The sequence below is a fragment of the Triticum urartu genome, chromosome 6 (assembly GCF_003073215.2).
Source record: "Triticum urartu cultivar G1812 chromosome 6, Tu2.1, whole genome shotgun sequence".
NCBI classification, from domain to species: domain Eukaryota; kingdom Viridiplantae; phylum Streptophyta; class Magnoliopsida; order Poales; family Poaceae; genus Triticum; species Triticum urartu.
In genome coordinates this window covers 128,146,137-128,218,225 of record NC_053027.1, presented here as the reverse complement: position 1 = coordinate 128,218,225, position 72,089 = coordinate 128,146,137, and the positions used below count along the sequence as shown (strand labels likewise).

Sequence of the window (72,089 nt, the reverse complement as noted above, 5' to 3'; positions counted from 1 at the left end):
GTTTAAAACTAATCTTGTAGGTAAATGCAGAGGTAGCGTGCCGACGGCGATCACATCGACCTTGGAACCATTCCCGATGCGCATCGTCACCTCGTCCTTCGCCAGTCTCCGCTTATTCCACATCTCCTTTGGTGTTGCCGACCTTCTTGTCCGCTAAGTACTTGGGGCAGTTCCGCTTCCAGTGACCACTTCCCTTGCAATAAAAACACCCAGTCTCGGGCTTGGGTCCATTATTTGGCTTCTTCCCGGCAGCTTGCTTACCGGGTGCGGCAACTCCCTTGCCGTCCTTCTTGAAGTTCTTTTTACCCTTGCCTTTGTTGAACTTAGTGGTTTTATTCACCATCAACACTTGATGTTCCTTTTGGATTTCCACCTCCGCTGATTTCAGCATTGAATATACCTCAGGAATGGTCTTTTCCATCCCCTGCATATTGAATTTCATCACAAAGCTCTTGTAGCTAGGTGGGAGCGACTGAAGGATTCTGTCAACGACCGCATCATCCGGGAGATTAACTCCCAGCTGAGACAAGCGGTTGTGCAACCCAGACATTTTGAGTATGTGCTCGCTGACGAAACTATTCTCCTCCATCTTACAACTGTAGAACTTGTCGGAGACTTCATATCTCTCGACCCGGGCATGAGCTTGGAAAACCATTTTCAGCTCTTGGAACATCTCATATGCTCCGTGTTGCTCAAAACGCTTCTGGAGCCTCGGTTCTAAGCTGTAAAGCATGCCGCACTGAACTAGGGAGTAATCATCAGCATAGGACTGCCAAGCATTCATAACATCTTAGTTTGCTGGGGGTGGTGCTTCACCTAGCGGTGCTTCAAGGACATATGCTTTCTTGGCAGCTATGAGGATGATCCTCAAGTTCCGGACCCAGTCCGTATAGTTGCTACCATCGTCTTTCAGCTTGGTTTTCTCTAGGAACGCGTTGAAGTTGAGGACAACATTAGCGTGGGCCATTTGATCTACAAGACATATTGTAAAGATTTTAGACTAGTTCATGATAATTAAGTTCATCTAATCAAATTATTTAATGAACTCCCACTCAGATAGACATCCCTCTAGTCATCTAAGTGATACATGATCCGATTCAACTAGGCCATGTCCGATCATCACGTGAGACGGACTAGTCATCATCGGTGAACATCTTCATGTTGATCGTATCTTTTATACGACTCATGTTCGACCTTTCGGTCTTCCGTGTTCCGAGGCCATGTCTGTACATGCTAGGCTCGTCAAGTCAACCTAAGTGTTTTGTGTGTGTAAATCTGGCTTACACCCGTTGTATGCGAACGTTAGAACCTATCACACCCGATCATCACGTGGTGCTTCGGAACAACGGACCTTAGCAACGGTGCACAGTTAGGGGGAACACTTTCTTGAAATTATTGTGAGGGATCATCTTATTTTTGCTACCGTCGTTCTAAGCAAATAAGATGTAAAACATGATAAACATCACATGCAATCAAATAGTGACATGATGTGGACAATATCATTTTGCTCCTTTTTGATCTCCATCTTCGGGGCGCCATGATCATCATCGTCACCGGCATGACACCATGATCTCCATCATCATGTCTTCATGAAGTTGTCTCGTCAACTATTACTTCTACTACTATGGCTAACGGTTAGCGATAAAGTGAAGTAATTACATGACGTATAAGTTGACACGCAGGTCATAAATAAATTAAGACAGCTCCTATGGCTCCTGCCGGTTGTCATACTCATCGACATGCAAGTCGTGATTCCTATTACAAGAACATGATCAATCTCATACATCACATATATCATTCATCACATCCTTTTGGCCATATCACATCACACGGCATATGCTGCAAAAACAAGTTAGACGTCCTCTAATTGTTGTTGCAAGTTTTACGTGGCTGCTATAGGTTTCTAGCAAGAACGTTTCATACCTATGCCAAAACCACAACGTGATATGCCAATTTCTATTTACCCTTCATAAGGACCCTTTTCATCGAATCCGATCCGACTAAAGTGGGAGAGACGGACACCCGCTAGCCACCTTATGCAACTAGTGCATGTCAGTAGGTGGAACCAGTCTCACGTAAGCGTACGTGTAAGGTCGGTCCGGGCCGCTTCATCCCACGATGCCGCCGAATCAAGATAAGACTAGTAACGACAAGTAAATTGACAAAATTGACGCCCACAACAACTTGTGTTCTACTCGTGCATAGAAACTACGCATAGACCTGGCTCATGATGCCACTGTTGGGGATCGTAGCAGAAATTTAAAATTTTCTACGCATCACCAAGATCAATCTATGGAGTCATCTAGCAACGAGGGGAATAGGAGTGCATCTACATACCCTTGTAGATCGCGAGCGGAAGCGTTCAAGAGAACGGGGATGATGGAGTCGTACTCGTCGTGATCCAAATCACCGATGATCCTAGCGCCGAACGGACGGCACCTCCGCGTTCAACACACGTACGGAGCGAGGCCCGCGCCTTGATCCAGCAAGGAGGAGGGAGAGGTTGAGGAAGAGGGCTCCAACAGCAGCACGATGGCGTGGTGGTGGTGGAGCAGCAGTACTCCGGCAGGGCTTCGCCAAGCTCTTGCGGAGGAGGAGAGGTGTTGGGGAGGGGAGGGGCTGCGCCTTGGATGTGGTGTGCAGCCCTCCCCTTGCCGCTCTATTTATAGGGGAAGGAGGAAGGGGGGCGGCCCCCTCTAGATGAGATCTAGAGGGGGCGGCGGCCAAGGGGAGGGAGCTTGCCCCCCAAGCAAGGGGGGCGCCCCCCCTTAGGGTTCCCCCCCCAACCCTTAGGTGCATGGGCCCAAGGGGGGATGCACCCAGCCCATGTAGGGCTGGTTCCCTTTCCTCTATGGCCCATTAGGCCCTCCGAGAGAGGTGGCCCCTCCCGGTGGACCCCCGGAACCCCTCCGGTGGCCCCGGTACAATACCGATATGCCCCCGAACCTTTCCGGTGACCGTATGACAACTTCCTACATAGAAATCTTCACCTCCGGACCATTCCAGAACTCCTCGTGACATCCGGGATCTCATCCAGGACTCCGAACAACATTCGGTAATCACATACAAGTCTTCCTAATAACCCTAGCATCATCGAACCTTAAGTGTGTAGACCCTACGGGTTCGGGAACCATGCAGAGATGACCAAGACAACTCTCCGGCCAATAACCAACAGCGGGATCTAGATACCCATGTTGGCTCCCACATGTTCCACGATGTTCTCATCGGATGAACCACGATGTCGAGGATTCAAGCAATCTCGTATACAATTCCCTTTGTCCATCGGTACGTTACTTGCCCGAGATTTGATCATCGGTATCCCAATACCTCGTTCAATCTCGTTACCAGCAAGTCACTTTACTCGTTCCGTAATGCATGACCAACTACTTAGTCACATTGAGCTCATTATGATGATGCATTACCGAGTGGGCCCAGAGATACCTCTCCGTCATACGGAGTGACAAATACCAGTCTCGATTCATGCCAACCCAACAGACACTTTTGGAGATACCTGTAGTGTACCTTTATAGCCACCCAGTTACGTTGTGACGTTTGGTACACCCAAAGCACTCCTACGGTATCCGGGAGTTGCACAATCTCATGGTCTAAGGAAATGATACTTGACACTTAGAGAAGCTCTAGCAGACGAACTACACGATCTTGTCCTATGCTTAGGATTGGGTCTTGTCCATCACATCATTCTCCTAATGATGTGATCCCGTTATCAATGACATTCAATGTCCATAGTCAGGAAACCATGACTATCCTTTGATCAACGAGCTAGTCAACTAGAGGCTCACTAGGGACATGTTGTGGTCTATGTATTCACACATGTATTACGATTTCCGGATAACACAATTATAGCATGAACAATAGGCAATTATCATGAACAAGGAAATATAATAATAACCATTTTATTATTGCCTCTAGGGCATATTTCCAACACTACTAACTACGGACCCAAAGGTCTACAAAAGACTACTCACGCATCATCGGAGAGGCACCAATGAGGATGATGAACCCCTTCATGATGGTGTCTAGATTGGATCTGGTGTTTCTGGAACTTGCGGCGGCTGGAATTGTTTTTTGTCGACTCCCCCAAGGTTTTTGGAATATTGGGGTATTTATAGAGTAAAGAGGCGGTGCGGGTGGCCACCGAGGTGGGCACAACCCACCTGGGCGCGCCTGGGGGCCCAGGCGCGCCCTGGTGGGTTGTGCCCCCCTCGGGGCACCCCTCAAGTGCTTCTCCAGCCCATTGGGTGTCTTCTGGTCCATAAAAAGTTTCGCTGCATTTGGACTCAGTTTGATATTGATTTTCTACGATGTAAAAAAAAGCAAAAAACAGCAACTGGCACTGGGCACTATGTCAATAGGTTAGTACCAAAAAATGATATAAAATATTTATAAAACATCCAAGAATGATAATATAACAACATGGAACAATCAAAAATTATAGATACGTTGGAGACGTATCATGGCCCCTTAGCAGGCTCAGCCGGATGAGGCCCCTCAGTAGAGTCCTCTTTCGCCTCAGCTATCTCCGGGGCGTCAGCGGACTCCGCATCCTCCTCCTCCGCCTCCTCCAGCGCGTTAGCGGACTCCGCCTCCTCCTCTGCCTCCTCCGGCGCATCAGCGGACTCCGCCGCCTCAGCAACAGCGGAAGAGAGCCGCCGCTCCGGCGGCTAGCAGTACAAAAGGCGGGAAGAAATTCAAAGCTGTTCCAAGCCTCAGGGTTCCTCCAAAGTTACCATATGAGAGGGCTGACAAGGAGCCTATGACATCGTGGAAGCCGAAGTGCAGGCCCATTTTGAATGGAAACGTCCACCTCCGAAGGAAACGGTAGATCCGGTGAAAGCGAAGCGCACTCTGGATGCCCTTAAGCGACCAAACCTGATCATCCTAGCTCGGCTTACATGAGAAGCAATCGTGGCCCCCGCTCAAGGTGCCTAGCGATATCGCTAATCATCCGGGGCTACTGTCCGGTACCAATCTTGGTGATTACGTGGGCGATGATGTACAGTTTGAAATGGTTGAGGTAGTAGAGATCTTTAGATACGAGCACGTGAACCCTCTCGGCAAACTTGATCATCCTCCTCTAACAACGATGATGCGAAGATTGCGTGACTGGTACTTGGAAAGCTGCAGGAAGAATGGGACTGATAGATTGATGGTGAGAATTAAAGAAGAGCACGACCTCATTGGAGTCGACCTGATGCCTGTTGAATTTGTGGAATTATTTTAGTTATTCAATCAAGAGGCACTCGACAAACAACTCATGACTTGCTACTATCTGTAACTATTACTTCTGCAATTAAGTCTCTAGCTTAGCTCGCTCATTGCATGTATATATAATTATCCTCACTATATTATGCAGATTGAAGATCGTCGAATGCAAAAAAAGCACAAATCTATGACATTGGGTTCATTAGCCCAAATACCGTAAATGAATGGTCGGTAGAAAATAGAGTTGAAGATACTGAGAAAAACTTGCTAAAATCATTTCTTCGACATCAAAACAAAGGGAAAATACTCTTTTCTTACAACTTCAAGTTAGTGTTACTGTCTTGTGCATATTCGGTTTCGCTTACTCATGTAATTGATGAGTTATGCGTGCGCAGGTTCCATTTTATTTTGCTATCCATTAATCTTGACGGGGGAGTAGTAATTGTCTTAGACTCGAGACGTAAAGATCGCTAGGATTATGCGGACATGACTGCAATGCTCTGGAAGTAAGTTCAAACATTATCGCACCATATCGGCAACTTCCGTTCATTTTCTGATATCAAGTAATCATTTCCTTTGCCTGGCAGGGTTTGGAAAAAATTCACTGAAATGGTTCCGGGTCTGCAGAAGGAGCTGCGATTTACACACCCAAAGTAAGTAGTACTAGCTAGTTTCGTGCATCTCTCATTGATTCTAGTTTCATCAATACCATTATCATGTTTGATTATCATTTTGATTGAACTCTATTCTCGTAAAATGCTTGTGGCAGACAGGCGGGAATAATTTATGTGGATACTACGTTTGCGAGTTCATTCACCACTCGGCCTTTGAGCAGGGCTTGTCTGACAAAACAATTTGAAGTACGTAAACAATAATATTCACAATTTTATTTTATTACCATCAATTGTGTTGGGTTTATTCATATATATGTATTGACCCCTTCTTTAAATTAGATCTGGCAGATGCGGGATGAACTCCTACCACATGATCGCATACGAGCAATTCAAGAGGAATTGGCGGGATTTTTTCTTGACCACGTCATAAATGAGAAGGGAGAATACCATAGGAAGTTCAATGGGAGTTTGGCGCTTGATGATGTCAGGGATGTTATATTGTATATATGTAGTAGTGTCGGATAGATATACAAAAACTTGTTGTTCGACCAAGCACGAAAAGAGGTCATTTCTCTCTATATATGTTCATGACGATCTTGTGTAATTAATGGTTTCCTTCATTTGCTTACTAGCTAGCGTCGAGTTCTCTGTATATGTATAGTAGCTAGCGTCGACCAAGCACGAAGAAAGAGAAGTCACTTTTCTCTATTAGCTAGCTAACACAATATGAAACCCCTAAATTAACCCTTCAAAACCCCTAACCCCCCCCCCTCTTAATAAAAAAACAAAAACCCCAGCGCCTGCGAGTTGCTGATGCGTGGCTGCCTTTTGGTCCCGGTTGGTATTACCAACCGGGACTAAAGGTCCTCCTGCCTGGGCGCCCCACAGTGGCCACGTGGAGCTCCTTTGGTCCCGGTTCGTAAGCCAACTAGGACTAAAGGTCCTCCTGCATGGGCGCCCCACAACGGCCACGTGGAGCTCCTTTGGTCCCGGTTCGTAAGCCAACCGGGACTAAAGGTCCTCATGCCTGGGCGTCCCACAGCGGCCACGTGGAGCTCCTTTGGTCCCGGTTCGTAAGCCAACCGGGACTAAAGGTTTTGGGTATTAGTCTCGTTTGTTTTGTCCCGGTTCCAGAACCGGGACTAGTACCTTGTTTTCTACTAGTGTGGGATTCAGTGGAAAACTTATATGCACATGTAGAATGATAAGCGGTAAAACAAGCTCAAGTGTTGTTGGTGATCACGTTTTTCGGATCTTAGGATATCGCTAAGTGTAACGATAGTCCTAAAACAACATTCAGAATATGACATTGGAAGAACGATCATATTGAATCGACCTAAACTTGTTTGTTATACTCTGAGATGATATCGTCATGAGTCAATTGTTATAACACAGAGTGTTAGCATGTGCTTTAGTTCCTTAGACCATGAGAGTATCGTAGTCACTTCTTACCGTATGATGAGCTTTGGGGTTGCTCAAACATCATATGTAACACGGTGATCATAAAGACAACTTACAGGTCATCAAAAAGTTTGACAAGGGACTCGATAGCTCGAGAGTGGAATTTGCTCCTCCGATATGGAGAGATATTCTTAGGGCCCTCTCGGTGTAACAGCATCCATCATCGTCTGACCAGACACAGGTGACTATGTCACGGGGATGCGAGAACATGTCAAAGAGAAAGAAGAACGAAACCGGTAACAAGGAGACGGTATAGTGAGCATGTGTATGACTCAAGAGGATATCGACACATCTCACCACGGGTTTTGTAAAGTATCATGAAGCAAAGGGAACATCACATGATAACCAAAGGTTTGCTCGAATGTCATTCGTGTGCATTTATAACACAACAATAGACATCTTATGTTAAGTGTCCACCTTCTTGTCTCACTGATGTGGGACTTGAAATTATGCAAACTCTGAATTTTCATAGTCTAGTTCATGCCTCATGTGTTGGACCTATGAGGGCTGAAATTCTACAATTTTGCTAACCATCAGGCGCCTGAATTTGTTGGTGGTGTCAGTTGAATTCGGACGAGGGCAAGGGGGGGGGGAGGACAAGCTAGGACCTCGCCAGATACAGGGACGACGCTGCGACAGACAACGGGTTTTGCAGTGCCCCAGGAAGAGGCAAGGAAGCAGGTTAATGGGTGCGGGGATTGTCGGCGTTGTTGCAGATCGACAGGGCTTAGAGAGATGGTTGTGGCGGCGACAAGCAATGGCTGTGGGGCAAGGTTGAGGGGGCTGGGGGGTGCGCAGGAGGATAAGGCGTGGCAGGCCGGCATTTGCGCACGAGGAAAAAGATAAACAGTGCTGGGCAATCCTGACCGTTGGATGGTGGTCCAATGGCCCCCAAAAAAATCGACGAACACATTTTTTTGTTAACTGCTGAATAGGTGCACCCGAAATTCTAACATAAGCAACTTAGGTGGTTTCGATCCTTACATGATTGAACATGACTTAACCTGGAATAATTCGTTGCTCATTCCTGTGAGCACGACGGAAGATCTTGGGTATTTTATAGTCTCATGTCTTACTGTTATAAGATGTCACCGTTGCGGACATAGGACTTCAGACAGTTATCGCTGTAGTATGATAAATTGATAATGGCACCGGCACTTCCGTTTCGAAAAAAGAAAGATAATGGCACCGGCACTGAACAACCAATGAAGCTCTTTTGACACTGAGAGACAATGGCGCTGATGTAAACCAACAACTTATGTTTAGGAGGGCATCACACATTTATACGGTTTGTGCTCCTGAAACAATATTTATGAGTCGTGGAGAACGATTGAGCATGTTGAGAGAGGTTAGGGTAGGCATTGCAGACGGCTAAAACATGCTCATAATATCAATAATATCAAAAGGACAGGGTAGACCGAACTTGACATAAGAGGAGTCCCCAAAGAAAGATCTAAAGGATTGAAATATCACCAAAGAACTAGCCATGGACAGGGGGCATGAAAGCTTGCTATCCATGTGCCAGAATCATGAGTTGGCCGCGAGATATTATGGGTTTCGCCTCTAGCCTACCCCAACTTGTTTGGGACTAAAGGCTTTGTTGTTGGTGGTGGTGCTGGACAACTATTGAGCAAATCACTGGGCTCAATCAAATTGGTAGAGAAGCAAAATTGTTCACTAGGTACGGTAGAGTTCATCATAAAATTAAATCCAATATACGAGTCTAAAAAATCTGTCAGAAATTAACTCTCACCATTAGATTGACCAATGGATAGTGGAAAGAATATATAGAGGTATCCAGACAAAAAAAATATGACTAATTCTATTACATGCATGCATGGTTGCATATAGAACAAGATGCATAGGTGAGTGTAAATGATGTCGCTCTCAAGTTCCTGATATCTGCTTTCAAGTAAGAAAAAAATCAATTTATTCATCCATAACAACAAAGCAACCAGAATCAATGAAGGCTCATAAAGGTGGTTATGACAAGTTCTTCTGTTTGTTTGTTTTTGGAGAGAGGGAAAAAAGTTCTGTATCAAGAATTCAGAAATAACTTGTATTATGTTCAAGCCATGAAGCAGTGACTTTGGTGATTATGGAAGATACCTCTGCTGCCAAGAAAAAAGCTACCCATGCGTAAGATAAATCGCACGCCACATTATCCTGATAAGCAAATTCTACCACAAGAGTTGCTCTTTAATGCTTAGAACTACACTGATAAGAACAGAACAGGCTTACAACAAACTGATTGGATCAAACTTGTTTCCTAGGTTTGGAGTTGGGCACATGTTTAAGAAACTCATTTTCATCTGGAGCTCTTGACATCACTATCCTATAATTGTCCTACAAGAGCATCACATGACATCACATCAAAGCTTATTCCCTTTGGATCAAACTTGTTTCCTAGGTTTGTAGTTAAGCAAATACTTGACATTGCCAATTGTGATGCATATGAGCATTGACGATTCATTCGTTATTACTCCCCATACTATCATACGCATCGCAATTCACAACTGGCACCAGGAGCAACTTGGATGAACTACACAAATACTGAGATGAAAATAGATAAAGAAGTTGACATTGCAAAGTTCTCCTTAAGGAGAAACTTGTTTTATGCATCGTCTCCCTGCCTCTCGCTTTACAACAGCAGAAAGATCCACACAAAGCCTACTACCAGCTACGACTACAGAGGGGGAGGCTTTTCGTCGAACGGCTGACGGAACCGAACCTTTACAGCCCTGTGCAACTTCTTGATGCTGTCCCGTGCCTGGAGCTCACGATCAGCTGACGGGGACGGCCACCGTGGCGCGGCAGACGGGGCACCCCGGCGACAAGAGGAGCCACCGGTCGACGCAGGCCGCGTGGAACGCGTGGCCGCAGGCGGGCAGCGCGCGCCACCGCTCCCCGGCGCGCGCGGCGTCGAGGCAGACGGGGCAGATCCGCGGCGAGGAAGGGTCGCCGCCGCCGTCGCACGGGCAGGGCACGAAGCTGGGCAGGAGGCGGATTTTGGCGGACGGGAGGCCGACGGCGGGGGGCGGCGGCGGGGCGGAGGAGTCGGGCCGGGCGCGGTGCCGGCGGCGGCCCTGCTGGCGGAAGGCGCGCGCGGCGACGAGGAGCGCGAGCATGAGGATGACCGCGGCGGCGGCGAAGAGGAGGAAGAGCACGAGCGCGGCGACCATCACGGCGCCCCGCACGCCCAAGGAGACGATGCGCGCCCCGGCGCCGGCGCACGCGGGCGCGCGTCGGCGCTTGGCGGCCTCCCGCAGGGGAGGCTCCGGCGCGGCGGAGGCCGAGGGCCTGCCGGCGGCGGGCGGAGCCATTCGCTGCGGCGGCCTTTGGCTCGGCTTGGCTCCCGGGGCGGGGTGGAATATCCGGTGGCGGTGGCGGTGGGGAGGATATTTTTGGGAACGGGAATTGGGGGAGGCACGGCACGGCACGGACCCGTTTTTAGCGCCACCGTTCGGCCGCGCTCTGGTGGCTTTTGTACGCGCACGCGCACGGTGCTTCTTCTGTTTCACTTTCACATGCCCAAACGGCAAAACTGGGCAAGCGAACATGTGAATAAACAGAATACGGCCCGCCGAGCGCAGCCGACTGATTCCACGCGCAGACCATGAGTCGAATAGAATGTTAGGTTATTTACTAGTATATATAATATAAACAGTTTTGGGTCAAGCTTAATCTAGATTATCTTTTTTTTTGTAAATCCTTAATCTAGATTATCATCATCGCAAAATTACTACTCCCGAGTAATAACATGATAAATCACATACGACGGACAAGAAACATTAGCATGTTTGCACACGGACTAAAAGCACATAACAACAGAGAGGGGGGGGGGGTGTTAGAACATACTTAGGAGTAGTACGAGTTTGACTAAAACTTTGGCGCAACAGTGTCATCGCTTGTACCGATGAAGATGAGGTAGTGGTCCTGTAGAGGAAGCAGACGAAATGTGATTAAGGATGTAGTTGAACTTGAGCTAACTGTCGCACCTAGACGCTCCCTCAAAATATTGTGGCCACACACAATGCAGATTCTCACAAGACATGATCTCCCGTACGGCCGTGCATATGGATGGAGTCGCCATGGAGGCAGCACAACAGAAAAAATTGGTCGGCATATGTGTTTGTATGCTACTGTGTGTATTCTGTGTAGCTTCATCTTCACCACCATGCCCAATGATGTGTAGGTGCTTAAGTTGTTGTAGCAAAGTTTTCTTCGCTTAACTATTTAGCAACTAAACTCTTTCATGCATTTTAGGGGTCACCAAAGTGCTCTCTCTCCTCCTTAATTGTTTTACCACGTCATTTTTTTGCTTATACACCATGATTAGCACATATACACCGTGGAGCACTAACTAGAAGGGACTAAAGAACCCAGTTCTAAATCTCCCCAATCAAGGCAGATAGTAAATAGTGGAATAAATTTTGTATTTTGCAGAAGTACAAAATTAATGCACATGTTTTAATGAAAAAACATGTTTACCAATGCATTAATTGCACTACATGCATGTGTAATCATTAATGACCAAGAACTTTTAAATGCATTTGTGATTTTTTTTCTTAAAGCAAGTACAATAAAATGATGTAAGCAAATTATAAGGTTTAAATATTATATTTTTGACAATCTGGAAGAGAAAAAGATGAGAAAGAAGATAAGAGCAAGTATAGTGAGCTATAAGGATTTAAATAATATATTTTTGTTGAGTTGAAGGAGAGAGAAAAGAGAAATGGACTGCAGACTAACAGCCAACTGGAGGAGGTACTCCTAAAACATTTATGAGAGTGTAAGGTTGGCCATAGTAGTCTATAAATCACTTCTTCCACATTCTGTTACTTTCCATTGTGCTATGTATCTGCTTCGTTGGGGACCGAAGCCCCGCTTTACCACCCCGTTCGCGTCTTCTTGCCTTTGACTACGTCGCTGTTCCACCTCGGATCCGATTGCGGCCCAAGTATCCTATGCTATGTGTCGACGCCATCCATGGCGGACACCACACTCGACAAGTGTTTGGTCAAATGCCATTGCCAAAAAAATTGGCTTTCTTGTTATTTAATTTGAAGCAAACATGATGGAGTTCATTGAATCATTTTCATCGGATGAGGAGGAATGTGAGGATGAAACGATGATAATGAGGTCAGTTCTTGCAAACACAGTGTGTACGAGGAGCTTGTTATCATCAACAAGTGTTCAATAAAGGGACATCGGGTGTTGAACCGGAATAGGGCACGGGGGCATCTGATGTTGGTAGACAACTACATTGCCCCTGATGCACCCTTCGAGTCCTATTTTCACGGTCATTTTTGGATGCGGTGACAAGTGTTTGAGCGCCTTTACCACAGTGTCTAGGTCTATGATGATTACTTCACCCTGAAGAAGGATGCCATTAAAACCATTAGGTTCTCTGGTTACCAAAAACACATCACTCCAATGAGGATGTTTGCCTATAGCACGACCGCAGATTCACAGGACTAGTACCTTCACATGTCTGAAAACACATGCCTTGAAGCCATTGTCAAATTTGCTACTACATAGGTGAAGGTGTTTGGACCGGAGTACTTGAGAGAACTAACTCCCGTGGACACTGATGCCATTAGAACCATTGGGTTCTTTGGTTACTAGAAATACATCACTCCTATAGCACGACCGCGGAATCACAAGACTAGTACCTCCGGATGTCTGAAAACACATGCCTTGAAGCCATTGTCAAATTTGCTACTGCAGAGGTGTAGGTGTTTGGACCGGAGTACTTGAGAGAACGAACTCCCGCAGACACAACAAAGCTCATGGAAAATGGAGAAGCAAGAGGGTTTATAGGTATTCTCAGATCCCCGGACTGCACGCAATGGAAATGGGAGAAGTTCCCATATGCTTGACAAGGGGTTTGGCACGGGATCATTGCAAACAAATAACATCATTCTTGAAGCAATTTCATCACATTACCTTTGGATTTGGCACTCTTTCTTTAGCATGTCCGAGCCTCACAAATCACAATGACATAAACATGCTGCAACACTCTGCATTGTTTGCAAGATTGTGTGCAGTCCAAGATCCTGAGTGCAGCTATATCATCAATGGTCATAAATACAACATGGGGTACTATCTTTGTGATGGTATTTGTCCTCCATGTGTGACTTTTGTCAAGACCGTCTCCAAACCAAGGGGAGTATTTAACCAAAAACTACCACATTTGCCGGAAACGTGACGGAAAACTACCACTCTACGTTTTTGTGCGAAAAACTACCAAATTTTTCCTAAGCCGTGGCAAAAAACTACCAAGTCGCGAAATCGCTCGCTTCGCCCGCGCTAACCCCTATTCTGACTGGTTGGGCCCGCCAACAGTTGCCACACGGGCTAACGGACGGCCGGCGCGCGCTGACGGCCATTAACGGCCCGTCCGCTGTCGGAACGGCGCCTGTCGGTCGGGTGCGGGTCAAGATCTGATCCTCTTCCCTCTCGCTGCACTCTCTCCGTCCTCTCCCTCTCTCTGAACTAGGTGGCGGCGGCGGCGGTGACGATGGCGGCGGTGGTTCCGGAGGGGAGCGTCGGCGATATGGGTGGTGGCGGCGGCGGCGACGCTGGCGGCGGTGGCACAAGTTTGGACGATGCGGGCTCAGTCGACAATTGGTTGGGGAGCACCAGCTTCTCGACGCAGGCCGGCTTGCAGCAGCAGGAGGCACAGCTCGCCTAGTCATCGCCAATGGGTTGCAGGTATGGAAATATCATCTGCTAGGTTAGCTGCTTCAATCTGGCAAATTAGCAAGATGTGTTTGTTAGAGCTTGTTGGACATGTGTAGTAAACTGTATTGCACTTGTAGCTCTGTCATTTTCAATTGAATTCATGAGCACCTATTTCTGCAGTTCTGCTGACAAGAAGTGGGAGATATGGTTTCATTTAGAAGGAAGAAACCCTGTGAAAAGGGGTATATATGAGTCAGATATATCTTTTGTTACTCTACAATCACTCATTGCTAGTGAAGGGTATGGGCAGAGTGATTACATGTACTATGTGAAGGAGGAGGAAATTGGATCTCAAAGAGTAAAGTATTTAGGTAATGAAGCTAGTGTTCATGAAATGTTGGAGTTTTTTAATCATGTCAATGTTGTGAACATAAGGGTTGTGAGAGATGTTGAACTTGCAATAAGTACACAGCCTATTCAGAATTACATGAGCACTCAAGAGAGTTGCTGTGTGCAAAAGGTTGTGGAGCAATCTGAGCTTCAGAATGAGATAGATGATAGAAAGGCTCAGCTTGAGAGGAGCAGGATTCAAAGAGAGGCAGATTTGAACCACTTTGAAGGAGACACTGAAGTGTCTGAATTTTGTTCTGATGATTCAGTTCATTCAGATGGGAGTGCTGAAGCGGTTCAAAAAATGGAAATAGAGTGTGCCTCTGAAGAGGAAACAACATTGCAAAGTACTGCTGTTGTGAAACATGTGAAGAACCCTGGGCCAACTAGCAGATGTCACGATGAGGTAGAGAAAAAACGTTTTGAAGATTGGTTTCCTGAAGCAGATGAGTTTTGTTTTGCTGGTGATGCAGGCATAAGTGATGAGGAAGAAGAAGATGAAGTTGAACTACCATACATCATGAAGAAGCCAGAGACAAAGAGTAGTAAGAAAAAGATGAAGGAAGGGTATATTTTGACCCTTCAATTCCCAATTCACATTTACTCTTGTGCAAGAGCTTGTGTTTTGATTCTGTTTACCAGTTCAGAGAAGCATTAAGAGATTTTCATATAAGGACTTTGAGGTCTTTTCACTACCACAGGAACACTCCAACAAGAATTATTGTTTGGTGTTCACAGAGAGAGCATGGATGTGAATTTTACATGTGTGCCTCCAGGATAGCTCATGAAAGAACATTTTGCATTAAGAAGTGTAACATGGAGCACACTTGTCCAGCATCAGCAGAGAACACAAAGGTTACTACTAAGTGGCTTTCCAAAGCAGTTGAGCCTTCTCTTAGAGCAGATCCTAGAGCACCTGTGGATTCACTTATTAAAAACAGCAAAGTCAAGTTTTCAGTTGATGTATCAAAGAGTGTGCCCTATAGGGCAAGGAGGAAGGCTATTAAGGTTGTACAAGGTGACCAGAAGGAGCAGTACTATAGACTGAGGGACTACCTACAAGCAGTTCTTGACACAAACCCTGGTAGCAGGTGTGTAGTTACAACATTTGAGGACCCAGAAAACCCTACCCCAACTCCTAGATTTAAGTACATGTTCTACTGCTTGCATGCATCAAAGCAAGGATTTCTTAATGGTTGCAGGCCCTTTATAGGTAAATATATAACTGCATTTTGTTCAAAATATCTTATTATAATTTTTGGTAGCTAATTTGGGTATGGATGCAGGGCTTGATGGTTGCTTCATCAAGCTAACCACTGGACAGCAAATTCTTGCGGCCACAGGAAGAGATGGCAACAACAACATCTACCCCATAGCCTTTGGTGTGGTTGATAAGGAAGATTCAGAAAGTTGGACATGGTTCTTAACCCGGCTAAGATGTTGCATTGGAAGTGGAAGCAAATTTGGAACCTACACCATTATTTCTGACAGGCAAAAGGTGTGCAACCTATCTTAGCCAGTAGTTCAGATAAATATAGTTATTACTGGCTTTATTTGTTTTTGTTCATGACCATGGTTATTAATTTACAATCAGGGTCTTCTTAAGGCTATAAATGAGGTGTTCCCTGATTCCCCTCAGAGATACTGCCTCAGGCACATTTATGCAAATTTTCAGTCAGCCGGTTTCAGAGGAGCAGAACTAAAAAAGCTAGTAGATAAGGCTAGCTACTCATTCACCAAAAATGGCCATGAATTAGCAATGGCAGAGCTTAAAGCAGAGTGTGAGGATGCCTGGAAGTGGCTTACAAAAATTCCAAAGGAGACTTGGTGTAGGTCTTCAATGGATTACAATTGCAAAACTGATCTTGTTGTGAACAACCTTAGTGAGGTTTTCAACAAAATGATCCTTGATGTTAGGGCCAAACCAATTAGAACTATGTTTGAAGGAATAAGGACTAAGCAGATGATCAAAAGGCAGAAGACAAGGGAAAAAAGAGAATAGCAGGTGGATGATCACACCCAACTATTCAGAGAAACTAGAGGAGAATAAGAAGTATACCAAATTTTGTGAGGCACATAAGGCTGGTCCTGACATTTGGCAAGTGTCTAGTAAGGAAAATCAGTACTGTGTCAACCTAGCTACTAACTCATGTGACTGTAGGAGGTGGGACATGACAGGTGTGACATGCAGTCATGCAATAGCAGCAATGAGCAAGATTCACATGCACCCAGAGGACTATGTGCATGCATTTTTCAAAAAACCACTATATATTGAAGCATACAAAGACATAGTGTACCCTGTCCCTGGTCCTGGATTCTGGCCTGACACCCATACTCAGGATATTGAGCCACCAGTGTTCAAAGAAAAAGCAGGGAAGAAACAAACAGTTAGGAGAAAGGGCCAGTTTGAGGTGCCTGCACCAAAAGACACAAGCAGGATGGGAACAATTACATGCAGCAATTGTGGTCTACAGGGCCATAGATTTACTTGCTATGGGAAAGCTCTAAACCCAAGTCTTCAGATGAGAAAGAACTTACACCAGGTCATTTAAAAATGTTGCATTCTTTGTTTAGTTAATAGTTGTTTAATTATTTTAGGTCTGCTCTATGTACTAACTATCTTAATTCTGTCATGCAGGAGAATAGAGAAATTTTTAGGGGTTCCTCTAGTGCTAGTCACCCACCTCCAGAACCACCACATCAACACCAAACTTCACAGATGCGAGCCTCATCTGCTCCACCTCCTAAAGCAGTGAGGAACAGAAAAACAGCAGCAGATAAGAGAGCTTCAGCATCAACTGTTTCTGCAGGAGCAGCCAGGTCTTCACCAGCACCTCCAACAGGATCAGCATCGACAAGAGCTCCAAGAGGATCAGCATCAACAAGAACATTCAATGCACCAAGAGCATCCACTGCAGAACCAGGGATATTAGCAGGCAAGAGGAAGAGGAAACCCCCTAGCAAGTTTGCACTATATTTTAGTGCTAGTGGAAACCATTGAAACTCTGTTACTAAGTTTGTGTTCTGCTACTTAGTTTGATTGTATGGTACTAAGTTTATGCTCTGCTACTAGACTGCTTAAATTCAGACATGTGAACTTGTGTGCAATGTTGAATGTATGGTTGCTACTTATTTGTGCCCAATACCAATGGGTTAAGTGCTAATGTTTTGTTTTTTTGTTTTAATTGTTTTAATTTGTTTAGGTGCATGTCTTAATTGTTTTAATTTGTTTTTTTGTTTTACTTTGCCGTTTCTACAGTTCAGAAGTGACTGCCAAATTCATTTTAGAAAAAAAATATGCACAAAAAAATGTCTGGCCTGGGGCTCAAACCCAGGACCAGTTGGTTGTAACCATGCGTTCAATACCAATGGGCTAGTGCTAGTGATTTGTTTGACTAGCATCGGCCAAACTTATTATATGTTGCCCACCACGTCGTCTATTCAGCGTGCGTTGCAGCCGCCATCGTGGTGAGCGTGCGTTGAGTAAACCCAGCCGTTTCAGATTCTACGACTTTATTACGTGTCCACCCACCACGCTTTCTGCTCACTCGCCCACTCGCCGCTCGCACCGCCCACTCTGCTTCCCCCTCTCTCCTGTCGAAATCACCGCCAACAACCACCACCACCGCCATCGCCATGGACTAGCAGCTGGCCATCGAAGCTCTCGCCGGCAACAACCAGAAGATGTGCGCGCAGTACAGGGAGATCGCGCGCTGGTTCCCCAGTCTGGCGATGATGAGGAACCACGCCCACGGCCTCGTGAAGGTGATGACAACTGCTGAAAAGCAGCGCGCCTTCCCTGCCGGCCGCACCATCCCGCCGTCGTCCCTTCTGCTGTGGGCGATGCGCGAGGTGCAGCGCTCCCCCGACCCCAGGCAGCACGCCCGATGGTGGATGTACCGCTCATCCACCATGCCGCCGCCCGCCGCGGACCACGTCACCGACGCCGTCCTCGCGCTCCCAGCCCCAATCAACAACGCCTACTGGGAGAGGCGCAATCCATGGGTCCTTGGGCCCTCTGACAACTCTGACGGCGAGTCTTCAGACGACGAGTTCTCTGACGACGAGTCCAGTGAATATGATGAGGAGGAGTCTGACGAATCTGACGACGAGGTGGATGAGGTCGTCGTCCTCTCTGACGACGAGCCTAAAGTGCAGCTGCTGGCTCCCGTCCTCGACGCCATGGAGGGGGACAGGAACCTCCCAATCCACGTGGATGCGCTGCCGGAGGTCGATCTCCCAGACGGCGTCGTGGTGAAGCAAGAACAAGATGGCGGCGAGGAAGATGTGGTGGAGCCGGCGCCGGGCAAGAAGAAGAGGGCGGCCGTGACTGCAGTGCGCCGCTCCCAGCGCCTGAAGATGCTGAAGAAGGAGGAGTGAAGTGCTGCCTTCAGTTACTTCAGTGCAAAAAAATTCAGTTTCGTCAGTCCTGAACTTTCGTAAGTTTAGTAAGTTCCTAGGTTCAGTTTCGTCAGGCAATATCTACTAATAGTTGCTATCTATGTCAGGCACTATCTACTACTAGTTGCTTTCTATGTCAGACACTATCTACTACTAGTTGCTTTCTATGTCAGACTATGAATGGCAGTACTATCTATCTATGTCAGACTATCTATATATGTTACTTGCTACTTGCTACACATGTTAAGTTATTTGTCAGACTATCTAAGCTACTTGCTATATATGATATATGCACACATGATATATGCAGAGTAAAGCAACCTCATCATAGATAAAACATTCTTACTTACTTAACTTAGCATGAGTACTTACTTAGCATAGTAGGTCTTAACATAATAGTCATTACATCATAGATAAAACCAAGTAGTTCTTAAACCATAACAGTACCTTCCTCCCTCATACCATTCTGAAAGCACATGAAGCTTTCCCAAAATATACACCTAACATGCATGACATTCCAAGGCCATCTATATATATAGGCCTACTAATTACTTAACCCACACACCAAGCACTTCACTCATTCATAATTGCCTTGATCCTCTCCAGCTTATCTTTGCTGGCATGCCCAACATTGACCAGATCAGCAATCAGATACTCCAGCTTCTTCTTCTCTTGCTTAAGTAGGTCCCTGTCCCCCTCCACTTCCTTCATGGCCTTCCTCATGTTCTGAATGATATCCGCCTGGCTTTGAAGAACGCACCTTTGCTCCTTGGCAAGCTTCATCTTTTCCATACTTATCTCAATCTTTGCTTGATCCTCAAGTTGTTTCTTCTTTGCATTTAGATCATTGATTGCCTGACTGGTATAGTCCATGTCATGAGACATCTTGCCATCTTGATAGTCAAAAATCTTGGATACATCTTCCACCAACTGGCTGTAGTTGTTTGACAGGAAATCAATTTCCTTCTGTAGCTTGGCCACCTCTTTCTTATGGGCTTGTTTGTCCTTCACCCTCCCCAAGTTCTGCTCATGGTACATGTCCCAAATCCCTGTTAGGCACCTTTGTAGAATCTCTGGCCAAGGACCATCCACCCACTCCACAACCCCACAGTTCACACCTACATCCTACAGAAGCAATTATTTATAATTAAGCACAAATCACTAACAAACTAAGTACAGATAACCAAAGTTCACACCTACATCAATATGCTCTCTGAATTATGCAAACATAATTCTTTCATAGTAAGCACACAACACCTGACTTGGCATTATAGATAAATTCAGTTAACAGCTATATTAAGCAGTAAATATAAATTCATTTAATTCTGTTCTTTTTCAGTTAACAGCTATATTCAGTAAACACCTAACTAATACATTCAGTTCACAGTACACTAAAGATCTCTGCATGTAGGTGTTCTCAGGTTCAGTCATGTATTGAATTCAGTTAACTAAAGATCTACTTTCACATATAGCTTCCATATGTATGGCACTTTCAAGTTCCAGTTCTAAACTACAGCACACATCTCTGCACATCACACATATCTGCACATGCTGCACCACACATCTCCAGCAGCAAAACACATCACACATCTCCACCAGCAAAACAAGTTAGCGTTCAAGATTTAATACCTGCTGCATAGGACAACCCAGGAATCGCCTCCCAGTCAAAGCACCTTCAAAAGCCACCATCTTCTTCGGCCTCTGATGATGCATCATGCACGTCGGCTCAGATTCAGTGTAAGAACCACAGAAAAATGGTTCCACCACAGTGTCAGGGGTTTCCTGCAAAAGAAACTTCGAATCAAACCAAAAGCAACTTGGAATCTCCAACTTGGATGAACTAACCCTAACCCTAACTCTGTTCCACCATTATGCACTTACAAAGAGCCGAGGATCCATTGAAACCATGTTGATGTCCTCGTCCGAGCTCTCCTCGTCATTCCAGGATGGCATCCTCAACTTCTACCGGCAGCAATGGCTGCGGCGGCGACAGCGATAGGCTAACCTAGCTCATAGCACCAGGGAGAGGGGAGAGGATGAGGATGAGTGAGAGCGAGCGAGGAGGAAGAGAATGAGCGAGTGGCTGAGCTCGCTCGCTCTCACTTATTGGCCGACTGACAGCCGACGACCCGACAGCGGAAGGGCCGTTAACGGCCGTCAACGCACGCCGGCCGCCTGTTAGCCCGCGTGGCAACTGTTCGCGGGCCCAACCGGTCAGAAACGGGGTTAGCGCGGGCGAAGCGAGCGTTTTCGTGAGTTGGTAGTTTTTTGCCACGGTTTAGGAAAAATTTGGTAGTTTTTCACACAAAATCATAGAATGGTAGTTTTTCGTCACGTATTCGGCAAATGTGGTAGTTTTTGGTTAAATACTCAACCAAGGGGTAACAAAAAATTGTCACTTTATGAAAAAACAACAACAATCTGGTAGAAAGGATGTGGAGAGGCATATGGAGTGCTCCAAGCCCACTTTACAGTTGCTGACGGACCTGCTAAACTACGGGATCCAGAGACATTATAGGAGGTGATGACAGGTTGTGTGATCATGCACAACATGATTGTGGAGGATGAGGATCATGGAGTTCGCCATGATCTGAATTTTCAAAATGTGGGTGATCCTACCGGCTTCTAGAGCAGAATCTGGTGACATTTGAGAATTTTATCCAAATTCATTATCAAATTCGACATTGAGAAACTCATGACCAGCTCCATAATGATCTGGTTGAGCATCTTTAAACGTTTCATCTACTACCCCTATAAAAAAAAAGAGGGCGGAGAAAAGTCATCCTATCCATCCAAACCTGCAATCTGAAGGCCTACATTCCTTCAAAACATCAAACACGTTTTATACTTTAATTACCCACCAATGCCATTGGGTTACAATCCTCATAAACAACATGTCCCGTTAAAAAAATAAACGAGCCCTCCCGCGACCACGCCCTCGGGCAGTTTTGCCCACCGCCCGACCTCTTCCCCCACATCCGCCGGACCGCCGCGCCCACTCTCCAGGCGCTCGGCCACCCCGTCCACGCGCCGCCTGGTCCAGCCCCTCTCCTCCCCGTCCACGGGCCGCCGCGCCCAGCCGAGCCGCCCGGGCCGCCAGCACGCCGCCTGGTCCGCCCCTGCCCCGTCCACGTGCCGCCCGGGCCGCCCCCGCCCGTCCACGCGCCGCCCGGGCGAACCGTGAAAGTTCGTACTTTCTGTTAATTGTTGATCCGTAACTGCATCGCTGACTCGCTGGGGTGGACAGCTACTCTGGTGCGTTCTTTTTTCTCGGGCCTTCATTCCTCATTTCTTTGTGTTCTGGTGTTATTTGCTAGATTGTGCCGGTCGGTTGGATGTGGGGATTAAAGTAGGGGTCGTAGTGGTGGATACTTCTATGTGTATCTTCACGTGTCGCCGTTGATGCTGACAGTTTGCTCGATTGGGCCGGTCAGTAGGATGTGGGGATTAAAGGGTAGAGGCCGTAGTGGTGGATGCTTCTATGTGTATCTTCACGTGTTGCCGTTCATGCGGACCATTGGGGTTTAGATTAGGTGCTTTTATTGCTGATTGGATGGGTTTGGTGTGGATCATTGTGGTGTTCGTCCTTTTCGTAGGTCTTTCTTATAGGATGTACTGTTATTTAATTCTCAATGTAGGTTTGCTTGATGTGTTTGCTAATTTGTGATTGTCATTTCTGTATTTTAGTCATGTCTGGATGAATTGTTGCCAGCTGGGTCATGGCCGTCGGGGTGCTATTCAGGTTATCATTGTTCCCACGCTCCCAGCCATGATATTATTTGATGTACAAATTTAACTGGTTAATTCTCACATGTGAAATTAGGATATTCTTTCGGCTGATCACATTTTTACTCTAAAACTGAACATTATTTACCTTATATTTTGCATGTAGTCTTCATGATAGTATATTATAATTTATCTACTATCTCCCTTGCTGGAAGAATTAGCTTTTGCTGTTCTATTTCAGCTATGAAAGAACACATCAGAGTTTACTATATTCTGAAGAAGAAATTGTAAATGCAGGTCCAATGGCTCGATGTGGGGATTCTGAATTTACTTGCCGAGTTGAGTGCCAAGGATTTGAACTTGTGATGCATTAAGGCAAGGATCCATATTTTTCATTTGTCAACCTTTCATGTGTTATTTCCATATTTTTGTTCTTGCAATTTCCTCATCCGGGTAATATGCTCCGAACCCATCAGTTCTGGAAATTAGAAAATTTTCACCGCTTAGTACAAAAGCATTTTTTATGACTGAATATAAAGCATGGTAGTTCTAGCTTCACCAGGCGGTTTGAGGTGTCAATTTGTGTTTAGGTGTGCGGCTGTGTTAGATTTGGTCTTTTGCTTTACTATCATCAATGACTTTGTGTCACATCGGCGGAGTTCGTCATATGGTTCCCCAGATTTCTCTTTTAGTTGGCCATGCCATTGTGTCGTCATGTCTATTTAGTGTTTATTAGTCTAGCTCTATGCTAGATGGAGATCGGCGCAGCTGGTTGTGTCTGGTGTAGTCGGAAGTGGGCTGGTATGCTTGATTGTGTCCATGCTGCCTTTTAAGTTTCATTGCTTTTTTATTTTTGTCAACAAAAAATGTGGAGCCGCACCTTAATTGTCATGGTGATGTTGGATATACTGTTCTATTATTTGACAAGTCAGTGTGTGTATATCTGGCAAAGTGACAATCACAGTAAACTAGGAATCTTAGACGTAGAGTTTCAAGAAAATTCAGAAGCACTGGAGGCTCATGCTTCTACTATCTTGTTTTAAGCTCCAGTCAGGAGTGGTGTTTCTAAAATAGAGCTTATTAATTTTCACATATATAGCATGTGTTCGTAATAGCATTCCCGTCTCATTCTTTCTTTTCTATTTTGTCTATCTATAAATTCTAGAGCTCCTGTTCAAGTTACTAATCTTTTCATATGTTTTTAACCTTTTATAACTATGCAAAAAAGGTCCTCATAAAGAAGAGCCGCAGGTTTCAGAAATAAGATGTTTATAACCACGCAGACAAGGTTCTAAACTTCTGATAAAGAAGACCCACAAGTTTCAGAAATAAGGTAAGAAAAATCGAAGGTAGAACATGCAGGCACATTCCTTTGCACATCAAACAACAACTGTGAATACAATGGTATGAATGTCACAATAGTTAGACATCTCGTTTCCTATTACCCCGTGTGTTGCTTCAGTAAATTAAGTCTATGTGCTTAGCTTGGTCTACTTAGTTCAAGGTTACTATTTTTAGACCCCCTAGCAAATTTGCAGGTGAACGTATGTATATAGAATAGAATCCAATAGCTCATTCAGTTTCCCTCCATGAACAAGCTTATTGTGGCTCCGCGGCACAAAATAGAGCCAGCTTGCAGACAAGTATCAATGCTTCTAGGCATGAATACCCACAGGTTTTCCTTGTTATGTTTCTGAAACATGTCACCGTAGTTTTTGGTTTCCTTATTATGTTTTTGAAACATGTCGCCATATTGTGCTCGGTCTTCGAATGTAATTTGTGGTAGTGAAGGAGGAAGTTGTCCATTTTAAGAAATAACTTTTATTGTACCATGAGATTCACTAGGCAATCAACAACTCACTTTTTCTGTACCATGAGATTCACTATGCAATCAACCGCTCCTTGAAACATGGCAGCAGCTGCTATTGTTTTTGTGTTGCTTGGTGATTTGTACTGAGAATGAATTTCCAGTAAAAATATCACATGTTTGTACCGAATGATTTGTTGGCAGGTCGCCACAACAGAAATCTAAAAAAAACCATCAAGTTGTGACTACAAGGTAGAGGATTTTATTCTCTGATGAAGATTTGATAGCTAACAACATACATGCAAGCATCGACCAGTTCAAGTCATATTCACCATCTCTAATTTTGATCTGCTACGTCTGACAATGATTTGTAGAGTGTCCAATGGAGGTTCTTCCATTTACCAATTTGTGATCCCAGCCTTTTCTTTCCTGATTAAAAAGAAAAACATGTTCTAATTGCCTTTTCTGAACTTATCTTTAAGATAACTTGCATCCAACAGTTAACTGCTCCAAGATTAGGCAATCAAAACTGAATTTATGACTATGCGTGTATGAAAAACTGTTAATATCTGCAGTTTGACTAATCTCTGGATCGGCTACAGCCTGGAGATGAGATTCTTTGGCTTTGGAGATGGTTATACATTTGATCATCCATCAGTGTGTTATACTACATCCATATAAGGTCAGCAGCCCTTTTCTCCATTTCCTGCAAGTACTTGACAAAATTCTCATTACAGAATCCACATATTATGCATTATAGGCAGAAAATATGTTTATCCATTGGAAGCCAATCAATGAATTATGTGCGTTGGCATGCACTGTTGGAGCCTGTTGGGAACGTAGCAGAAATTCAAAATTTTCCTACGTGTCACCAAGATCTATCTATGGAGAAACCAGCAACGAGGGGAAGGAGAGTGCATCTACATACCCTTGTAGATCGCTAAGCGGAAGCGTTCAAGAGAACGGGGTTGAAGGAGTCGTACTCGTCGTGATCCAAATCACCGATGATCCTAGTGCCGAACGGACGGCACCTCCGTGTTCAACACACGTACAGCCCGGTGACGTCTCCCATGCCTTGATCCAGCAAGGAGAGAGGGAGAGGTTGAGGAAGACTCCATCCAGCAGCAGCACAACGGCGTGGTGGTGGTGGAGGAGCGTGGTACTCCAGCAGGGCTTCGCCAAGCATCGCAAGAGACGAGGAGGGAGAGGGGTAGGGCTGCGCCAAGAAGGAGAGGAACTCGTGTGTGTTGGGCAGCCCAAACCTCAAGTATATATAGGGGAAGGGGAGGGGCTGCGCCCCCACCTAGGGTTCCCTCCCTAGGGGTGGCGGCAGCCCCCTAGATCCCATCTAGGGGTGGCGGCAGCCCCCTAGGGCATCTAGGGGCGGCCAAGGGGAGGGGAGAGGGGGAGGCGCACCAGGGTGGGCCTTAGGGCCCATCTGCCCTAGGGTTTGCCCCCTTCCCCTCTTCCTTGCGCCTTGGGCCTTGGTAGGGGGGGGGGCGCACCAGCCCACCTGGGGCCGGTCCCCTCCCACACTTGGCCCATGCAGCCCTCCGGGGCTGGTGGCCCCACTTGGTGGACCCCCGGGACCCTCCCGGTGGTCCCGGTACGTTACCGATAAAACCCGAAACTTTTCCGGTGACCAAAACAGGACTTCCCATATATAAATCTTTACCTCCGGACCATTCCGGAACTCCTCGTGACGTCCGGGATCTCATCCGGGACTCCGAACAACATTCGGTAACCATGTATATCTATTCCCTATAACCCTAGCGTCATCGAACCTTAAGTGTGTAGACCCTACGGGTTCGGGAGACATGCAGACATAACCGAGATGACTCTCCGGTCAATAACCAACAGAGGGATCTGGATACCCATGTTGGCTCCCACATGCTCCACGATGATCTCATCGGATGAACCACGATGTCAAGGACTTAATCAATCCCGTATACAATTCCCTTTGTCTATCGGTACGATACTTGCCCGAGATTCGATCGTCGGTATCCCGATACCTTGTTCAATCTCGTTACCGGCAAGTCTCTTTACTCGTTCCGTAACACGTCATCCCGTGATCAACTTCTTGATCACATTGTGCACATTATGATGATGTCCTACAGAGTGGGCCCAGAGATACCTCTCCGTCACACGGAGTGACAAATCCCAGTCTCGATTCGTGTCAACCCAACAGACACTTTCGGAGATACCCGTAGTGCACCTTTATAGCCACCCAGTTACGTTGTGACGTTTGGCACACCCAAAGCACTCCTACGGTATCCGGGAGTTGCACAATCTCATGGTCTAAGGAAATGATACTTGACATTAGAAAAGCTTTAGCATGCGAACTACACGATCTTGTGCTAGGCTTAGGATTGGGTCCTGTCCATCACATCATTCTCCTAATGATGTGATCCCGTTATCAATGACATCCAATGTCCATGGTCAGGAAACCGTAACCATCTATTGATCAACGAGCTAGTCAACTAGAGGCTTACTAGGGACATGGTGTTGTCTATGTATCCACACATGTATCTGAGTTTCCTATCAATACAATTCTAGCATGGATAATAAACGATTATCATGAACAAGGAAATATAATAATAACCATTTTATTATTGCCTCTAGGGCATATTTCCAACAGAGCCATGGTTCTTCGGGAATCTATTCATTATGTGTACTAGGCACTTCTCAACACTTCCATAATTATTATAGAAACCTCTTGAAATTTGCAGTGCTCATCAGACCTGTCATGTGTCTAGTGCAGGTCTTGCAGTCAACTATTCAGATTATTGACTGAGAGCGATATTTTTAGGCCTACGGAATCTGCAAAGGATGCGCCAAACCAAGATTAATTATGATTTTTGTAAATTGCATGGGTTTACTTATTTACCTGCTCCTTTGATGATTGTGATTCATTTGTGGAAATATGAGAGCTTTCTTCGAATGTCCGGAAAAATGGTTCAAGGCTTGTTTGGCTGAAACTGTAGATTAGCAAGACTAACGTGTGTTGAGCATGTCAGCCTATGTGTGGGTAGGAGTGAAACTGTAGATTATGCTAGAGACGAGTTTCTAAAAAAAGTCCTGGAGACGATGGCGCTGCTGCTGCTGCTCCTCTTGCAATGGGCAAACTGGGGGCTGCAGTTCTAGGACTTCAAGGAGGAAAGGAAGACATGGTTACTTCTTAAAGAGGTTAGTTGTTTCCCTGCAGAAAAATAAATCTCTAGAGTTGTTTACCTAAACCTGTTCCAAATATGGTACCTTATTACAGAACTTAGCACCATTTTCTAAAAATAGGGCTGGGTAGCATGAGCCAACCATAGGGGAGGATGTTTCAAGAGAATAAATTGATTGTAGCTACTGAACTGGTATTAGTAAGTTGTCGTTCCAAGTTCCTAGAGAACCACAAGGGGTGTATTCTTTTGTTATCTAAAAATGCTTCTAATGTGTAGTTCATCTGAGGAGTGCAAGCGGTCAGCTTGGAGCTGTCTATTGCCTCCGGCGAATGTCATCTTCCAGCTGATTTATTGTACTAAGCTGCAAAAGCTTTTTTATTGGTTATTTTAGATGGATGCAAACCCACAATAGTCCATATAGAATCAGTGATAATAAGATTGCCCCTTTGTGTTTTCTGCAGAAAGTAGCCTCCATGCTTCTCAAATCTGGGTGTTGTTTTGTCCACAGGCTTTCATCTAAAGAGAAGCACATCGATGAAGAAAAACGATGTGGTCAAAGGCAATCTGTTTCAGGTACATACTCTATATTGATTAAAACATATGAGCAAGGTTGAGACAATTATGCTCTATCTCAAAATGTTTTCTAAAAACTAACCTCATAAATTTTATTGTTTTAAGCAGTACCGTACAAATTTGTTCTTTAGGTCATTTTGTCCATAGCTTTGGGTTTCATTCTCTTCATTGTGTTGGGATTTTAGAAGCATTGAGCAGTCGCATGGCAAGTACAAGGAACATCATCAGTACAGCAGGGAGGTTGAAACAAGAAGTTGAGGTGATCAATCAAGGTAATAAATTGTAGTGTCATATTCTTCTGAATGAATAGGTACCATTCCCCACTGTTAAAAAAATCTAATAACTGAATGGTGCTTTGTTTTTTTACCATTCACATTCCCCGCTGCGAAGATGATGAGCATTTGTGTTTTTTAGATGCCGCACCTCTGTTTTTGTTGACCTTTGATTCATGCATATATGTAAATTCTATGAAAATGTACCATAGGAAATGTGAATTCATAACTCTATGGTTGATGTAATCTATTGATTTCGATGTGCCTATGTTATGAGGATTCTGAGTAATGAAATACCTATTAAGTCTTTTTTTGATTGGTTTCTTGTTTTTCACGATGGTTATACAAGACACGGAAATATCATTTCCCTACTTTGCCAAACCTTGTTTTTAAAAGACTACTTTGCCAAACCGGACACCCACATAACCCTTGCTCATGGTTGAACTATGAACCCAACACTTAAAATCCCATTAATTTTTTTTGCATGGTTAAACGTGTGTTGCACGTGCATGCTTACTATAAGGACAAGTAAAACATGTGTCTGACTAAGTTGAATTCAGACTTGAACTAAAACTTTATGTTTTAATTGTAATATCGTTATTTGAATGAATTATTGTTGCATTGGAATATTTATCTTACAGTTGCTTAAGAATTGTGCTATTTTATTTTTTATATTAGTTTTGAGTAGCCCGGATATAGAAAAAAAACCTGAAAGTGAACATTTTTTGACTCCAATTAAACGGAGGCCACCCTTGTTTCTTTCCGTGAACACGTCCAAATATTTGATGATGCCTATTTTGATGGACTGCGTTGAAGTTGCCCTTAGGTGTTCTTGTCTGGTTCTTCTTTCGTTGTCTATCAGTGATGTCATGACTGCTTGCTTACTGGTTTGGTGGTGCAACGACTTCTTAGTAGTACCTGCAAGAACAAAACACGACGATGGAAAGAAAAGGACAATCATTCTTTTGACAAAATGCGTTCTTCCGTCTTGCATGTGATTCTCTTCTTCTTGCCTTCTCATGACCCCCCTTCTTGACAAAATGTGTGCTATAATAGCCAGGCTACCCAACACGGAGCTCCAATCAGTGGCCACATCCGGCGTGTGTGTGTGTGTGTGTGTGTGTGAGAGAGAGAGAGAGAGAGAGAGAGAGAGAGAGAGGGAGTATTATGTAAAATGAGGGCGGACATCAAAGATTCCCAGAAACTAACGTCGTCATGGCGATTTTGGTAAGAACGGTCAAAACAGTATTTATCCATTTCAAATATTATCTTAACCACGATAGCCGCCGGAGAATTCCTTCCGTTTGAAATATTGTTACGTTGGCTACACGGCTTGAGACCTTTGAGTAAGACAGACAACGACTAGGACAGTTCTGAAGACAGAGATATACATCAAGGTATCGACATCAAATGACCTCACACGACGAATATGTATACCGGCCGGTCAGTCAACACTATCGTACGTGTCGCCATCGTGGGAAGCTCGCGGATCAGAAGAGCATATCCACTTTCTACACCGAATAGACTGCTACCGCACCAGCTACTCCCACAGAACTATCCTTCATGCACAGGAATCAAAACACATCAGATGCGCACCGAGAAACACCACATATATATAAATGTTCCAACTATTATTTCACGACTCCTCGTAATATATCAAGAGGGCAACAAAACCTACTCTCATATATCTCTTCTATGCAGAAACCATGCCGAGAGCCTGAGAAAGATCTATAATAAATCCATAAAAACACACTCGGCCTTGGATCCTTGTACCAATCTCCCCGTGCCGATGCTGCTGTCGTCCACAGGTTACAGCACGACGAGGCGACTTTGTTGCTGCTACAGGAATCTGACCGGCAAATTGAGATTGATTCGCCCCCGACGCTCCTAATATCGGGCCATTGGTTCGTCAGAGTTTTGTATTTATCCTTCTGTCAGCGTCAAGCGTGGGACGACGTTCATCGACTGCAGCTCCTGAAAAGAGCACCAAACAGTACAAGGGGAACCATGTCAGCCGTGTTGTGCCGGGACAGCCAGCGCTGGTAGTACTTTGACCATACGCAGTACCTGAAACAAAAGCTTGCAAGCATACGGCATCCTCATCTTGGCCATGTTTTCTCCGTTTTTGCACATCGAGCAGAAGGAAGTCTTCAGCTTGTAATTGTAGTAGCCTAACAGACCGCATTTCCTGCAAACCTGTGGAACATGAACAGTGAATAAGAAGGGGCCTCCACGAATTACCAGGACATAAAATGACTAATGGGCCCATGGTAGAGTTCAACTGGACACCTTAGTTATAACCATTGAATCATGAGCATGAATTGTGCAATAAAGGCTGACAGGTTTCCATCACACTACTGATGAAAGAATCAACAACCTGCGTACTTATGTTCCATGCATGATTGCAGCCGCTGAAAGAATCACAAGCTACTTCGAAAATTACCTGGACTTGATATGGATCACTGGATAGTAGGAGACGTTCAAAGATTAGCATGCTGGCACCGTATGCAATTAAACAATCACGCTCCATCTCACCAAGACGCAGACCTATCAAAGAACATATTAAAGATGAAGAACAAGGAGCCAACAAGAAAAAGGGCTAGCCTCCAAAGCCACATATATTATATGAGATGTAAACCTCCATCGCGACTTCGCCCTTCAGTAGGTTGCCTAGTCAGTAGTACTCGTGGTCCACTAGCCCGGGCATGCATCTTATCAAGAACCTGGGGAATTCATAAGCAAATATTTTACAAAATTATACAACAAAAAACTACAATGACATCTGAAGCAAGCTGAGAAGAAGACATCATAGGAGCCCAGTTAATTTGGATAAACCAATAAGCAACAAGTATGTACTTGCCAAAATATTTCAGAACTTTCTATGCACAGCTTTTAGTTTGAAAAAGCATTGGTCAGTCCTGTCAACATTCATCACCCATCGTACAGAAAACAAAGCCCCAAAAAGACCAAATAAAAGAGAACCAGACAAGCAAAACATGCCTACCATGTGCTTTAGTTTCTGGTAATAGATTGGCCCCATGAAGACATATGCCTGCAGAGGATGGCCTAAAATGCCTGAAATGGGGAAAAACATCAGCTTTCAAGATCCACCCCATGAAGAAAGAACATCTCACAAATAAGACAATACTAAATTTGCATTATCAAAATCTAAAACGACATATCAGGTGCCACATAAATCCGGATTACCAGAAGATAAGAACAGAATGTGTAGCCAAGAAATTGGAAGATTGCACAGAATATCTATATTTCTTAACTTTCTATGTGATTAAGAGTGATAGAAGTTAACTATTTGTGTTTGTATTTGTACGCAATTTATAAACACTCTTACCAGCATGCTGTAATCACAGACAAGCGGGGAATGGGTTAGACAGGGCAAAATGTGGATCATAAACTTCATTTCTGGTTATGACTTAGGAGGGTCCACAAATATGTTTTCCACACAAAAAATATTACTTAGCCCGATTTATCACGACTGGAGAAAAAAAAGCAGCTGGTTTTCAATCAATCATCTTGTAAAACAGTAAATATCATTTGAAGCTTCGGACACATCTAATAGGTAATAATGTAGGGTTTTAGGAAGCTGATGGTTGTTAGAGAGATGTATTGTACTATGACTCTTAGGTACATAGCATGCACACATTTTCAGGAGACTGGTGATTGTTAGAGAAATGTATTGTACTAGGAGCCCTATGTATTTGCTTCCATATATGGATCCCTACTTTATCTCCATACCTGTACATGTACATATATTGGCCTAAGGTCCTTGGAATAGATCTTGCCTCGATCAGAACAATGGTGACCAGTTTGAGCAAAATGGGCAAAAACTGCCAGATAAAAGTTGCTTGTACCAAGACATCCCTATCCTATTGTTATCTTTACTGAGATTGAACTTACAGTCTGCACTTCTATAAATTACACTGAAAATATTCATGGAGCAGTTTACATCAACTGAACGAGATTGAATCAAGTCCTTGTATGTTTACGAAAAATTGGATTGGATTTTGCAGTTCTTTTTTCTGCAGTGCCTCAACGTGACATGCGCATGATATTTAAGGTGTCCATAAGGCGATGTTTAAGCAGTAAGATGCCCTGGCACTTTTTCACCATTGATGCCTAACCGTCCATTAGGTGGTAAGGCAGGGATTGATCTCCTTTAAACGCCTTACCGCCTTAAAACCTTGGACATGAGAGTGAAAGAGGTTCAAGAATCTGTTTTCTTAGTTTATTAGGATATTAGCTGTGGCACTACTACTTTCAGATTCAGTGAATTCAGTCAATACTCAATACTGATTTGTAATAACATAATCAAAGTTTTGTGCCAAAGCAACTTCATACTGAAAACACACCTGAGTACAAGAAATCTTTTCCACTATAGCTGAAGCCGTGCTTGACAAGCGTATGGCTGGTATGCAAAAGAAAAGCAATGTTGATGAATCGTTGTAAATGTGTAATTATGATTTGTTGTCAGCAAACTATGGTATTACATGGTATCAGCATACCTTATGTCTTCAACTTTATCAGCATTACCACTTGGTTCACCAAATATACTGCCATAATGGAATCGGCCACAAGAAACACCAGCCTTTCCCCCAAGAAGTTCAATCATTTTACCAATTGTCATACGACTGGTGAGCAGAATAAGAGTCAGTCAGGCTGAAGAAACACCACGAAACAAAATAGTACTCCCTCTGTTACGATACATGTTCTAAAAACATTAACACGTTCGTCAAGGTTACATTTTGATCATGAAAATGTCTCTTCAAATAAAAATAAGCATTACATAATTTCAGTATATTCCACGTGGACCTAGTCTACATTAACGGTGAAACTTTGAAATGCTTGACCGGTGCAGATTCTAGACATGTACTGGGAATTTGTGACACGGAGGAAGTACCAACTTCGAACAATCAGAATATAACACTGTAATTGCTATTTAGTATGCACATGACCATCATAAAACCCGGGTTGGTATAGATGAGGTGGACTGGATCACAGGAATCACCCTCTAGTTTAAGTGTCACAATCACAACTTCAATGATGGAGTAATTATCCAATCTATTTATTTTATTAGTTATCATAATAACAAATCACAAGTTGTGATAGTAACCCAGTTTCACTTTTTCATCCTAAATTTTGAATCTAAGCACAATACCCAAAGCAAAACATATGTCCAGTACATCATGTTTTTTTCCTTTTTGAACTGGAGGGGAAGCGATAACAAATTATTAAAATTAAACCTCTAGAAATGGATTCCTTGAGACGGCTTTGCATGTGTGTGTGTGTGTTGAAGCAGAGTTTAAGAGTATAAGACATGAATTAAAATTTCCCAGTTAAGTGGTTCCAGTCAGAGACATGCCAAAGATAGAAGCCCATAGACAGATTATATGAGATCCTAGGTTAAGGAAAACAGCAAAAGAGACAAAACAAGTGTAGAATATAACCAAAGCCAATACAAAACCTTGGAAATCCATGGGGATTCATAATTAAATCAGGGCATATTCCTTTCTCAGAGAAGGGGAAGTCTTCCTGCTGAACAATGGTGCCACAAACACCTTTTTGTCCATGTCTGCTACTAAACTTGTCACCAACCTGAGTCACAAACATGAATAGCAAATATAAGTTCATATTTCTACAACTGAATTCAAGAGAATTTACCGAATAAACCTACCTCCGGCCTCCTAGTGTGACGGATAATACACTTAATGGTCAATTTGTCATTTGTATCCGAACAAAGCATTACACGATCTACAACGGTAGTCTCACCATCGACACCTTTGTAAACGGCTGGTGAGTCCCTATAGTCCCTGGATAAGTAATATTAAACAATAAAGCACATTTATCATTCTTCAAAAGCAAATTCGTGCAGGATGGAACGTATAACAGAATAAATCACAAACATAACAATACTCACCTGTCTGTTAATGCAGTACCAGGAGTTCTATTGGTAACCTTGGGAGTTTGCTTGTTCACATAGATATCATGATTGCGGATTATTTGACCAGGCGCAACAAATCCATCTTCATCCAATGCCTTAAAAAAATGTTTCTTGTTTTAGGAGCTATATTAAAATGTTTGTGAACTAAATACACAGATTATAAGATACAAAAAGATGTAGACAGTTCGGGTTTTGGAACTGATGAACCCCTTTTGATCCTACAACTCATAACAACCACGCTAAACACGAACAATAAACTGCGGACACCACTGTGGCTCTGTTATACATTCTCTATGCAGTTCTTAGTAAACGCTCGAAGAAAAATGAAATTTGACACTAAAAAGTCAAAAATATCAAGGCTGCAACACAACAACAATATCATCTCGACGAAAGCTCATGAAATCTAAATTTGATAAATATATTTAAGCGGATGGGACTGCAATACAACAGACTGAATAAAACACCCTCTATATATCTCTAAATGTGGACAATAGGAGACTTTTGTTTATTTCTGTTCCAAAAATCCAAATAGCTCAATAGGAATGAGTTGGACATTCACTGCCTACACAATTTTCTTACTTTATCCTAGATTTTCAAAATGACCTTTTGTACTGCTCACTTTAAATTTGCTTAATAAGCCATCCTACTGAGAGAAGTGAAGGGTTTAATAGTTCAGGATAAATAGCAATGATCAGTCATTTTTATACCCGCATATTCTGCTTTATCAAGACACCATCTCTATCTCTCTGGGGTTTAGCAATCCTGTCTGATATACCATCTCCATATTTCTCCGATGTTACGGTGTACCTGTAGGATGAGAACCAAAAATACAATTATAAAAACAAAAACAACAGCATTAAAGAAATGCTCCCCAAGCCCTTCAGTCAGAGCAAATGAAACAGCATCTTTATTTGAAGTGCATCATACTTTTTCATTGCTATGCAACGACCAAAACCACGATCAAGAGATGATTTGTTCATCACAATTGCATCTTCAATATCATATCCACTATAACTCATTACAGCAACTGTGGCATTCTGCCCAGCGCCAAGTTTATCGTATCCCACCTGAAAGATTTGCCATGAAGTATTTGTCACGTGAACTATGAGGGTGTGCGCGTGTGTGTCTGCACAGGGATAAGAGAGGGGGGGGGGGGGGGGGGGGGGGACAAACCAACTCAATCGTTTTTGTTGTAAGCAGGGGACGTTGCGCGTACACCAGTAAATAAAGTAGAGAATCTGCTCGAAACAACTACAGAAAATTCCAAATACACATTAGTGCACACCAAGAGGAAAGGAAGAACTGAGCAAGGAAGAACCACAGGATCATAACATCATAGAGTCAAATATGGTGCAAAATGCAAATGAAACTAATTTTATCCAGGGATGTGATTAGATGCTTTTGAATGATCTAGATGCATGTACTGTCGGCAACAAGACCGCTTTATTTAGCATTCATGGAAAGCAAGAAAATGCAGGATTGAACTGAGAAAAAGGAACTCCAGCTGCTTCTTACCTGATTATACGCAATATTTCCCATCGCTTGCTTACCCATGGCACACTGCAGACAAGAAAACATCAAGTAAGAATATTCCAAAAATAATAGAGATGTATATCAATAATCCGATCCTTGCCTGATAAGTGTTACGTGGAGATTGGTTATGGTGTGGATATGGAATAAGTCCAGCTACAACACCTAATATGGTCATTGGCTCTATTTCAATGTGAGTGATGCTGCTTCTTTGAACACCATCTTGATCCACATGCTCATACAATGCAATCTGTTTGAATCATCTTAATCACTTGATCAGAATATAAATGAACCATGCACGAAAACACAAAAGAATCAAGATATACCAATGCATTATTCTCTTCATTGACGTCAAGATATTCAATCAATCCATCACGCAGAAAATCATCAAATGAACGAATACCATCCTACAGTGAAATCAGTTGTGAGATAAAGATCAAACAAATGACAATAGATCAAGAAGAACAAGTTGCTAACCCTCAGTTCTTTCATATGATGCTCTTTAACCCTTGATCTGCCCTTGTCAGCAATTATAAGTGGACGACAAACGCGGCCACCATCAGAGGCAATATGAATGCAATGCTATAATGACAAACAAGGTTAGTATCTCAAACGCATTCTATTATAAATAAAGAAAGAAAAGGCAGATCAATGAGTGTTTATTACACAGGGCAACTAAATAAGGTGCATCCATGGAAAGAGAGCAATACATCCTGAATACTGCATAAGCTTTTGACTCAAATCTTAAAGAGTACTAAATTGTTTGGCCTCCAAGCCTTATGGCATTGAAACTAAGCTTGCCATAGCAATTGATTAACTGGTAGTTGGTACATAAACCCGCATTGACAGCAAATGTGAATATTATGCTATAGCTTCGAAATAGCAGAACTGCACAGCAAAACCCTACTTCTGGCTGGCATGTCGCAATATGGTCCTAGCAAGGATTTACTGAACTGGCTGCATTAGACTGAAATCTTTACACCAGCTTGCATTGCAAAATTCAGGTACGATAGATTTGCAAACAAGAAGAGGGCGGAAGAGTGACCCTCTCTACAAAGAGTTGAGAGCTCTTTGTGTATGATATGAGGATGCTGAAACACAACAGTTATCATACAGTTGGATACAGGACACAATCTGGGAGTATCACCTTTGCATAATCAGTCTGGCAGATTTAGTTAGTTGCAGGTGTAATGGCCGCAGGAACTAATACCTATTGGGTCAATCCTTCATACATAACTAGATTAATATTATATGTAAAATCAGCTAATCCAAACTCTAAAGCTATTTCCGAAAAGCTCTGGGTCAATTGATGCCGCCAAGAGCCCACGGCGACCATTAAATCCAGCAGTGAAAGCTTCCAGTAACAAAATTTCGATTAGTACCATCCTACGTAGAGTTTTGAGGTTCTCAAAAACCTTTTTTTGTTATCAGCAGATAGGACTAAAATATTTATTAGCATGGCGTTAAGATCCATTTAAGCTAGTAGTAGTCAAGAGAAGAAACGATACCTGCTTCTCGTTTACAAAAACGCTTACAAACTCTCCAATTTTGCCTGATCGGCGGAATGTTCTCATATTATTAGCAAATCTCTGGAAAGAATCATATATAACTTTATGAGAATAAATAAGGGAAATAATTTGAGATGTATGTACTGTTTATAAGAAACTAGACCTGAGGCTGCCTGTGCTTCCCTAGTATTAATCCATTGAACATGACCAGAAATGAACCCGGTGCATGGATTTCTTCTCCGGACAGAAGTGACAAATCTTCCACACCTAGGCTAAAACACTACAATAAAGAATGAACAAAACATAGAATTATATGTCAATGGGTGCAAGACAAGCGAGAGAAAAGTAATAAACAAAATATTGCAACGCATATATTGACTCAAAACATTCAAAGTCTCGAACCAAAAGGCTGTGGCAAATGTAACTTTTGATCACTTCAACTCACTCTCTGGTACGGCAGAGCAACAGGAATTCCCACTTAACCTAGACTTTCTAGGTGCACGCGTAGAAGACTAAGTGAACCTTGACACCCCATTTGGTGCGGAGATGTGAGATGCTGTGAGGTAAAGCACCTGGACCATACAGATTCACAGATGAGTTGGGTACCACTAAGAGCAATGTGGTGGCAGCTTTTTCGGAGTTGCACTCACTTAGAGGGTGTGGTTTTTAGGGCATGAAACAGGCACTGCTAATCCTATTTTCGAAGTGGCAAGAGGCCATCTTTCTCAGGAAACTACCACTGCATCAGTCTCATCTGTGCCTTCGCCAAGCCAGTGGCAAAGACCTTGGCTACAAGGCTGCCATAGAGATTGAAAACCCTCATGGAGAACTAATGTGCACTGATCAAGAAGCATAACATACATGATTGTTGCGACTCGGACCAAACAAGCTTTTGTTCTCCCTTTCCCCTGCTCTCTAGAAGAGGCAAAGAAAGAAGCGACCATGCTTGGTGGTTTTGTTCTCCGGTCCAAGGACCAAAGAGATTTTCTAAGGAGCTCATCAGCGAAGAGACACCGATGTTTCTCCAATAGCAGGTGGCATGGAGCAAGCTAAAGGATGGTGGCAGCATCTGCCACGACATGCTTCAACGACGGAGTAGATTGGAGGCAGAAGATTTGGGATCAAAGAAGTTAGGGAATTCCCCCTCACCAAAAGATCCACAACGGCAAGTGCTCTGCCATTCGCGGGGAGGTCCACAAAGCAACAGGGTGTGATGTGGCTTCCTCCGAGGTTGGGCGTGTCTGCCTTCTTCCTGGCGACTCCTCGGGGGCGGTAGAGATCAGATTCGACGGGAGATGGAGAAGATGGCCGCACACCAACTTTGCCAATTGTTTGGTGACCCCCACAGGTTGCTCCGAGGAGAAAGCCGAGGATGTTGCAACGGTGATGGAGTGTGCTAGCGAAGCCTTCGAGAACACTCCAGCAAAGCCTTCAAATACCCCATGATCCCACTCACGATTTAAAAACACTCTAGCGAAGCCTTCAAACCCCTCGGAGACCGGATTGTAAAGTGGGTACCTATGTGGAAGGCGCCTATGATGATGAAGGCAAACGGCTTACCCTTGTCAAGGTGGTGCTTGCAGCAATCGTGCTTCATCAGTTTCATCAGCTTCCGATGTTCAGTTTGTAAAAAGTTTCAAAAGCAGTGAAGATCCTTCAGGGATTCCATTGGATAGGCAGAGTGGACACCCAGGGTGGGTGGCACATCCAATTGGGAAAAGGTGTGCCGGCCAATGAAGTATGGTGGCCTTGGTATCCAAGGACTGCGACTAGCCTCTCGTTGTGCACAGTCCCGCTACCTCCTCGGTGGGTGTTCGATATGCAATCTCCTAGAGACGAGCGGAGTATGTTCGCTTTCTCCTTGAAGACTGTTGTTGGTGACAGAACAACAACACTCTTCTAGGAGGATCGATGGTCGAATGGCAGAATCAAGATTGCTCCTGAGCTATAGAAGCTCAGCTCAAGACGCACTAGGAAGCGCCGTGTGCCTTATTGTGCAGGAGGCGCCGGAGGGCAGGCGATAGATCATTAACATCAGGGGGCACTCGGCTCGCTCACCCTGTGGCAATACATCCAAGTCTTGCTCATGGTCTGTGTGCTGCAGCTCACAACACTGCCACACAAGCTGAACATCATCTCAAGGTCCAAGTCTTTGTTACGACCTCCTCTTACAGGGAGCATCATCTCAAGGTCCAAGCTTAGCCTGAAGCTTAACAAGGTCCTGGAAGAGGGTGAAGTTCTTCATTTGATTGGCATGTCAAGACCACTGCTGGACGGCAAGAGGCTCACTGTGCAAGGGTTGCAGCATGCACCGGCTTGTCTCTTGCGTGACCGATCAGAAGAGACCATGACCCACCTGCTCAGGCTGTCCTTATCAGATCGACTTCCCAGCCTCCGGTTTTCAGGACTAGTGGCAACATGCCACCAATTCCACCCCACCGAGATCGCAAAAACGCAACTCATCGGTGATGCTCATGGCGTGATTGATCTGGAAGCAGCGAAATACTGCTGTCTTAAAGCACGAGTTATTACAGATAAAAATATTTATGAGGGTCACTAAAGAATCTAAGAGAACTGAACCAAGATCTGCCATCTAAAATTGTGGGTGCATGAAAGGAGAGCTCAAGGAAAGAACAAGGAGAAAACCAAATTCAGTAATGAGTCAATAACATTGTTTTCTATATTGCAATAGTGGACATACACACGCCAACAGTGGACATACAAAGCATTAAAGCCAAGGAAATAAAAATAGCTGAATTAGAGAAAACAAACCAGATTCCTCAGTGGGCCCTCCTCTTGATCTGTTGTAACATGAGTCATTAAAGCTAGATTTTTCGTCAAGCCACAAGCTTCCCCTTCAGGTGTATCACAAGGACAAAGCATACCCCACTGTTACAGAAAAAAAGACATTTATGTACCTTTATTAAGTACAAACATACTAAACTTTGTCCCCACCTGACTGGGCTGCAAAGCACGTGGACCGCTTGTTTTCCGGGTCTTCTCAAACTGTGGTGTTATGCGTGTCATATAGCCTAAAGACGCCATATAGGATAACCTAGACAGAACCTGCATAGATGTAGAAAAAAATTAAAACGTGTCAAACTCAGTGAACAGAGAATTGGGACTCATAAGTTGAACGAGTAGATACCTGTGAAACACCTTTTCTATGCATCTTAAATCGTTTAATGTCCCAATTTCCCGTGGAAATAGCTCTCTCCAAACCAGAGGTTATTACATCCTGCTGCATTATCAACTGCGCAAAGGAAGCGAATTACATATCTAAAATACCACATCCGAGCATCTCAAACGACTTGAGTAAATTTCTCCAAACTACACCGTTTGTTTCAGAACTACAAAGGAACTACACCGAAACATTTCATACACCATCACCTCATTCACTATTCTACTGGGTTCCTGATTCGTGGTACAACACTCCAAATAAGATGCATTCCAATATAATGTGCAGAGCAAGATCAAAATGGTAATGAATTTATATGAGTTATCGTTTATCAAGTTTGTTATACAGCCTCATGATGCAGAAAGTGGCATTTTCAGCATCCAAACATAACTAGTAAAGTATAAGAGAAAAAGTTCATGCAAAGAGATGGTTACTTTGCTGCACATTGTTATGGAACGAGTAAATTGCACTGCCGCCCACATGTTAAGAGTGAATTTGCGGCTTTGGTAAAGAGCGACCACTTGCAGAGTTAAATTAGTCTTTGCTTGTGAGTTGCTAATTTACCTATTATATTATTATATGTTTAACCAACAGAACTTGTATTTTCAGGACATGCAAAAACAACTAAGGCCTCCTTTGGTTTGGAGGAATTTTGTAGGATTTTCATAGGATAGGATTTCTATAGGAAAAATTCCTTCAGAGCTCTTTGGTTTGTAGGAATGAAATCCTATTCCTATGGAGGAATTCTTCCTATCCTCCACATTTCATAGGAAAATAAACATTAGCCTAGACTCAATGGAAAAAATCCTATGGTGTGAATCAAAGGGCATCTCCTTTTCTATTCCTATGCATAGGATTTGAGATGCATGTCATCTCATTTCTAAAGTCCTTCAGAGCTTAACAACCTCCAAATTCCTATTGCAAGAGCAGACAGCAAATTCATTTCGTATTAGAGAAAAAAGAAGTACAGATCTGCTGAACAAGCTTGTGGTTTCGAAGACATTTCAAAAAAAGTACTCCCTCCGTAAAGAAATATAAGAGTGTTTAGATCACTAGTTTAGTAATTTAAATGCTCTTATATTTCTTTACAGAGGGAGTACTTGTATTTTTAGAAGTCTCAACAAATTTAAGGGGCAGCTTATTTTTTAAGCCGCCCAAAAGAACTGGCCCATAATTGGATTACCTAGAGACTGCAACTCAAAGGAAATAGTGCAACAAGAACTGTGTGCAACGTCAAAGTGTGACGCTACAGTAACATTATTGCGGTAAAAGGCAAAAGGAATAACCAGGTGAGCATCCATAATATGCAACTAATTTTCATTACCTGGCTAAAATCCAAAGGACTGGAACGGGCCATGTCACTGTTTTTGTTCATACGGTCTACAGCATAGGTATTCATCGTTTTGAACAAATCCTTCACAAAGAAGCACAGTAAGAGACACAATCACATAATGCACAACATCTAATGAAATGATAAGAAAAATAAATACCTCAAAAAGCAGGGATACTAATTGACCAGACAGCTCAAGCCTCTTGTTTCCCACATAATCCTGAAAAAAAAATCGAACATGAAATATCAACAGGGCGGCAAACAGGTAAATTTGATGTATATAAGATACTTCAAACATGTCTAAACAGAGCCTAGTGAGAATAGGCCATGCTTAGTTCTCAACTTCTCATGTAGAAATATCTTTGGTTCCTAGATTATCAGCAGATTGCATGCTTTCATGCTTGCAATCATGCATAAAAAGTAAAAGCAGACTGGATTCAAAATTGAATAATGTCCAAGAAATAAATAAGACAAGTTACTCCTAGGTTTTCTAAGATCAAACTAGTCTAATTTACTGAACTTACTGTGAACAGTACTCAAGTGTACATCATAAAAACATGTCACCATAAACACTCTGTAAACTTGCGATTAGCTGATTTCCATAGAAATCTTGCGACGGTGTGAATAGAAGTTCTTAATTTTCCAGAAAAAAAACAAGTTAATTCTTCTTTAGGCCCAGGCTGAAACTTACATGGATTCTTATTGTCATTCCACCGAAGCAATAGTGAAGCAAAAAAGGAATGTGTTTTTGGTAGATCTTAGGAGTTATTCACTAAAATGATACAGCGATCAGCTCTGGACTTGCCTTGTCATCGAAGGTGTCAGAATTCAAGATCGCATCCAACATTCGCCTTAACATTACAGCAGTGTATATGCACTTTGGCTGAAAGTTCCCATTGTTAACCTGCAGGAGAGACCGCATGCATGTGAGAAAGAATAAAAATATTCTGGCTGAAGAATCTAGGTGAAACATCTATCTCACCGGTACATGCGCAACAAAAACATCACGGAGGATTAATTTTGACCGACCGTCCTGAAAGTGAGAGTGAGAGAGAGCAGTCATCAGATGATTTAAACTGAAGAGTCAGTATATATCATTCTGAAAGCATAGATTGACACGTGGAGCAAATACAGTAACTTAAGCTTTATTACTAATCCAATAATCCATAACGATCAGTTTAGCAACAGAAATATGGGATTCTGTAACTGTATTATATTTTTTTATTACCATCAACTTTTCAAACAAAGCAACATATGATCTGCAACTAATAATTACCTTAATATTTCCTGCACCAGCATACGTCACCTGCAAATATAGCACACAGTGTATGTTCAGAAAAGATGCAACATTCAATACACGCATGCAATTACATAAGAAATTCAGTTTTTTTTTTATGTTAGGTAAACCATCAACTTCATGTTTCAACAAAATGAAAAATCATCAAATACATTCTTTCAGTTGTTCTATGGACAAGAGCCCATGGATGCTACAGATCCTGGTGGTTTTTAATAGTTTGGTAATCAGCAAATACCTTAGTATAATACACCCTCCGTCCCAAAATAAGTGACTCAACTTTGTACTAAAGTTAGTACAAAACTGAGTCACTTATTTTGGGACGGAGGGAGTAGTAAAAAATGAAAGAAACTCTCTACTCCCCCCCCCCCCCCAACCACCACCAGCACCACAAACACACACACTCCTCAAATTGAGTATAGATGTAGGGTAATTAAATAATCACGTAATAAGAAGACTGGGGCGGTTTCAAAAGAACTAAGTACTGCGAGATCAGAAGTGTCACAGATTACTCTTGGGGAAGTATTAGACATTTCTGGTCAAATGCTTAACACTCTTTCAACAGATGCAGAAGAAAATGCATGAGTTAGAAACAAGGTATGTACTCTTCCAAAGCTTAGATTGCTTCATCGCTATTTAATAATACAACATGAAGTTTCACCTTGTCATCCATGTACTGCAAAGCTTGCTGTTGTGTATATATTCTCTCTGTGGCACATTCCTAATAGAGCAAAAACAACAAAATTCAGACGGCCTGAAAGATTAACAATTGACAGTCTAAAAGATCAAATAATAATACGGTGAGAGGATCATCATTATAATATAGCCACAAAAGTAAAGCAACAAAGTAAAAATAATAAGTTACCTGAATAGACAAATATAGGAGGTCACCATATCTTGGATCTCTTCCAACCATTTGTACAACCTCTTGGTCAGTTTCAATTCCCATAGCTTTCATAACCACAATTATAGGAATCTGCAGAAGTTTCAATGCTCGGAAACTACAGTTATGATCAACTTAATAATTATCGGAAAGAAACGTAAGGCCTTGCATGTTCCCAATCGTTAAGGATACATCAAGTGTGATATCAGGGAAGAGAAGACTACTCAGACCATGCTATTCCTATTAGAAGAGATGATTGATCTCTTAAAAGGAGCTGCACACCTAGCTGCCTCATAGAAAACATGTACGGTCCCATACTATAGCTCTTTTTCACCATGTCTATAATCGTAGGAGAAAATGGCATATCCATCAGTGAACCATATTACCAGCCACCAAGCCATGACCATTAAGTATTTGAAAAGAATTAACATAGAAGTTGAAGAACTCGTTAAATGTGTGGATACTATATTGTTAAACAAGGGTCAAGTAGAACGGTCTACTACTATGAAATGGAAGGACTTTTTAATAGAACAACAGTGCATCAGTTGCATACCGGCTTAGTGAACTGATTCAGATGTAGATAAATTTTCTCTTTGTCCATGCAAATCACTGTCTTGCTTTTTACTTCATGTGTGCTGCTAGTAACAGATGCAGTTACCCTAAATGACAGAAAAATGAAGTCATAAGATTCTAAGCGGCCTGTAATGGATTGCAGTGCACCTCAGAAAGGGAATGGAACATACAGAACAGCATTCTTTTCGAAAGAAAACTGTAAGGAGACCCATATATACAGTATAAATAGGAACACAAATTCGTGTCCATGAGGACATAAACCCAGATGATGGGGTTGCATATCCACTCCCCCAGCCAAAAAGGTCTAGGCTCACTGCCTCATATAGAACCACATCAATGGAATGACATGCACACAAAAAGAAGCAACTTCAATAATGAGTGAACAAGCAACTTAAAGGCTAAAGATTTTAACCAGGATGGTTGGGATTAGAGATGAACTGCTTCCCTGACAGTACTAATGGGAGACAAGGCAATCATGTGAAAAGACCTTGGTCAGGTTTTGTATTTATCAATCAGATATTCAAAAATGCCTTAGCCATGTATATACTTTGCCAAATGGTTTATATAGCTATAACAAGCAGCCTAATCAGTGTTACTTAAACTATACCAACATGGATCGAATTATACAAGTACCCAAAGATCCCAGCACATCAAGCTATGCATAATGCCTGATATCTAATACACTAGAGCACTATTAAGGAAGAACTGTACAATCAATAGAGGCTTGGTTATTCTTCTTGAACGAAAATATAACACAAGTGTCAAGTATTTGTTAGACAATAATTTCGCTTCAATGTTCAACAAGACATCAAACCTAGCCCAAATGTGGTGTTTTAGAACAAACGTGACACTGGCCCTGAATAAATCTGAGAAAGCACAAAAGTATGTGCAACACCATAAGACAATGACATACTGTGTAACAATTATAAAATCTCTAACATCAAAGAATTAAACCTTTCACTGCCACATCATACCATGTACATTATAAAATTACTGCAGGGAGTCAGCAGGTGAACTGGTCTCGTCCTATATTGCCCCCAGGGGACAAAGGGGCAACTCCCAGCTTGCTGCCGCCGCGGTGGCTAACGTTGCGCGCGGGGGCGGGGCGATTCCTCTACTTCAGTTGGTGCTGCTGGAAGCGCTTGTAGCAAGTGGAGGGCGGAGGCCTCAGAGCTTGGTCCTGGCGGCAGCGCTCGACCTCGGAGGCGCATATGTGTAGGTGTTGCCGCGGTGGCAATTCAGGGAGCCTGTTGATCTAGCGCCCAGATCCGACCATGGCTGGTGGTCCCGCATCGTCGGCGGTGGCGATGGCGGCGAATGCTAGAAGGGCGCAACATTCTTCGTAGCTTGAGTGTTGCGGTGTGGCGCCATGTGGTGGTTGGGCTGCAGGCGGTGAAGGCTTCCTGTGCAGCATGGCCTACTCTAGTGATCTACGCGCTCTCGGGTATTGCCGATCTGCAAGCCCCCTTCTCCCTTTGAGGCTTGACGGGAGAGGAGCTACGGCGAAAGCTTTGCCCCGGCCTCGATCGGGCCAGCGACGGCGGCATCAACAAGTGTCGTTTTCCCTCTTTGGAGGCGCCGTCATGGAGCTTCTTTTCCTCCCACTTCAAGATGAGCATGGACTCTCCGGGTGAAAACCTAAGCTCCGGTCTTTCCGGAGCGGTTAATGGCGACGTCTACGTCGTGACCTCCTTGGAGGCATCACTTTGGAGTGTCGGCTTGAGGCGGTTGCATGGGGTTGGTGAATGTCGCGGCAGCGGACCGAATGGTTTGTGTATCGAGGCGGCGGCCAACAGTGTCGCGGCAGCTTATTGGGCAGGGCTTCGAGTGAGCCCAGTTTCGATGGTGACCTTGTGCGCAAGGCTGCAAGGTAGTCAAGGTGACTTGGTCACATGTCCTGGTAAGGACAGTTGGACAGTATGTCCGGGCGGTCCCTACGTGGTGTGGCGGTTGTGTTCTGCAGGCGTTTGCCTTGTGCAGCTCTGGCTGCGGGCTGCGGGCTGCGGGCTGTCTATCGTGTGACGGTATTGCACCTCGAGGGTGAGCGGTGGTACGTCGGGGCAGCAACCCTGAAAGGTGGTGCAGGTGGACTGCGCAGGGCACGGCGAAGCGTTTGGAAGTTGGGGCAGCGACCCCGAAAGCTTGGAGGCGCCATGGATGTTGCCCTCGGTCGTGTGGGCGACAAGGTGGTCAGCGATATGTTGGACGTCTGGAGTGCAGGCATCTTCACCTCTGCGGGAGTGTCCCGGGTCTGCTCCTCCCATAGCAGTTGTGGCTTCTCTTCGGCAATGGTGGGAGGCAAGCTATCACCATTAGTTTGTGCACATGTTTTTGGCGTGCTTTTGTGATCTTCGACGTGCCATCGGTGAGAGTGGGGTTGTGTCAGGCACTCAGGATTCGAGTGGGCATGGCCCTGTGATGTCGTTGTTTGAGTGGGCTTGGCCTTGTTTGTATTTGTTTCCGCCAGGTTTTCCGTAATTAACTAGGCAATAATCTTCTTAATTAATGGACCATGACAAAGCTTCTGCCTTGCGTTTTAGAAAAAAAATCAAATATCCTTCTTTGTTTACACCATCGGCTCTTAATCTTACTTTGCAGCAAAGCTCCCATGTGTACGGTGGCATATCGATTTATATAGCATGTGTCCATACATATGACTTCAAGTAAATTATCAAACTAGTGCAAGATTGTAAATTCAGGGGAATAGTCATAAAGACAAGTAATTCACAAAATAAATGTTATTTCAAACAGTTGTCAAACCTTCAAAATAGAGCAATCAGCTGGATACTGAAATAAATTTCAAAATAGTAGACATAGTACCTTCCTTTATTATCAGTGTCGATAATAATACGATTCTTTGATAGCTGTTCTTGTATTAGGATGACCTGAGAATCAAAACATATTGCACGATAAATAATACTAACATAAGAATCCGCCAGGAGCTTGCATCGCAAAGAATGAGCACTTAGCATTAGCACTATCACTTCTAGCATGCAGTAGGTAGTGGCTACAGGGAATACTTGTTATCAACACAAAAAAAAGCAGGGCAGAATGGAGAAAACTGCATCAATGTTTCCAGTTACCTTCTCGGTTCCTTTCACAATGAAGTAACCACCAGGATCAAGAGGGCACTCACCTACAGGCACAATAGTGAAACCACCAACATAACCAGAAAGGTAGAGTGGCAAATTTATCTAAGAAACGTAAAAATAATATACAGTGATGAACATAAGAAGGCTAACCATATCTTGCTAGTTCAGCTTCGTCCTTCCCGTTCAGAACACAAGCATAACTTCTAAGCATAATAGGCATGTACCCAATGGTAAAACTTGGCTAGAGAAAAAAAAGACGAAAGGAGGTCAAGTTTCTACACAACCAAGCATGTAACAGGTACTTCTGAGTTCATTGGCATACTGCCATACTCCCTTCGTTCCAAATTAATTTTAGTTCTAGGTTTGTCCTGAGTCAAACTTATAAGTCTGACCAATTCTATAGAAAAATATATCAACATGTACAACACCAAATTAGTTTCATTAGATTCTTTATATAAATATAGTTCATACTATATATATTCGATGTTGTAGATCTGAGCATATTTTTCTATGGACCTGGTCAAACTAAAGAAGTTTGACTTAGGACAAAGATATAACTTAAATTAATTTGGAACAAAGGAGTACCATATACGCGTGCAAAATAAGTAAATATTCTTTTGTGGGGTGGAAAGGGGGGATGTTTCAGCCAGACATTAGATGTGTTACCTTCCTATGTTTCGCATGTGTCTTTCCTACAGTGTACTCAACATCAACAATCACAGGAGCAGAATATCTGAAGGAACAAAGGAACATATTAAGCAAGAATAGGTAAAAAATAGGTAAAAGGAAGCTTGTGATAGGCAAAAAAAAGGTATGAAATTCAGTGCTACTGCGGTACAATCAAGATGGTCAAGCTTGATGTTAGATGAATCAGCTAGTTAAAAGCACATTCCACAGCTAGTCTGCCCTATGGAATATTGGGCATCAAAGCTCTTGCTTTTCCAACATAGGGACCTTTTGCATTGAGGGGTTTTCAAGAAAACTTTGTAGGGTTTCAATCCATAGTTATTTCTCCTACAGAAAGCCTTTCGGATCATAAGAATGAGGTTGTAGGAACCCTAAAGGATTTCTGCCGAACGGCTCAATCCATAGAATTTTTTGAGGAATTCTAATATGAGCTTGGACCTCATTGAAAAGTATTTGTCTCTTGCATGAAAATTGTCTCTTCAAATCCGTGCTGAACTCCTGCAGAGCATCCGAAGAGCCAGTTTTGCAAATTTATGTGTTCTGGTTTCTCATAAGATTATAATGACATCTTAATCCTAAGTTTTTCCTATTCCTGTATTTTTAGACCCCATGCATTCCAATTTTCAAAGAGACCCTTATAAAATTCTAGCCCGTGAAAAGGACCAATTCACTCAGAAATCTAAGTTGTCCTCAGTAATATATGCTCAGAAAACTCAATTATGTAGGCAGACCAGAAACATCCATACTAATGTTCATTGTACATTTCTACAACAGGAATCTTGCAGTGGCTGGCCTGAATTATATAGGCAATATTCTCCCTTCCCAAGCCCTCTCCCAAATAAAACCCTCGCTTATAGTACTTGATTATTCCAACTATCTACCTATTTATCCAGCCTTTTTGTGCTTAGGATCATGACAAGATACAAGCTTGGGCTGCCTATTAAACCAAACCAGCAGCTATTTGAAGTTATTCTGCTGTTCATGGTAGACAAGAGAGAGATATTCGTCACATATCTCCAGCTCATTGATATGCTCAGTTAATTATTGGCACAGAGTTACATCAGACAGATACAAGTGAGGCAATGTAAAGCTTACGTGCGATCAGTAAGGCGGCAAAAGTGTGGTGTGATAGTCTCAACTCTAAAATCTACTTGCACCGAGGGCTCGCCGATGTATATATTTTTGTACCTACATCAAGGCAAAGAAAAGAACACATACGATAAGAGAACCCTTATTTGACACAAAGAAAACAGTAGCTGTATAACTGAATAACATCATACTCAAGATAAATGCCTGGGTCACTGCGTGCTTCGATTCGGTTGTTTGCCCTGACAATATTCTTGATTCCTTTGGTGATGAAGTAGTTAAAAGAGTCAATGTGCTCCTTCACAAGGCCTCTAACCTAATGATTCCATCAAACAAAGAGAAAGGGGCCAAATCAGATGGATCAACCAAAAGATGCCCAGACCAAATGAGTAGTTGGCACCTCCATCAAAAAAATAAAGACGCGGCAAAGAGAAACTCAAGCCTCTGTAGTGTTGCAGTTGGAATGAAACGAATGCACGTCAGGCACAGATTAAAACTAGGGCAGAACAAACCAGAGAGTGATGTGAGACATTGTCTAGACTAGACTAGCTATCATGCATGTGCAATACACTTTTTTTGCGACATATGACTGAATTAGCCAAAGACCAGAGTATTGAAACATAATATAAGGTTAAAAAAATATCTACACCAAAATCATCATTGCTTGTGATTATTACTAGGGAAACAATTTCCCTCAGGCGGCTAATCCCAGACAAATCAGTCGGGCACACGACCATCAGACGGGATCGCGATCGCACGCTGTAGCCACACTACGTTTTCTCCTGGGCCCCACCAGTTCGCCGCCCTCCAGAAATAATGGTGTGGCCTTATTCTCTCCCTTGCGCGTCCACATAGCTTATCCCCATTCCCCAGGCTCCTACCATGGCGCTCTATCTCTCTCCAATCTCTATGTGCCGGCCGCTGCCTATCCCATCCCCGCCCGTCATCGGTGCTTGAGTGCTGTCAGGTCGCCTGCTGCTGCAAGGGGCGACGATCGGTGCTGCAGAGGAGCTCCTTCCTTTTTTGGTCTTCACTGCCAGTGCTGGAAGGAGCCGCGGGATTGGTGTGCGGCACCTCGACACGAGGGGATTGCATGACAGGGACGACAATGACGGGGCTGATCCAACGGCACCCAGCAACGCAATCAGACGGTTGGCAAGGGCCTGATCCCCCCACCCCACCCCACCAAACGAAAATACTCCAGAACATGGGTTTAACTAATTGTGTTGTCTTGCAGTGTCGATAATATGTTTGATTAGCACTAACTGCAACAAAGATGATAAAGCATAATCCAGAACAGTCCTACTTTTTTATGGCAGACGTTGGTCAGGTTTGGGGTGATGGTATCAATTCGTACTTTTATTAGTAGCATAGGCTCTCGACTAAATCGAGGATGACAGTAGCTGGTTAACATGAAGAGTGTGGTGTCTGCATTAGCTGTTAAACCAACCGAGGAATGAGCTGGTGTGATTTGTGGAGAACAAGAATAAGGCATTAACTTCCTATAAAAATGAGCGCGCTGTAAATCTATCAGTGCATGTAAAGAAGAAAAACGGCCTGTGCCGCTAAATTACATCGTCGGAGCCATGAATTTTAGACGAAATTGCATGGCCAGAAGGAGCCGTCCAACCCAAAATCCAGTTCCAGATGGTACCTTGAGGAAGGCAGGGAGGAGCGCGAACTTGTCGACCGGATTGCTGACCGGCGCTGCCAGTGACCGGTAAGTCGGCACCGGCGGAGCCTCCGCGTCCCCCTCGGCCACCGGAGCATCGGGGGCGGACGTAGCAGGGGGCATGGGGATTCAGTCGACTGAATCCCCTTGGCTGGCGGCGGCGGAGGCGTGCGCCTCGGGTGGAGGGGCTGGCTAGCGGAGAGAGACGGGTAGGGGGGTGCGCGGGTGAGTGGATGTCGGCGGCGCTGTTCTGGTCGAGTGGAGAAGAGAGCCAGAGAGGGGGGGGGGCGGGGGCCGGAAAGGGGTCTCGGCGGCGAGAGACGCCGGAAACGAGGCGGTGGATTCGGGGCGGCAAGGGTTTAGTTAGGGTTTACGAGGTGTTATATCGATGGCTACGGATTCACGTCACGTTACAAAGGTATGTAAAATCGGACAGTCCAGGTTTTTTTAACAGATTTTATTTTAGCATTAAGAATGGTCTTTTATTCCTCAGCATTTAAAGGTACAGATATCCTAAATTCATTAAGGCCCGTGTCATTAAGGCCCGTGTCAGTATTGGCCCGTGTGGATTGGAACCTCCAGAGTCGATTGCGGTCGTCAATTTGGCCGGTTGTTGCCAATTTTGACCGAGTCACGCGGGCGGGGTGGGCTATCTGGCTAGCGAGACATTTTGGCCGGCAGCAGGGTGAGGGGGGCTTTTATGGTCAAGTTAGCGTCGCGACGTCTGCAAAGCGCTCATGTGATAGTTGTCGTGCGGTTGCTTCCCTTCGGTTGTCTACAAGGGAGAAAGCATTGTCTGGGTTCAACCGACATCGCTGGACCTTGGTATGTTGTTGCGCTGTCCAGGGTGGTATTTCGGTTGATATTGCTAGACATAGGTCTGTAGCCATTGTGCTTGTTGTTCATGGAGCTTCTCCTTCTGCTTGTTCATCGTCGTCGTTGGTTGTCCCTGGCGTTTCTGCTGGCGATGGCATTAGAGGCACTTTGGTGTGGCCTTGGTTCACCGTCTTCACCGTACATGTGTTGTTGTTTTAAGATGTTGCCTGGGGAAGGGCTTCGTCTCCGCTTCATGTCTTTCTCTTCTTCCTCTGATGTCTCACTTTGGTGCGGCATGATATTATTTCCCCTCTAATTATTTACTTTCTATCCAATTTGCATGGTGACGATGTAGTGTTGCCTTTTAGCGGTGGATTTCGATTTTGTTGTTAGGTTGTGGGGTGACAGTGACTTTTTTGTTCCTGATTTTGGTGAGTTAGGGATGACTGCCATTGTTGTTGAGTGTTGGCAAGTGGTTGTTGTGGTTCTACTTGTTTTTCTAGAGGAATCAATATTCTTGTTGTCAGTGTCAAAACCGGCGGATCTCGGGTAGGGGGTCCCGAACTGTGTGTCTAGGCCGGATGGTAACAGAAGACAGGGGACACTTTGTTTTACCCAGGTTCGGGCCCTCTCGATGGAGGTAATACCCTACTCCTGCTTGATTAATATTGATGATATGGGCAGTACAAGAGTAGATCTACCACGAGATCAAGGAGGCTAAACCCTAGAAGCTAGCCTATGGTATGATTGTTGTGTATGGAGTTGATTGCCTACGGACTACAACCCTCCGATTTATATAGACACCGGATAGGGTTAGGATTACACAGAGTCGGTTACAATGGTAGGAGATCTTGAATATCCGCATCGCCAAGCTTGCCTTCCACGCCAAGGAAAGTTCCATCCGGACACGGGACGAAGTCTTCAATCTTGTATCTTCATAGTCCAGGAGTCCGGCCGAAGGTATAGTCCGGCTACCCGAACACCCCCTAATCCAGGACTCCCTCACTTGTGTTGAATTGATGTTTGATTTTAGCATATGACTGGAAGTGCTCGTTGTGGTCTTTGTGGTTTTTATGTAGGGCAAGGACTAGTACATCACAGTGTTATTCACACGATTCTGACCCTCAATCGCAGATAGTCCCCCAAACTGTGTGCTTGGGTGGGTTGGTGATAGGGGTCCATTGTTCACGTAACGAGAAAACATATGCGATGCACGTGAGTTCCCAAATGACCGAGAAATTGTATATGTGTGGGATTCTTTCAATATTTGCACACACTTCTTTGAAAAAGAATTGTTTGCAGAAGTATGTTCGTCACAGACAATTATGTAGGAATAAGTGTGGCTGATGATTTGGTTGTACGCAAACAATTTCTCGTTACTAATGGTCTAATGAATTAGATTATAGCAGACGATATTATAGCAAGGATTGTGTGCGGTGATTTATCCATCACAATCCATTTGCTTAGATGCAGAATGTGGGTTGTTAGAGTTCAATGGTCGCGCCTTTTCGTTAGCAACCATTTACAATGTTATGTACCAAACCAGAGGTATTAGATTCTATGTAATCTGATTATTGCAATGGCTAATTAATATACTAGAAACTTCATTCCTACTTGAATGCAGGCAAAACTGGTCATTTATAACAAGCATACAACACATGTTCAAGAATTCCAAGAGCATCATACTGATTGAATTGAAATACAACAACTAGCTAGGACCAAGCAACAGTTAGCAAGGACAGCTTTAGAGACGATACGTAGCGAGGCGAAATACATCCAGATCGTTCTCGTTGTTGAAGAAACGGAAGACCCATATCGTGTCTTCCTTCAAGTTGAAGACTTTAACAACTTTAATCTAACCCTTTGTGATGACTGCCTGCCCATCCTTCACAGTCTTGATAAAGACATCAAGTTCTTTATCATCATGGTCTTGGTGCGATACTTTAATTTTTGTTTGCATGAAGAGTGGAGCAGAAAATGGAGATCTGAAAATGGAGCATAAAAGATTCTCACCTTTTTTTAGAGGTGACCTGAGTTATCGAATCCACGGGAGAATGGTGCCCTTTAAGCTAGGGTCTCAAATAAGCATTTGCTAAAGAATTAATTCCAGCCGTGTACCGGATTGTGAATCAAACTAACACAGGAAGAACACTTATAATAAAAATAAGCATGGGTATGAGGTCTTATGCTTACGACCATATATTTGTGACGGGACCAAATGTGATCTTAAATTGTGCTCTGAAAGTCACCCATCAAGATGTGCTTGTTACATATCGAAGTGGAGAATGTGTCCAAATTACGTCTTGACCAACGCGCATCCTGCATCAAGAGTCAGTTGTCCAACCGAAGGCCCTACATATTCGTCATGCGGGGTTGCCTCGATGATTAAGATTACAATAATCAATCAAAAGCATTGACGTTTAACGACTACACCTCTTGAATCCCTAGGAATAGAATTTGTGTTACCGTACTAAACCTTTCACGGTCTCCCTTCCCTTAGCCTCTTCATGGCTTATACTAATGGATCTCACGAGGGTTTTGTTAAGTTTTGTGTGATTGAAGTTTCAAGCTTTGGGTGAGATCATGATGGATGAAGGAATAAGTGAAGGAAATATGTCCTAGAGGCAATAATAAAGTTGTTATTTATATTTCCTTATATCATGATAAATGTTTATTATTCATGCTAGAATTGTATTAACCGGAAACTTAGTACATGTGTAAATACATAGACAAACAGAGTGTCACTAGTATGCCTCTACTTGACTAGCTCGTTAATTAAAGATGGTTGAGTTTCCTAGCCATAGACATAAGTTGTCATTTGATAAACGGGATCACATCATTAGAGAATGATGTGATTGACATGAACCATCCATTAGCTTAGCACTATGATCGTTTAGTTTATTGCTATTGCTTTCTTCATGACTTATACATGTTCCTATGACTATGAGATTATGCAACTACCGAATACCGGAGGAACACTTAGTGTGCTATCAAATGTCACAACGTAACTGAGTGATTATAAAGATGCTCTACAGGTGTCTCTGATGGTGTTTGTTGAGTTGGCATAGATCGAGATTAGGATTTGTCACTCTGATTGTCGGAGAGGTATCTCTGGGCCCTCTCGGTAATGCACATCACTATAAGCCTTGCAAGCAATGTAATAATGAGTTAGTTACGGGATGATGCATTGCAGAACGAGTAAAGAGACTTGCCGGTAACGAGATTGAACTAGGTATAGTGACACCGACGATCGAATCTCGGGCAAGTAACATACCAATGACAAAGGGAACAACGTATGTTGTTATGCGGTTTGATCGATAAAGATCTTCGTAGAATATGTAGGAGCCAATATGAGCATCCAGGTTCCGCTATTGGTTATTGATCGGAGAGGTGTCTCAGTCATGTCTACATAGTTCTCGAACCCATAGGGTCCACACGCTTAACGTTCGATGACGATCGATATTATGAGTTTATGTGTTTTGATGTACCGAAGGTAGTTCGGAGTCCCGGATGAGATCACGGACATGATGAGGAGTCTCGAAATGGTCGATACATAAATATTGATATATTGGAAGACTATATTCGGACACCGGAATAGTTTCGAGGTGTATCGGGTATTTTTCGGAGTACTGGGGGGTTACCGGACCCCCTGGGGGTTAATGGGCCTTCATGGGCCCTAGTGGAAGAGAGGAGGCAGCAGCCAGGGAGGCGCGAGCCCTCCCAAGCCCAAACCGAATTGGACTAGGGGTTGGGGGGCGCCCCCCCCCCCTTTCCTTTCTCTCATCCTCCTCTTTCCCCCTTCTCCTTGTGGAAGTAGGAAAGGGGGGGGGGCGAATCCTACTTGGAGTAGGACTCCCCCCTTGGGTGCGCCTCCTCTTGGCCGGCCTCCTCCTCCCTCCCCCTTTATATACGTGGGAGGGGGCACCCCAAAGGTACACCAAAGTTTCTCTTAGCCGTGTGCGGTGCCCCCCCTCCACAGGAACACACCTCGGTCATATCGTTGCAGTGCGCTTAGGCGAAGCCCTACGCCGGTAACTTCATCATCACCGTCACCACACCGTTGTGCTGACGAAACTCTCCCTCGGCCTCAGCTGGATCAAGAGTTCGAGGGACATCATTGAGCTGTACGTGTGCAGACCGCGGGGGTGTCATGCATTTGGTACTTGACCGGTTGGATCGCGAAGACATTCGACTACATCAACCGCGTTACTTAACGCTTCTGCTTCCGGCCTACGAGGGTACGTGGACACACTCTCCTAGCTCGTTGCTATGCTTCTCCTAGATAGATCTTGCGTGATTGTAGGATTTTTTTTAGATACTACGTTCACCAACAATGGCATCCGAGCCAGGTCTATGCGTAGATGTTATATGCACGAGTAGAACACAAAGAATTGTGGGTGATAATAGTCATACTGCTTACCAGCATGTCATACTTTGATTCGACGGTATTGTTGGATGAAGCGGCTGAAGGAAATATGCCCTAGAGGCAATAATAAAGTTGTTATTTATATTTCCTTATATCATGATAAATATTTATTATTCATGCTAAAATTGTATTAACCGGAAACTTAGTACATGTGTGAATACATAGACAAACTAAGTGTCACTAGTATGCCTCTACTTGACTAGATCGTCAATCAAAGATGGTTAAGTTTCCTAGCCATGGACATGAGTTGTCATTTGATTAACGGGATCACATTATTAGAGAATGATGTGATTGACTTGACCCATCCATTAGCTTAGCACTATGATCGTTTAGTTTATTGCTATTGCTTTCTTCATAACTTATACATGTTCCTATGACTATGAGATTATGCAACTCCCGAATACCGGAGGAACACTTAGTGTTGTATCAAACGTCACAACGTTACTGGGTGATTATAAAGATGCTCTATAGGTGTCTCCGATGGTGTTTGTTGAGTTGGCATAGATCGAGATTAGGATTTGTCACTCCGATTGTCGGAGAGGTATCTCTGGGCCCTCTCGGCAATGCACACCACTATAAGCCTTGCAAGCAATGTGACTAATGAGTTAGTTACGGGATGATGCATTATAGAACGAGTAAAGAAACATGTCGGTAACGAGATTGAACTAGGTATTGAGATACCGACGGTCGAATCTCGGGCAAGTAACATAACAATGACAAAGGGAACAATGTATGTTGTTATGCGGTTTGACCGATAAAGATCTTCGTAGAATATGTAGGAACCAATATGAGCATCCAGGTTCCGCTATTGGTTATTGACCAGAGATGAGTCTCGGTCATGTCTACATAGTTCTCGAACTCATAGGGTCCGCACGCTTAATGTTCGATGACGATCGATATTATGAGTTTATGTGTTTTGATGTACCAAAGGTAGTTCGGAGTCCCGGATGTGATCACGGACATGACGAGGAGTCTCGAAATGGTCGAGACATAAAGATTGATATATTGGAAGGATATGTTTGGACATCGGAATGGTTCCGGGTGAGTACGGGCATTTACTGGAGTACGGGGGGTTACCGGACCCCCCCCCCCCGGGGAGTCTATGGGCCTTATTGGGCCTTAGTGGGAGAGAGGAGGAGGCGGCCAAGGTGGGGGCGCCCCCTCCCCAAGCCCAATACGAATTGGGGTGGGGGGCTGGCCCCCCTTTCCTTCTCCCTCTCTCCTCCTTCCTTCTTCTCCTACTCCAACTAGGGAAGGGGGAATCCTACTCCCACCGGGAGTAGGACTCCCCCCTTGGGCGCGCCATGAGAGGGCCGGCCCTCCCCCTCTTCCACTCCTTTATATACGGGGGAGGGGGGCACCCCATAGACACACAAGTTGATTGTTTAGCCGTGTGTGGTGCCCCCCTCCACAGATTTCCACCTCGGTCATATCGTTGCAGTGCTTAGGACAAGCCCTGCGCCGGTAGCTTCATCATCACCGTCACCATGCCGTCGTGCTGAAGAAACTCTCCCTCGACCTCAGCTGGATCTAGAGTTTGTGGGACGTCACCGAGCTGAACGTGTGCAGATCGCGGAGGTGCCGTACCTTCGGTGCTAGGATCGGTCGGATCGTGAAGACATACGACTACATCAACCGCGTTGTCATAACGCTTCTGCTTTCGGTCTACGAGGGTACGTGGACAACACTCTCCCCTCTCGTTGCTATGCATCACCTAGATGGATCTTGCGTGTGCGTAGGAATTTTTTTGAAATTACTGTGTTCCCCAACAGTGGCATCCGAGCCAGGTCTATGCGTATATGTTATATGCACGAGTAGAACACAAAGAGTTGTGGGCGATAATAGTAATACTGCTTACCAGCATGTCATACTTTGATTCGGCGGTATTGTTGGATGAAGCGGCTCAGACCGACATTACGCGTACGCTTACGCGAGACTTGTTCTACCGACGTGCTTCGCACACAGGTGGCTAGTGGGTGTCTCTTTCTCCAACTTTAGTTGAATCGAGTGTGACTACGCCCGGTCCTTGTTGAAGGTTAAAACAGCAAACTTGACGACAAATTGTTGTGGTTTTGATGCGTTGGTAAGAACGGTTCTTGCTAAGCCCGTAGCAGCCACATAAAACTTGCAACAACAAAGTAGAGGACTTCTAACTTGTTTTTGCAGGGCATGTTGTGATGTGATATTGTCAAGACATGATGCTAATTTTTATTGTATGCGATGATCATGTTTTGTAACAGAGTTATCGGCAACTGGCAGGAGCCATATGGTTGTCGCTTTATTGTATGAAATGCAATCGCCATGTAATTGCTTTACTTTATCACTAAGTGGTAGCGATAGTCGTAGTAGCAATAGTTGGCGAGACGACAACGATGCTTCAATGGAGATCAAGGTGTCAAGCCGGTGACGATGGTGATCATGACGGTGCTTTGGAGATGGAGATCAAAGGAACAAGATGATGATGGCCATATCATATCACCTACATTGATTGCATGTGATGTTTATCCTTTATGCATCTTATTTTGCTTAGTACGGCGGTAGCATTATAAGATGATCTCTCACTAAATTTCAAGGTACAAGTGTTCTCCCTAAGTATGCACCGTTGCGACAGTTCATCGTGTCGAGACACCACGTGATGATCGGGTGTGATAAGCTCTACGTTCACATACAACGGGTGCAAGCCAGTTTTGCACACGCAGAATACGCAGGTTAAACTTGACGAGCCTAGCATATACATATATGGCCTCAGAACACTGAGACCGAAAGGTCGAGCATGAATCATATAGTAGATATGATCAACATAGTGATGTTCACCATTGAAAACTACTTCATCTCACATGACGATCGGACATGGTTTAGTTGATATGGATCACGTGATCACTTAGATGATTAGAGGGATGTCTATCTAAGTGGGAGTTCTTAAGTAATATGATTAATTGAACTTTAATTTATCATGAACTTAGTACCTGATAGTATTTTGCACGTCTATGTTGTTGTAGATAAATGGCATGTTCTACTGTTCCGTTGAATTTTAATGCATTCCTAGAGAAAGCTAAGTTGAAAGATGATGGTAGCAACTACATGGACTGGGTCCGTAACTTGAGGATTATCCTCATTGCTGCACAGAAGAATTATGTCATGGAAGCACCGCTAGGTGCCAAACCCGATGTAGAAGCAACGCTAGATGTTATGAACGTCTGGCAGAGCAAAGCTGATGACTACAAGATAGTTCACTGTGCCATGTTTACAGCTTAGAACCGAGGCTTCAACGACGTTTTGAACGTCATGGAGCATATGAGATGTTCCAGGAGTTGAAGTTAATATTTCAAGCAAATGCTCAGGTTGAGTGATATGAAGTCCCCAATAAGTTCTACAGTTGCAAAATGGAGGAGAATGGTTCTGTCAGTGAACATATACTCAGAAAGTCTGGGTACCACAACCACTTGACTCAACTAGGAGTTAATCTTCCTGATGATAGTGTCATTGACAGAGTTCTTCAATCACTGCCACCAAGCTACAAGAGCTTCGTGATGAACTATAATATGCAAGGGATGGATAAGACAATTCCCGAGTTCTTCGCAATGCTAAAGGCTGCAGAGGTAGAAATCAAGAAGGAGCATCAAGTGTCGATGGTCAACAAGACCACCAGTTTCAAGAAAAAGGGTAAAGGGAAGAAGGGGAACTTCAAGAAGAACAACAAGCAAGTTGCTGCTCAAGTGAAGAAGCCCAAGTCTGGACCTAAGGCTGAGACAGAGTGCTTCTACTGCAAAGGGACTGGTCACTGGAAGCGGAACTGCCCCAAGTATTTGGCGGAGAAGAAGGATGGCAAAGTGAAAGGTATATTTGATATACATGTTATTAATGTGTACTTAACTATGCTCGCGGTAGCGCCTAGGTATTTGATACTGGTTCTGTTGCTAATATTTGCAACTCGAAACAGGGACTATGGATTAAGCGAAGATTGGCTAAGGACGAGGCGACGATGCGCGTGGGAAATGGTTCCAAAGTCGATGTGATCGTCGTCGGCACGCTACCTCTACATCTACCTTCGGGATTAGTTTTAGACTTAAATAATTGTTATTTGGTGCCAACGTTGAGCATGAACATTATATCTGGATCTTGTTTGATCCGAGACGGTTATTCATTTAAATCAGAGAATAATGGTTGTTCTATTTCTATGAGTAATATCTTTTATGGTCATGCACCCTTGATGAGTGGTCTATTTTTATTAAATCTTGATAGTAGTGATACACATGTTCATAGTATTGAAGCCAAAAGATATAAGTTTAGTAATGATAGTGCAACTTATTTGTGGCACTGCCATTTAGGTCATATTGGTGTAAAGCGCATGAAGAAACTCCATACTGATGGGCTTTTGGAATCACTTGATTATGAATCACTTGATGCTTGCGAACCATGCCTCATGGGCAAGATGACTAAGACTCCGTTCTCCGGAACAATGGAGCGAGCAACAGACTTGTTGGAAATAATACATACTGATGTATGCGGTCCGATGAGTGTTGATGCTCGCGACAGGTATTGTCATTTTCTTACCTTCACATATGATTTGAGCAGATATGGGTATATCTACTTGATGAAACATAAGTCTAAAACATTTGAAAAGTTCAAAGAATTTCAGAGTGAAGTGGAAAATCAACGTAACAAGAAAATAAAGTTTCTACAATCTGATCGTGGAGGAGAATATTTGACTTACGAGTTTGGTCTTCATTTGAAACAAATGCGGAATAGTTTCGCAGCTCACGCCACCCGGAACACCACAGCGTAATGGTGTGTCCAAACGTCGTAATCATACTTTATTAGATATGGTGCGATCTATGATGTCTCTTACTGATTTACCGCTATCGTTTTGGGGTTATGCTTTAGAGACGGCTGCATTCACGTTAAATAGGGCACCATCTAAATTCGTTGAGACGACACCTTATGAACCGTGGTTTGGCAAGAAACCCAAGTTGTCGTTTCTTAAAGTTTGGGGCTGCGATGCTTATGTGAAAAAGCTTCAACCTGATATGCTCGAACCCAAATCGGAGAAATGTGTCTTCATAGGATACCCAAAGGAGACTGTTGGGTACACCTTCTATCACAGATCCGAAGGCAAGACATTCGTTGCTAAGAATGGATCCTTTCTAGAGAAGGAGTTTCTCTCAAAAGAAGTGAGTGGGAGGAAAGTAGAACTTGATGAGGTAACTGTACCTACTCACTTATTGGAAAGTAGTTCATCACAGAAATCTGTTCCTGTGACTCCTACACCAATTAGTGAGGAAGCTAATGATGATGATCATGTAACTTCAGATAAAGTTACTACCGAACCTTGTAGGTCAACCAGAGTAAGATCTGCACCAGAATGGTACGGTAATCCAGTTCTGGAGGTCATGTTACTTGACCATGATGAACCTACGAACTATGAGGAAGCGATGATGAGCCCAGATTCCGTGAATGGCTCGAGGCCATGAAATCTGAGATGGGATCCATGTATGAGAACAAAGTGTGGACTTTGGCTGACTTGCCCGATGATCAGCAAGCCATTGAGAATAAATGGATCTTCAAGAAGAAGACTGACGCTGACGGTAATGTTACTGTCTACAAAGCTTGACTTGTTGCAAATGGTTTTCGACAAGTTCAAGGAGTTGACTACGATGAGACCTTCTCACGCGTAGCGATGCTTAAGTCCGTCCGAATCATGTTAGCAATTGCCGCATTTTATGATTATGAAATTTGGCAAATGGATGTCAAAACTGCATTCCTTAATGGATATCTTAAAGAAGAGTTTTATATGATGCAACCAGAAGGTTTTGTCGATCCAAAAGATGCTAACAAAGTGTGTAAGCTCCAGCGATCCATTTATGGACTGGTGCAAGCATCTCGGAGTTGGAATATACGCTTTGATAGTGTGATCAAAGCATATGGTTTTATACACCTGTGTTTACAAGAAAGTTAGTGGGAGATCTATAGCATTTCTGATATTATATGTGGATGACATATTGTTGATCAGAAATGATACTGAATTTCTGAATAGCATAAAAGGATACTTGAATAAGAATTTTTCAATGAAAGACCTCAGTGAAGCTGCTTATATATTAGGCATCAAGATCTATAGAGATAGATCAAGACGCTTAATTGGACTTTCACAAAGCACATACCTTGATAAAGTTTTGAAGAAGTTCAAAATGGATCAAGCAAAGAAAGGGTTCTTGCCTGTGTTACAAGGTGTGAAGTTGAGTCGGACTCAATGCCCGACCACTGCAGAAGATAGAGAGAAAATGAAATTCATTCCCTATGCTTCAGCCATAGGTTCTATCATGTGTGCAATGTTGTGTACCAGACCTGATGTGTGCCTTGCTATTAGTTTAGTAGGGAGGTACCAAAGTAATCCACGAGTGGATCACTGGACATCGGTCAAGAACATCCTGAAATACCTGAAAAGGACTAAGGATATGTTTCTCATTTATGGAGGTGACAAAGAGCTTGTCGTAAACGGTTACGTCGATGCAAGCTTTGACACTGATCCGGATGACTCTAAATCACAAGCCGGATACGTATTTTTATTGAATGGTGGAGCTATCGGTTGGTGCAGTTCCAAGCAGAGCGTCATGGCGGGATCTACGTGTGAAGTGAGTACATAGCTACTTCGGAAGCAGCAAATGAAGGAGTCTGGATGAAGGAGTTCATATCCGATCTAGGTGTCATACCTAGTGCATCGGGTCCAATGAAAATCTTTTGTGACAATACTAGTGCAATTGCCTTGCCAAAGGAATCCAGATTTCACAAGAGAACCAAACACATCAATAGATGCTTCAATTCCATCCGCGTGCAAGTCAAGGAGGGAGACATAGAGATTTGCAAGATACATACGGATCTGAATGTTGCAGGCCCGTTGACCAAGCCTCTCTCACAAGCAAAACATGATCAGCACCAGGACTCCATGGGTGTTAGAATCATTACTATGTAATCTAGATTATTGACTCTAGTGCAAGTGGGAGACTGAAGGAAATATGCCCTAGATGCAATAATAAAGTATTTATTTATATTTCCTTATATCATGATAAATGTTTATTATTCATGCTAGAATTGTATTAACCAGAAACTTAGTACATGTGTGAATACATAGACAAACTGAGTGTCACTAGTATGCCTCTACTTGACTAGCTCGTTAACCAAAGATGGTTAAGTTTCCTAGCCATGGACATGAGTTGTCATTTGATTAACGGGATCACATCATTAGAGAATGATGTGATTGACTTGACCCATCCGTTAGCTTAGCACTATGATCGTTTAGTTTATTGCTATTGCTTTCTTCATAACTTATACATGTTCCTATGACTATGGGATTATGCAACTCCCGAATACCGGAGGAACACTTAGTGTGCTATCAAACGTCAGAACATAACTGGGTGATTATAAAGATTCTCTATAGGTGTCTCCAATGGTGTTTGTTGAGTTGGCATAGATCAAGATTAGGATTTGTCACTCCGATTGTCGGAGAGGTATCTCTGGGCCCTCTCGGTAATGCACATCACTATAAGCCTTGCAAGCAATATGACTAATGAGTTAGTTATGGGATGATGCATTATAGAATGAGTAAAAGAGACTTGCCGGTAATGATATTGAACTGGGTATTGAGATACCGATGATCGAATCTCGGGCAAGTAACATACCAATGACAAAGGGAACAACGTATGTTGTTATGCGGTTTGACCGATAAAGATCTTCGTAGAATATGTAGGAACCAATATGAGCATCCAGGTTTCGCTATTGGTTATTGACCGGAGATGAGTCTCGGTCATGTCTACATAGTTCTCGAACCCGTAGGGTCCGCACGCTTAACGTTCGATGACGATCGGTATTATGAGTTTATGTGTTTTGATGTACTGAAGGTAGTTCGGAGTCCCGGATGTGATCACGGACCTTACGAGGAGTCTCGAAATGGTTGAGACATAAAGATTGATATATTAGAAGGCTATGTTTGGACATCAGAATGGTTCCGAGTGAGTTCGGGCATTTACCAGAGTACCGGGGGGTTACCGGAACCCCCCGGGGAGACTATGGGCCTTAGTGGGACTTAGTGGGAGAGAGGAGGAGGCGACCAAGGTGGGGGCGCCTCCCAAGCCCAATCCGAATTGGGGTGGGGGGGCCGGCCCCCCTTTCCTTCTCCCTCTATCCTCCTTCCTTCTTCTCCTACTCCAACTAGGGAAGGGGGAATCCTACTCCCACGGGGAGTAGGACTCCCCCCTTGGGCGCGCCATGAGAGGGCCGGCTCTCCCCCTCCTCCACTCCTTATATACGGGGTAGGGGGCACCACATAGACACACAAGTTGATTGTTTAGCTGTGTGCGGTGCCCCCCTCCACAGATTTTCGCCTCGGTCATATCGTTGCAGTGCTTAGGCGAAGCCCTGCGCCGGTAGCTTCATCATTGCCTCACCACGCTATTGTGCTGACGAAACTCTCCCTCGACCTCAGCTGGATCTAGAGTTCATGGGACGTCACCGAGATGAATGTGTGCAGATCACGGAGGTGCCGTACCTTCGGTGCTAGGATCGGTCGGATCGTGAAGATGTACGACTACATCAACCGTGTTGTCATAACGCTTCCGCTTTCGGTCTACGAGGATACGTGGACAACACTCTCCCCTCTCGTTGCTATGCATCACCTAGATGGATCTTGTGTGTACGTATGATTTTTTTTTGAAATTACTGTGTTCCCCAACAGCGGCCTAGACCGACATTACATGACTGCGTTCATGAGACTGCTTCTACCGCCGTGCTTTGCACACAGGTGGCCAGTGGGTGTCTGTTTCTCCAACTTTAGTTGAATCGAGTGTGACTACGCCCGGTCCTTGTTGAATGTTAAAACAACACACTTGAGGAAAAATCGTTGTGGTTTTGATGCGTAGGTAAGAACGGTTCTTGCTAGAAGCCCGTAGCAGCCATGTAAAACTTGCAACAACAAAGTGGAGGACGTGTAACTTGTTTTTGCAGGGCTTGCTATGATGTGATATGGTCAAGACGTGATGATATATAATTTTTTGTATGAGATGATCATATTTTGTAATAGTTATCGGCAACTGGCAGGAGCCATATGGTTGTCGCTTTATTGTATGAAATGCAATCGCCATGTAATTGCTTTACTTTATCACTAAGTGGTAGCGATAGTCGTAGTAGCAATAGTTGGCGAGACAACAACGATGCTTCAATGGAGATCAAGGTGTCAAGCCGGTGACGATGGTGATCATGACGGTGCTTTGGAGATGGAGATCAAAGGAACAAGATGATGATGGCCATATCATATCACCTACATTGATTGCATGTGATGTTTATCCTTTATGCATCTTATTTTGCTTAGTACGGCGGTAGCATTATAAGATGATCTCTCACTAAATTTCAAGGTACAAGTGTTCTCCCTAAGTATGCACCGTTGCGACAGTTCATCGTGTCGAGACACCACGTGATGATCGGGTGTGATAAGCTCTACGTTCACATACAACGGGTGCAAGCCAGTTTTGCACACGCAGAATACGCAGGTTAAACTTGACGAGCCTAGCATATACAGATATGGCCTCAGAACACTGAGACCGAAAGGTCGAGCATGAATCATATAGTAGATATGATCAACATAGTGATGTTCACCATTGAAAACTACTTCATCTCACATGACGATCGGACATGGTTTAGTTGATATGGATCACGTGATCACTTAGATGATTAGAGGGATGTCTATCTAAGTGGGAGTTCTTAAGTAATATGATTAATTGAACTTTAATTTATCATGAACTTAGTACCTGATAGTATTTTGCACGTCTATGTTGTTGTAGATAAATGGCATGTTCTACTGTTCCGTTGAATTTTAATGCATTCCTAGAGAAAGCTAAGTTGAAAGATGATGGTAGCAACTACATGGACTGGGTCCGTAACTTGAGGATTATCCTCATTGCTGCACAGAAGAATTACGTCCTAGAAGCACCGCTAGGTGCAAGACCCGCTGCATGAGCAACACCAGACGTTGTGAACGCGTGGCAGAGCAAAGCTGATGACTACTCGATAGTTCAGTGTGCCATGCTTTACGACTTTGAACTGGGACTTCAACGATGTTTTGAACGTCATGGAGCATATGAGACGTTCTAGGAGTTGAAGTTAATATTTCAAGCAAATGCCCGGATTGAGAGATATGAAGTCTCCAATAAGTTCTACAGCTGTAAGATGGAGGAGAATAGTTCATCATATACTCAGAATGTCTGGGTACCACAATCACTTGACTCAACTGGGAGTTAATCTTCCGGTTGATAGTGTCATTGACAGAGTTCTTCAATCACTGCCACCAAGCTACAAAAGCTTCATGATGAACTATAATATGCAAGGGATTGATAAGACAATTCACGAGCTCTTCGCGATGCTGAAGGCTGCGGAGGTAGAAATCAAGAAGGAGCATCAAGTGTTGATGGTCAACAAGACCACTAGTTTCAAGAAAAAGGGCAAAGGGAAGAAGGGGAACTTCAAGAAGAACGGCAAGCAAGTTGCTGCCCAAGTGAAGGAACCCAAGTCTGGACCTAAGCCTGAAATTGAGTGCTTCTACTACAAAGGGACTGGTCACTGGAAGCGGAACTGCCCCAAGTATTTGGCGGATAAGAAGGATGGCAAAGTGAAAGGTATATTTGATATACATGTTATTGATGTGTACTTAACTAATGCTCACAGTAGCGCCTGGGTATTTGATACTGGTTATGTTGCTCATATTTGCAACTCGAAACAGGGGCTACGGATTAAGCGAAGATTGGCTAAGGATGAGGTGACGATGCGCGTGGGAAATGGTTCCAAAGTCGATGTGATCGTCGTCGGCACAATACCTCTACATCTACCTTCAGGATTAGTTTTAGACCTGAATAATTGTTATTTGGTGCCAGCGTTAAGCATGAACATTACATCTGGATCTTGTTTGATGCGAGACGGTTATTCATTTAAATCAAAGAATAATGGTTCTTCTATTTATATGAGTAATTGTAAGTGCATCTAGTGCCCCTTAGTGATTTTGGTGTATTGAAGACTTATAGGTTAAGGGACTAATGTGTTTATGAGTCTACACAAGTCTATAAGTCTATGAGGAGTTTGATATTTGCAGAGAAAGTCGACCCCTAAAAATGAATGTCTTTGACTGAAGACTTTGGATTTTTGAAGACTTTCTGAAGACTTTGAAAGTGAAGAAATTGGTGTGACCCTGAAGACTTGGTATTCATGCGAGGAACATGAAGCGTGAAGACTTTTGTTTTCGTAGTTTCATTTTCTCCTTCTTGAGTCATAGGAAACACCGTACAGTTAAAGGGGTCAAGGGAAAACTAAGGAAAAGTTTCCAAGTGACGCTCAACTCAAAATCCTGCACCTACCAATCCCTTCGAGTGAAGCCATTGGAAATGTCATACAGTTCAGTCAATTTCTTCAGTGACAGAGATGAAGTTCTTCTAGTCTCTGAGGAATTTGTTCTAACTGAGGAGTTAGGAATTCGCCAGTGCGGATTGCCTACAAGTGAGGAACATGATAGCCCTGAGGAATTTGTACCTCAAATTTCCGACCGTTGCCGTGCTATGCGCCAGTTGTCCCAAAATAGCTTATCCACCTAACGGTCATATCATTGAAGGGCATTTATGTCTTATCATGTCGGGCTGCTCCCTAGGCTATAAATAGCCGCCCCCTACAACCACTAGCTGGTTGGCTGCTCCGAGAGAAACTGGCACTTGTCATTGAGAGCATCCCATCCTCTAAGGACTCTGAGCGAAAATCATCAAGTGAGGAAAACTCAAACCCAAACACCTACAAACCCAAAGTGATTGAGCATCACTGAAGAGATTGATCCTGCGTGGATCCGATGCTTGTTACCTTTGAAGACTGTGCATCTTCCAAATGGTTAGGCGTCATGGTCTAGAGCATCCAGGAGGAAATTGTGGATCACCGAGTGACCGAGTTTGTGAAGGTTTGGAAGTCACCTGAAGACTTACCACGAGTGATTGGGCGAAGTCTGTGTGACCTTAGCTCAAGGAGAATACGGTGAGGACTGTGTGTCCTTAGGTTTAAATACCTAGCCGCTCCAACCAGACGTAGAATTGTCACAGCAATTGGAACTGGTCTACCAAATCACTGTCTTCACCAAGCCTACTCGTTCTATTTCCTCAACCCTTCCATTTCCTCATTACTGTGTTGTGTGCTTGTTCATTTCTGTTTGAAGACTTTGACTAAAGACTTTCTCAATTTCCTCAGTTGAATTTCTTTAGTCTGTTTGTCTTCATCATGTTTTATCATGTGCTTACGCTTTCTGTACTCTGAGTTTGTTTTCATTTCATCATGATGTCCACGCTTATGTTATGTCATGTCTGCATCTGAGTACTTATTCCGCTGCAAGTAGTTCTTCGCTTAGGAATTTCCTCAGTGAAGAATTAATAAAAATCGCCTATTCACCCCCCTCTAGTCGACTTAACACACTTTCAATTGGTATTAGAGCAAGGTACTCCCTTGTTCTGTGTGATTTAGGTTTAACCGCCTGGAGTTTTAGTTATGTCGACCGCAGGTATGATCAAGATCTCTGCTGGGTGTCCTACCTTCGATGGGATAGACTACCCCTACTGGAAGAATAATATGCGAATGCATCTTGAGGCAATTGATAACGATCTCTGGTATGTTGTGGAGAATGGTGTCCCCTCTGTCACCCCTACCATCAACGCTGCTGACGTGAAGAGATTCAAGCAACTCGACTCTTAAGTGAAGAACATCATATGTGGCCATCTGAGCAAAGGGTAGTATGGTAGAGCGAGTGCTTTGGAGACAACTAAGCTTATCTGGGATAGGTTGTCCAAGGTCAATGAAGGAGTCTCAACACAGCGTGACTCTCGAGTTGACGTTCTTCGCAATCTCTTCAACCGCTTCAAAAGACTCGACAATGAAAATATTCAGCAAACCTTCGATTGCCTCACTGACATCTCAAATGAGCTTCGAGCACTTGGTGCCACTGACATCACCGACCATGAGGTGGTGAAGAAATTGCTGAGATCGCTTGATTCCTCATGTGATACTCTGGCATTGATGATACAAGAACGTGGAGAGTATAAGTCACTTGATCCCGTTGATATCCTCGAGAGGCTAAACACTCATGAGTTCCAGCTTGCTGAGAAGATAGATCTCTATGGACCGAGCTATGGCAGATCACGTGCTGTGAAGGCCAAGGTGGTGTCTGAATCTGAAGGTGAAGATTCTTGTAGCAGCCTTGGTGATCCCGAAGAACTGAGCCAGGAGCTAGCAATGCTCGTGAAGAAATCCCAGAAGTTCTCAAGATGTGGTCTTTTTGGAAAATCCTCAAGAAGTGATGATTCCTCATCCCGTGACTACAAAAGGAGACTGTGCCACAAATGCAAGAAACCTGGTCACTACATATACGACTATCCTCAGTGGGAAAAGGAATCAAAGAAGAAGAAATACAAGGATTACAGTTCTGATGACTCAAAGAAGAAGAATAAATCTTCAAAGTCCTCATCATCAAAATCCTCGAAGTCTTCATCTCACAAGAAGAGCAGCTCAAGAAGGCTCGGGCATTCATTGGCAAGGAAATGGACTCTGAGGCTGAGTCTGAGGAACATGAGGAAGAGGAGGCATCTGAGGAGTCAGAATCTGGTGTGGCGAGCCTAGCCCTCGCTACTGCGTTCGTCGGCTAGTCCATCTTCAACATTGAAGAAAATGGCTTCCACAACAAGGCTGATGACGACGATGATGACTACGCTCCCACCTATTTCTTCATGGCAAAGGGTGCCAAGGTACTCAAATATCCCTCCTCTGAATCAAGTGAGGATGAATCTGATGAAAACCTCAAGCCTAGCTACTCTAAACTTGCTAAGATTTCTGTGAAACAACAAAAGGCTTTTGAAAAGGTTCAAAACATGCTAGACAAGAGCGATGCTATGTTGGGTGAAGAAATGGATCGCACTAAAACTTTGACTAAAAATCTTCAGAGACTTCAGTCCAAGTTTGAAAATCTTCAGAGTCATCATAACACTCTCTTATCTGATCATGAGAAGCTTTCTTATGAATTTATTCAAAGAAAGCAAGATCTTGAGAAGCCAAGGATGAGTTATGAAGATCTTCAGAAGGAGCGTGATTCATTACTTGCTCAACAAACCAGCGCTGCTCAGGAAGAATTCATTCCTCCATGTTTGAAGTGCATTGAACATGAATCTGCTAATTGTTCACCTGAAAGTTCAAATGCTTCTATTGCTTCAAATTCTTCACCTGTCTCTGCTATCACTAATTCCTCATCTAAGTATATTGCTAGTATCACTGACAATGCAGGGCTGAAGGAATTGTATATGACAGGCATGTACAAAAGCCTCAAAGGGCATCAGGCTCTTTGTGATGTGCTTAAAAAGCAGATCCTCAACAGGAACCCTAGGAAAGAGGGTATTGCCTTTGAGAGGAAACTCGATGCTGATGGAACATACTGGAAGCCTGAGCAGTATCCCAAAACCTCATGGGTTGCTGCAAAGGGACCTCCAGTAGATCCATCTACTCTATCTGGCTTTACATGTGAATCTCATCATTCTTTGATGAGTCATTTGACTCCAACTATAAGCTGTTCAAAAATCAGAATGGTGAAGTATTTGCTACATATGTTGGCACTAACTGCAGGAACGGTTCCCCTATGAAAAAAATCCGGGTTCCCAAAAGGTGCCTTGAAAGTCTTCAGGTGAATGTCATCATGACACCACCTATGAATAATAGGAACCCCAGATCAAATTCTTCATATGGATCCAAGTCCTCATACGGACCAAATTCCTCACATGGATCAAATTCCTCAAAAGGATCAAAGTCCTCATATGAACATCATCGTGCTAACACTTCCGTTTTGCAGGAAAGAACTAGGGGTTATGAATATGTGCATTATTCTTCAAATCATTATGTTCATAAGTCCTCGAAGAATTTCTCTGCTTATTCATATGCTTACTCTAACTCCTCTTATGTGAAACGAAGTGGGCTGGCTTCTATGCCACCTTTCTCTTATGGAACTCGCAGAATGATGAACTCTTTGCCACCCCTCCAGATGTGGGTGGTGAAGAAAAAGAACTAATCTCTTATGCAGGGTCAGGTCTCCAGACGAACTTAAACGTCTGAGGAATTTGCTGGAGGCCTGAATATGCTTGAAAGGATGCAAGCTAATCATGAAGAAATGAATTTTCATTTCTCACGTCCTCATACTGATTTATCTGTTCTCTTGCTTGATGAAATTGATCTGATGAATTTGATATCATATTCTTCACTGATGAAGTATATGAGTTCGTAAGCTGCACTAATTCATCTGCAGGATGATCAACCCAAAGCCACTGAGTGGGTCCTCGATAGTGGATGTACAAATCACATGACTGGTGACAAGAATCTATTGATGGACGCTCCCTTATCTCCATCACATCCGAAGCATATCACCTACGCTGACAAAGGTAAAAGCAAGGTATTGGGTCTAGGTAAGGTTGCGATCTCAAAGGATCGACACATGGACAAAGTCATGCTTGTCGAGTCCTTAGGATTCAACCTCATGTCAGTCTCAATGCTTTGTGATCTTGATATGGTTGTTATCTTTGGCAAGTATCATTGTGTTGTGATCATGGAAGCTGGCCATTCCAAAGTCTTTGAAGGCTTTAGGAGAGGAGACCTGTATATTGTTGATTTCTCTACAGGACCACAACCCGCTATATGCC

General features: G+C 43.7%; 2 protein-coding genes and 1 long non-coding RNA gene across 6 annotated transcripts; 1 reads left to right on the top strand and 2 right to left on the bottom strand.

The window, feature by feature from the left end:
- Positions 1-9,852: 9,852 nt before the first annotated feature.
- On the bottom strand, positions 9,853-10,768 carry LOC125513863 (RING-H2 finger protein ATL56-like). The gene has a single exon (XM_048679069.1). The coding sequence runs from the start codon at positions 10,619-10,621 to the stop codon at positions 10,082-10,084; it is 540 nt and encodes a 179-aa protein (XP_048535026.1). The 5' UTR covers positions 10,622-10,768; the 3' UTR covers positions 9,853-10,081.
- A 10,932-nt stretch (positions 10,769-21,700) lies between these two features.
- Positions 21,701-28,637, top strand: LOC125517168. Of its 4 annotated transcripts, none has more exons than XR_007287438.1 (8): positions 21,701-22,031; positions 22,464-22,518; positions 22,800-23,835; positions 24,912-24,991; positions 27,071-27,495; positions 27,988-28,052; positions 28,238-28,324; positions 28,443-28,637. It is a non-coding gene; the product is annotated as an uncharacterized LOC125517168 (long non-coding RNA). The 4 variants fall into 4 exon arrangements; XR_007287437.1 differs by having other exon boundaries at positions 24,885-24,991; XR_007287439.1 differs by having other exon boundaries at positions 24,514-24,991.
- A 1,276-nt stretch (positions 28,638-29,913) lies between these two features.
- LOC125517167 (DNA-directed RNA polymerase III subunit 2-like) lies at positions 29,914-51,471 on the bottom strand. The gene is made up of 37 exons (XM_048682356.1): positions 51,096-51,471; positions 49,636-49,757; positions 49,451-49,543; positions 48,335-48,401; positions 47,819-47,909; positions 47,660-47,712; positions 47,397-47,461; positions 44,557-44,662; positions 43,986-44,096; positions 43,782-43,841; positions 43,103-43,132; positions 42,809-42,859; positions 42,632-42,730; positions 41,987-42,046; positions 41,821-41,910; positions 40,467-40,571; positions 40,274-40,384; positions 40,091-40,207; positions 37,482-37,598; positions 37,319-37,399; positions 36,288-36,392; positions 36,137-36,217; positions 35,914-36,060; positions 35,796-35,840; positions 35,454-35,531; positions 35,208-35,347; positions 34,988-35,087; positions 34,257-34,375; positions 34,014-34,149; positions 33,804-33,934; positions 32,845-32,970; positions 32,692-32,747; positions 31,329-31,399; positions 30,963-31,047; positions 30,768-30,871; positions 30,392-30,520; positions 29,914-30,298 (listed from the first exon to the last, which is right to left on the bottom strand). Exons 1-37 carry the CDS (start codon positions 51,234-51,236, stop codon positions 30,248-30,250), a joined length of 3,474 nt encoding a protein of 1,157 aa, XP_048538313.1. The 5' UTR covers positions 51,237-51,471; the 3' UTR covers positions 29,914-30,247.
- Between the last annotated feature and the right edge of the window lie 20,618 nt (positions 51,472-72,089).

Excerpts from the sequence above, each read along its gene's own strand:
- LOC125513863 (XM_048679069.1), bottom strand. The coding sequence starts at position 10,621 with ATGGCTCCGCCCGCCGCCGGCAGGCCCTCGGCCTCCGCCGCGCCGGAG.
- LOC125517167 (XM_048682356.1), bottom strand. The coding sequence starts at position 51,236 with ATGCCCCCTGCTACGTCCGCCCCCGATGCTCCGGTGGCCGAGGGGGAC. Across the intron at positions 49,758-51,095 it reads TCCTCCCTGCCTTCCTCAAG|GTTAGAGGCCTTGTGAAGGA; the intron begins GTACCATCTGGA and ends TGGAATCATTAG. Across the intron at positions 43,133-43,781 it reads TGCAGTACATGGATGACAAG|GTGACGTATGCTGGTGCAGG; the intron begins GTGAAACTTCAT and ends CTATATTTGCAG.